At 35.1% G+C, this 72,089-nt stretch overlaps 2 protein-coding genes across 2 annotated transcripts; both read right to left on the bottom strand.

Moving 5' to 3' along the window:
- Window positions 1–34,884: 34,884 nt before the first annotated feature.
- LOC137813971 (BTB/POZ domain and ankyrin repeat-containing protein NBCL-like) lies at window positions 34,885–38,466 on the bottom strand. Its single transcript, XM_068616478.1, has 2 exons — window positions 37,405–38,466; window positions 34,885–36,382 (listed from the first exon to the last, which is right to left on the bottom strand). Exons 1-2 carry the CDS (start codon window positions 37,849–37,851, stop codon window positions 35,402–35,404), a joined length of 1,428 nt encoding a protein of 475 aa, XP_068472579.1. The 5' UTR covers window positions 37,852–38,466; the 3' UTR covers window positions 34,885–35,401.
- A 15,771-nt stretch (window positions 38,467–54,237) lies between these two features.
- On the bottom strand, window positions 54,238–55,260 carry LOC137815924 (uncharacterized). Its single transcript, XM_068619032.1, has one exon. The coding sequence runs from the start codon at window positions 55,258–55,260 to the stop codon at window positions 54,238–54,240; it is 1,023 nt and encodes a 340-aa protein (XP_068475133.1).
- Between the last annotated feature and the right edge of the window lie 16,829 nt (window positions 55,261–72,089).

Raw genomic sequence — 72,089 nt, 5'->3', positions numbered from 1 at the left:
GACAACTTCTTTGGTCATATGATCATTTTTATTATACTTATTATAATTAACATAAGTTATACATATTAATATAATTATTATTATTAATAATAAAATAAATTATATTCATATTATTAATATTATTCATATAATTAATATTTATTCATATTATTCATATAATTAATATTTATTAATATTATTCATATTATTAATATTATTATTATTATTAATATTATTATTATTATTATTATTATAATTAAAATTATTATAAATATTATCATTAATATTATTATTGTAATTACAATTATTCTAAATATTATTATTAATATTATTTTAAATATTATTATTCATATTATTAATATTATTATAAATATTATTATAAATATTATTAATATTATTATTAATATTATTATTCATATTATTAATATTATTATTCATATTATTAATATTATTATTCATATTATTAATATTTTTATAAATATTATTAATATTATTAGTATTATTATTAATATTATTAATATTATTAATATTATTAATATTATTAATATTATTAATATTCATATTATTAATATTGTATTCATATTATTAATATTGTATTCACATTATTAATATTATATTCACATTATTAATATTATATTCATATTATTAATATTAATATTGTTAATATTGTTAATAATAATAAGTATAATAAAAATCATAATCATACTAAAGCATTTGTTGTTGTAGTGGTTAAATTTTCTTTGAGTTATCTGAAGGAACTTGGTTTCGAATCCCACTCATTGTGCACAACACATTTTATATTTTATATTTTGGTGCCAAAATTTACATACGGAAAAAAATCCGTATGTAATGTTGATTTTATATAAGGATTTTGATTCGTATGTAATTCGCGTTTTTCTTATAGTGTTCCCCATTGAGTGCATAAAATCGTAATAGAATAACCACCAGTGTACCAACTCATGTACCAACATCAGGGGTCCAATATGTTTATGTAGACACCCACACGTGGGCTTAGGTTTAAAAGGAAATGTTTACTTAAGCTAGACCCCCTATGCACTGAGCACACCCCAAGGTCCAAAACTTCCCCTCGCTAGCCGCCTAGGCCTTTTGCACAAGGGGTTATACGAAGAACTTAACTAGTACATACATTTGGGGCCCCATCTCATGGCCCACCAATTTCACCCAAGAGCCGAGCTGACCTGCCTATGGCTGAGGTTGAGGTCCGACCACCGAGTGCTAAGCTCTGAACGCGTTGGTCCAGTATACATAGTAAGAAGATTTGATTTACCTAAAGTTCTTGTAATGTGCATTCCTAAAGATTCAATTAATATTATCGGTCCAAATTTATAAGGGGACCAAATCTTGCTCCATGATCTATTCTTGCAGGAATCTTTGACAACCAAGAAACACCTTTGGTACTTGGACAGTGGCTGCTCAAAGCAAATGACAAGAGACAAAAGCAAATTTGTAAAATTGCTCTTTAAGCATGAAGGCCATGTCACATATGGTGACAACAACAAAGGAAGAATTCTTGGAGGGACATTGTAGGTTTCAAAAATGCATTCTTGATAAGTCAAGTGTTGTTCGTAGAAGGATTAAAGCACAACCTCCTGAGTATAAGCCAAGTGTGTGACAAGGGTTACTATATCACATTCAAACCCAACACATGTGAAATTAAATTGCCCAATTCATAGGGAGTATTGTTGATTGGTAAAAGAATCAACACTTTGCTTGATATTTCTGATTCTGCATCTGATATTGGTTGCCTCCAAACTAAACATGAAGAGTTATGGTTATGACATAAGAGGATAGCTCACATACATATGCATCCTTTAAACAAGTTGATTTCAAAATAACTAGTTGTTGGTCTGCCTAGACTCAAGTTTGAGAAAGAACATATTTGTGAAGCATGTTAAAAGGGAAAACTAAAAAACTCTTTTAAATTGAAAAATGTTGTTTCAACAACTAGACCTCTTGAACTTCTTCACATGGATTTATTTGATCCTTCAAAAACCACGAGTCTTGGAGGAAATTACTATGCTCTTGTAATTGTTGATGATTTCTCAAGACTTACATGGACATTATTTTTGGAATCCAAGAGTGATACATTTTCTAAAATCAAAAAGCCTGCCAAGATGTTACAAAATAAAAATTGCAGTACCATCTGTGTCATTTGCAGTGACCATGGTGGAGAATTTCAAAATAAAAAATTCAATTGTTTTTGTGAAAAAATGGGTATTCTTCACAATTTGTCTACTCCTAGAACTCTCAAAAAATGGGGTTGTCGAAAGGAAAAATAGATCTCTTGAGGAATTTGTTAGAACAATTTTAAGTGAATCTTCATTACCAAAGTATTTTTGGAATGATACTGTTAGTACAACTTGTTAAGTAATGAATAGAGTTCTCATTAGATCAATTTTAAAGAAAACCCCTTATGAATTTTACAGTGGAAGAAAACTCCTTATGAATTGTACAATGGAAGAAAACCCAACATTGGTCACTTAAGGGAGTTTAGCTGCAAATGCTACATTTTAAATAATGGAAAGGAAAACTTTGGTGAAAAATAGTCATGCATATAGGGTTTAAAATAAGAGATTAGTGAATGTTGAAGAATCTAAACATGTTGTGTTTTATGAAACTGATCTTGTGAAGCAAGATTCTTCAAGAAAGGTCACAAAGGAAGATGATCTAGATGTTGGATTTCAAAAGTTGAAGATATGCTCATAAAATCAACCAAATGATTTTGCAAATCAACCAACTGAAATTACAGTACAAAATAATATACCCAAAGAATGGAGAACTCTAAGGGATCTATCACTGGACAACGTGATGTAAACCCACAAAGACTCAAAAAACAAGTTCAAAAGAATATGACCAAGGATGCCAACCATGAAGGGTCATCTCAAGAAGTAAAGGAAGACCTCATCAGTAGGAGGTATGGACAAGGACCGGAGCACCTAAAGTTCTTCCTACTAGTCTTCTTTAATATTTAGAAAAATGTTGTAAATAAGTTGGACTAATTTGTAGGGGACCAAATAGTAGAAATAAGCTAGAATAAAGTGCCTTTTGCATAGTATGGGGTGTGGGTAGCATTCTAGTTTGTTCCTAGCCCATTTTAAGGCATTTTGACCTAGTTTCTAAAAGGATAAGTGATCCTGCCTGTTGACCAAAACGCTGGAGCTTTGCCTCGTCAAACTTGGATCGACGTATGCACCGTGTTTGCCTCCGTCCTTCACCGCGATCCACCTCAAGAACCTGCAAAAGACGAAACGGCGCCGCTGCGGCCGATCACGCTCCGACGCCCAAGTCAGCGACTGAACCACCAATTACTTAAGAGTAAAACTCAAGAACTCTAAGGAACCGTGACCAGTTCTCTCTCAGTGTTACTCAAGACTCGCAAGCGTAAAGAAAACAATCTGAAGGTGCGTACCTCAGAAGTTCGTTGGAAACTCTTATATACCTGGGCACTTTCTCTCTCCTGGCAGTTACACATCTGGACACGTGGCTCGCATCCAGCTGTACACGTGCCTTCATCTGGAGCATCCTTGACTTGGGCGCTACTTCTGACTCTTCTTTGACTAAGTTACTTATGCATGATATACTCAGTGCATAGATGCCTTAGAGCGTGATCTCTTCTGGATGGCGAGTTCGGGTGCCTTCGTACACACCTTCCCTATGGTCTCGCCGGCCGCCTTCATGATCTGCACTACCTGTTTCACCGTATATGTTCAAGTAAGCTGTCCCCCGACCTCATCCTCTGGCCAGCTGGGAAGTGTCTATCTGCCTTCATCTTCGGCGATGTCCTTGTTTCGGCGATCTCTAATCACTTGGTCGCCTGGGTTCTCATCTGGCGACTTCATCTTCAACTCGGTGACCGCCGGTTTAGGTATGATGGAGATCGGAGCACGCCAACTTAATAACTAGCGACTACGCGAACCCCCCGACTTCCTCCCCTTCTGCCAGCCAGGTGTCCCCTCCAACACGCCTATATAATAGCTCGACGCCACGTCATTACTCGCGACTACCAGGGCGGTACAATAAGCTTAGAATACGGGATTGACTTAGTTAAACCCTATGGTTTCCCACATTTTCCTTTTCCCATTCTACCCTCTTTTCTTCTTTTCCAAGGCTCCTAAATCTATAAATAGGGAGGCCTACCTCATGTATTAAAATGTTGAATGAAGAGTAAAGTTACTATACACAAATTGTGAGTGAGAGATTTTCCTCCTAAATTGGTCTAAACTGTTTTAACAGAAACATTGTAAAGCTCTTCGTGTTTGTTTTTACTTACAAAGTTCTTAACTGTAATATAACTTGAGGTGCGTGGCGTTCCAAGTGCGAGGAATCGCCCATCCTTCCAATGTTTCTAACCGGTAGGCGCCGTTCCCGAGCGCCTCGGTTATTCTGAACGGTCCCGTCCACTTAGGCGACAACTTATTCTCCATCTCGTATTGGTGGGCCTTCCTCATCACCAGGTCGCCTTCTCTGAACTGTCTTGGCATCACCTTCGAGTTATATCTTCGTTCAATCCTTCTTTTCACTGCCTCAGCTTTCAATCTCGCCTCCTCCCTGACCTCATCCAGCAAATCCAGATTCATCCTTCTTTCCTCATTCGAGTCTTCCGCTACAAAGTTCTGGAATCTCGGCGAGCTCTCTTGGATTTCCACTGGAATCATTGCGTCGCATCCATAGACCAGGCTGAATGGGGTCTCATGGGTTCCTGACTGCTCGGTGGTGTGGTACGCCCAGACTATACGGGGTACCTCCTCAGCCCAGCTTCCTTTGGCTTTCTCTAGTCTTCTCTTCAAGCCTCTGAGTAGTACCCGATTGGCTGACTCTACTTGGCCATTCGTCTGAGGGTGCTCGACGGATGCAAATACTTGTTGAATTCCCACCCCTTCGCACAGCTTCTTCAACAGGTGACTTGCAAAATGAGTCCCATTGTCCGACACCAGGCGCTTGGGCACACCAAACCGACACACAATGTTCTTCCACACGAAACCCTCGATCTTGTGTGCGGTGATCTGGGCCACTGGTTCTGCTTCGATCCACTTGGTGAAATATTCAATCGCCACCACCAAGTACTTCATCTTCCTGATCGCCTGCGGGAATGGTCCCAGGATGTCGATTCCCCATGTATAAAATGGCCAAGGGCTGTAAATCGACTTCAACTCCTCGGGAGGCGCCTTGTGCCAATCGGCGTGCTGCTGGCATTGTTTGCAGTACTGCGCATACTTCTTGCAGTCTTCTCTCATTGTTGGCCAGTAGTAACCTGCACGGAGAGTCATTCCGGCCAGAGCTCGACCCCCGACGTGGCTTCCGCATATCCCTTCATGGAGCTCTGCCATAATTCTTGTACATTTCTTGCCATGCACACATTCCAGGAGTGGGTGAGTGAACCCAAACCTATACAGCTCGCCATCAATCATCGTGAACTTGCTAGAATTTTTCTTTATCTTCCTAGCCTCTGTCGGATCCAGCGGGAGAAGGCCATCCGCCAGGCATCGCTTGTACTGCGTTACCCAGGTGTCTGGCTCATGCGTGGCGCAGATCAGCGTCATGTTCACCCTCTCCCCCCGACATGCTCTTATTCTCGGCGATCTGAAGGTTTCTTGAGTCAAAGACTTGTGACTCCTTGTCGCTTTCTCCGTCGATTTGCTTATCTGAAGAACCAGGTGATCTGCCACAAATGCTCTAGGCGTCTTCAGAGTTTCTTGAATCACCGTCCTCTGCCTACCCCCCTTGCCCGAACTGGCGAGCTTAGCTAGCAAGTTAGCTCGGGCATTCTGCTCCCTGGGCACATGCACCACCTCAAAGGAGACAAAGGAACTCTTCAATTCCTGTACATACTCCAGGTAAGCCGCCATTTGTGGATCTTTAGCCTGGAACTCGCCTGTTACTTGTCCCGTGACTAACAGCGAGTCACTCTTAGCCATCAGCATCCTAGCTCCCATCTCCTTGGCCAGCAAGATACCGGCGATCAGCGCCTCATATTCTGCTTGGTTGTTGCTGGCCTTGAAGGCAAACCTCAAGGATTGTTCGATCAGCACGCCGTTGGGTCCCTCCAAGATGACCCCAGCACCGCTACCCTGCTGGTTCGACGATCCGTCCACTGAAAGTACCCAACGAAAGTCATTCCCCTCGACTCGTGTCGCTTCAGACGAGAGCTCGACCACGAAGTCTGCGAAGATCTGCCCCTTGATCAGACCTCGGGGCTCATACTTAATATCAAACTCCGACAGCTCCACTGCCCACTTCACCATCCTCCCACCAACGTCGGGCTTCTTCAAGACCTTCTGGATGGGCAGGTCGGTCATCACCAGTATTGTGAAGCTATGGAAATAGTGGCGTAACCTCCTCGCCGAAAAGACTACTGCCAGTGCAGCCTTCTCCAGGGCCTGATATCTCGTCTCGGGGCCCTGCAGCACCTTACTAACAAAATAAATGGGCTTTTGAGCCTGATCTTGGTCCTGGGCGAGCACCACACTCACCGCCCTCTCAGTTACAGCAAAATACAACCTGAGAGGGGTTCCCACCAGCAGTTTGCACAAAACCGGCGGGCTCGCCAGATACTCCTTAAGCTTGACGAAGGCTTCTTCACACTCCTTCGTCCAGGCAAATTTGTTATTCTGCCTTAAACACTGGAAATATGGATGGCCCTTCTCTCCGCTAGCCGACACGAAACGAGACAGGGCGGCCATCCGACCCGTTAGCTGTTGCACTTCCTTCACGGTGGTCGGGCTCCTCATCGCCAAGATGGCAGCACACTTATCAGGGTTGGCTTCTATTCCTCTCTCAGTTAAGAGGAAACCCAAGAACTTCCCAGCCTCCACACCAAAGATGCACTTCTCGGGATTCAGCTTTAACCTGAACTTGGCGATCGTAGTGAACAACTCCTCCAAGTCCTCCACGTGCTTGCTCTTCTCCGGCGAGGTCACGACCATGTCATCTACGTATGCTTGCACATTTCTTCCCAACATTGGTGCAAGTACCCGATCCATCAACCTCTGGTACGTGGCCCCCGCGTTCTTCAGCCCAAATGGCATCACCTTGTAGCAGTAGCACGACCTTTCGGTCATGAAGGCAGTCTTTTCTTCATCCATGGGATGCATCTTGATCTGGTTATACCCCGAGAAGGCATCCAGGAAACTCAACAACTTACACCCTGCAGCACTGTCCACCAGGGCGTCTATGCTTCGTAAAGGATACGAATCCTTTGGGCAAGCCTTGTTCAGATCAGTGAAGTCGACGCACATGCGCCACTTCCCATTGCTCTTCTTTACCAGTACGACGTTGGCCAGCCACTCAGGGTACTGGACCTCCCTGATATGGCCTGCAGCGAGGAGCTTCTAGGTTTCATCTCTAATCGTCTGCCTCCTCTCCTCGTTGAACTTCCTTCTCCTCTGGCGTACCGGTCTGACCTGATTGTCCATCGCCAAGTGATGGCACAAGAAGTCGGGATCGATCCCGGGCATGTCCGAAGCGGACCATGCAAACGCATCCAGATGCCGCTATATCACCTTGGCGATCTGGTCCTGGAGCTCAACTTCCAGGGATCTTCCCAGCTTGAAGATCTTCCCCCCGATCTCTCTTTCGAGCCACTGCTCGACGGGTTTTGGTCTGGTTTCTCTGGCGATCACCGCCCTGGCGATTCCCAGCTCCCTCGCTTCCTCAGGGCGATTCCTCGCCTCTTCTTCCTCTAGACCGGCGTTCCCTTCCCCCAGCTCAGCATCCACCATCACCACGTTACTTCCGGCGGTCTCTTCTATTACCGTCGGCCTAGGCTTCACACCAGGAGGCGGGGTGGTTGTCACGTAACTCACCGACCTCTTGTTCTTCAGGCTATTCTCATAGCACTTCTTCGCTTCTTTCTGGTCGGATTTGATGGTGATCACCACCCCCTCCATAGACGACAGCTTCACCTTCATGTGTCGGGTCGACGGTATAGCGCCTATTCTGTTGAGCGTGGGTCTTCCCAGCAGAATGTTGTATGCTGAAGGAGCGTTCACGACAAGGTACTTGATTTTCTCTGTTCTCGAACCAACCTCATCTGTAAACGTAGTCCTCAACTCAATGTACCCCCTGACCTCTACCTGGTCACCAGCGAAACCATACAAACATCCTCCATAGGGCCTCAGCTGGTTAAGGGGTAGCTCCAACTGCGTGAAAGTCGGCCAGAACATCACGTCTGCCAAGCTTCCTTGGTCCACCAGAACCCTGTGGACCTTCCTTCCTGCTGTGATCAGCGAGATGACTATGGGGTCGTTGTCATGAGGCACAACGTCCCGAAGATCTTGCTTGGTGAACGTAATGTCCACATCCGGCGAGTGGTCCTCAAACATATCCACCGTCATCACAGACCTCGCATACTTCTTCCTCTGTGATGCGGTGCATCCACCACCCGAGAAACCTCCTGCAATGGTGTGGATTTCTCCGTGGGTAGGCATCTCGTGCTGCTGAGCCTCACCACCTGCTGGATGGGAGCTCGACGCGCCCCCTGTCCTTCTATCCAGCAAATAATCATTCAGGAACCCGCTCTTGACCAGGTCGTCGAGCTGGTATCCCAAAGCTAAGCATGAGTCCACGGTGTGGCCAAAGCCATGGTGGAATTCGCACCAGGCGTCTGGCTTTGGTCCAACACCTTATCACCCACCTTCTCGGGCGCCTTCAGCCTAGCTGATATATTGGGAATGGCGATCAGGTCCGCCAATCCCATGACAAACTTGTGCTTTGGCGGGCGATTGTACTCCCGGCGTGCTGGTTGAGAGCGGCCTGGGCCCCTGCCTTTGTTCTTCCTTGGATCGTAAGGATGGCGAGTCCTCTGATCCCTCTTGGCCGCCGCTGTCTCCAGCACCCTCTGTGGCTGGATCCTGGTCTGTGCACGTGGCCTAGCGGGAGCCACGCTTCCCCTCTTCTCGGCAACCTCATTTTCATCGGCGATGTGGGCCACCGCAAGTCGCCTAACCTCAGCAAATGTGGCGGGGTGAGCCCTGATCAACGCCTCGCAGAAGGGTCCCGGCAGCACGCCTTTCTTGAACGCGTAGACCAACATCTCTTCGTCCTTGGCCGGCGAGCGAACCATCTGCGCCCCAAAACGATTCAAGTAGTCCCTGAGGGACTCTCCCTGGTACTGCCTTATGTCAAACAGATCATAAGACACTCTGGGCGGCGCCTTGTTCACTATATACTACTCGACGAAGATCTTTGAAAACTGTTGGAAGTTGGTTATGTAACCTGTAGGCAGGCTCACAAACCATTCCAGCAACGTTCCCTGGAGTGTGCTCACAAACATCTTGCAGTACACGGCGTCTGATCCTCCTGACAGCATCATCTGCGTATGGAACGTGGTGAGATGTGCCTCAGGATCCTCCACGCCGGTAAAAACAGCCTTCACAGGTACCACACTCGCAGGGATAGGCGTGTATGTAATCGCCTGAGCGAAAGGCATAGGGAAAACGCGAGGCGGCGTTGACGGCGCGACCTCTTCAGCGACTGGACGCCCTCGCTGCTCCTGAAGAGCTTGACGCAGTTCCTCAGTCACTCTGCTAAGCTCATCATTCCTGACCCGAGAGGCGACCAGGTCCTCGTGCATTCTCGCCTGCTCTATACGCGAGGCTTCCACATTCGCCTGCAGCGAACGCATGATTTCCACCATCTGCGCCATAGTCATGCTGCCTTCAGCAGCAACAGGCACAACTGGACTTGAACGGTTGCTTCTCATTTTTCTCATGAAAACTTGACAGAATCACAGAGAGCGATGCACAACACCTTCTTCAGCGACGATCGATTCAGCGATCAATCGGTCAGAGCTTCGCAAAAACTTCGAACAGCCTCACGAACACAGCAAACCTTCACAGAAACTCGCAACTCCACCAAAACCCAACGCTTCTTCCACGAATATCCAAACGAGCAACAGAACTCAGATCTTACCGACTAAAACTCGCGCCAGCAGCAAAAAACCTCACCTCACCGAACAAAAACTCAAACGAACGGTGGAAAAAGGTTGCACCAGCACACAACCAAACAGAAACCGCAGAAACCTCCAAGAACTCACGTTGTGGATGGGAACAGGTTTTACACGGCCCCACGGTGGGCGCCTGATGATCCTGCCTGTTGACCAAAACGCTGGAGCTTTGCCTCGTCAAACTTGGATCGACGTATGCGCCGTGTTTGCCTCCGTCCTTCACCGCGATCCACCTCAAGAACCTGCAAAAGACGAAACGGCGCCGCTGCGGCCGATCACGCTCCGACGCCCAAGTCAGCGACTGAACCACCAATTACTTAAGAGTAAAACTCAAGAACTCTAAGGAACCGTGACCAGTTCTCTCTCAGTGTTACTCAAGACTCGCAAGCGTAAAGAAAACAATCTGAAGGTGCGTACCTCAGAAGTTCGTTGGAAACTCTTATATACCTGGGCACTTTCTCTCTCCTGGCAGTTACACATTTGGACACGTGGCTCGCATCCAGCTGTACACGTGCCTTCATCTAGAGCATCCTTGACTTGGGTGCTACTTCTGACTCTTCTTTGGCTAAGTTACTTATGCATGATATACTCAGTGCATAGATGCCTTGGAGCGTGATCTCTTCTGGATGGCGAGTTCGGGTGCCTTCGTACACACCTTCCCTGTGGTCTCGCCGGCCGCCTTCATGATCTGCACTACCTGTTTCACCGTATATGTTCAAGTAAGCTGTCCCCCGACCTCATCCTCTGGCCAGCTGGGAAGTGTCTATCTGCCTTCATCTTCGGCGATGTCCTTGTTTCGGCGATCTCTAATCACTTGGTTGCCTGGGTTCTCATCTGGCGACTTCATCTTCAACTCGGTGACCGCCGGTTTAGGTATGATGGAGATCGGAGCACGCCAACTTAATAACTGGCGACTACGTGAACCCCCCGACTTCCTCCCCTTCTGCCAGCCAGGTGTCCCCTCCAACACGCCTATATAATAGCTCGACGCCACGTCATTACTCGCGACTACCAGGGCGGTACAATAAGCTTAGAATACGGGATTGACTTAGTTAAACCCTATGGTTTCCCACATTTTCCTTTTCCCATTCTACCCTCTTTTCTTCTTTTCCAAGGCTCCTAAATCTATAAATAGGGAGGCCTACCTCATGTATTAAAATGTTGAATGAAGAGTAAAGTTACTATACACAAATTGTGAGTGAGAGATTTTCCTCCTAAATTGGTCTTATCTTGTGACTGTTGTGAGCTCTTAAGTGGCGGCATCTACACTTATCTTGCATTCAATTCACCATCCAAGTGGCGTGCTCATTCACAATTCCACCACTCCTAAGTTTCCTTTCACTCATCTTTTTCCATTCCATTTCCATTCCTATTTTCAATTCCAAAATATGTCTTGTTCTTGTTTTTGCTTCCTTTAATTCAATTCGGTCCATTTATTGCTCGCCTTGTGTTTGCTTAAATTTCGAACCTATATTTGTCATTCATTCTCACCATTAATTGTGTTTTTTCCTTTTGGCCTTATGGAAATAAACCTTCACATCTACTTAACACTTGTTAAGTTAATGTCCAGTGAGAATTTTCCTTAAGCTTCTCACCTATATTTGTCCTTAAATCTAAATCTAAGTAAAATGTCACTAATCAAATGAAAAATTCTAAAATCAACTCACATCATGTGGTATCAAGAGTTATGGTTGTGTTTATCTTTTTGAGTTGATTTGGCAGTGTACATTCAAGCAATTTACATTCTAGCACCTTCAATTCTTATCTTTAAATTCAAGTACCTTTACTTTCTTGTTTTTAAATTCAAGTACATTTACTTTCTTGTCATTATTTTCTTGCTTTTAATTTTCCAACACCTTATTTTGTTGCAGATTTTTTTTCAGCTTTTCTATATTCATAGCATTTTTTGCTTTTGAATGTTTACATTGTTGTCCAAATTTTTGTTTCTTACCTCTTGTGATTGTGTCATATGTTCTTAGTGTTCTAGGTGTCATTACTTTGATTCTTCTTACTTGCTTTTAATTGTGAAGTTTACACATTAATTAGAAACTTGTTTTAGTAGAAGTTGATGTTAAGTTCCAAACATATGATTTCAAGTGTTCAATTATCTTGAATCCACCATTTTTTTTGGTGAAAATTGAATGTTCTTGACAATTTCCATGATGCAATTAGGATAAAAAAAAACAAGAGAAAAACAGCAAGCTCTTTTAACAATACCAAAACAGTAAGCATTTGACATTTAATCCAATTCAAAAATAGTAAAGAATTTCCAAAACAGCAAGGTATTGACGTTAAAAAAAAAAACAACAGAGAATTTTGTTTCCAAAGGCATCTTGCTTCTCACTTGGATAGAAATTCATTTTCAAAACTATGGATTCAACTTGATTGGCAAATTGTTTTCAACATTGTGGAATTCTTTATCCTTTTGCTTTAGCAGTTTTCTAATAAAAAGAGTTTCATAGTTAAAAGTTTAGTGAGTTTTTAAAGTCTTCTTTTGTGCTTTTCTTGATTGTCTTCTATTCAAAGTTTTGTCATAGCCTTTTCTTGTTTTAAGCTTTTCCTGTTTGTCTGTTATTCTTTCCTCAAGTTTTGTGGTGAATTATCTTTGACCAAGTGTGGAGGCTTTGTCCTTTTTCACTTGAGAGTTGTTCCTACCACAAGAAAGATCTTGGTTAAGGGAAGAATTTTTTATTTTTTATTTTTTTCTTGGAGTGTTTGAATGTTTTTCTTTTTTTTGCCGCAAGCATTACTTATTTTTGCTAACTTCTTTTCTTAACTTGTTTGTTACTTGTGTTTCTTGTTTGCTTGTTGTGATTACTAATATTTCAAGTGGTGCATCTTCCAAAACAAATCCTATCACAAAGCTCATCTTTTCGGAGAACTTGTGGAGGTCAAGAAACAACTTGTCCACAAAGAGGAATAATTTAGTCAATTTGCCAAAAGATTGCAAAGACTAGAAGAAGTTCATGCAAGGAAAATTCAACAAGATAAGGATGAATGGAGTTTGCACAATTTTTCCAAAAGGCACCATCAACACCAACCACAACAACACCATTCTTTTAATTTTGTAAAGTTACCTAGTTTTAGTGGGTCTAATTATCTTTCTTTGTATTTAGATTGGGAAGCTAAGGTTGAACATCTCTTTAATGTATATAAGGTCACCGAGGACCAAAAGGTTAGGTTAGCTTCCTTACTTTTCTTAGACTATGCCAACCAATAGTGGCAAAAACTTGTAATGGGCATTAGGCTAAACAAGAAGCCAACCGTGGTCTCTTGGTATGATTTAAAGGCATGTATGCGTGCGAGGTTTGTTCCTCCTCCTTATAGGAAGGAACACTTGTTGAAGTTCCAAAGGCTTCATCAAGGACATAGGACGGTAGATGAATATTTTAAAGATTTAGAAACAACCTTGGATAGAATTAATATGCATGATAATGAAGAATACAAGATAGCTAAGTTTGTAAGTGGTTTGAGGAGAGAAATTAAAGATTTTGTAGAATTACATGAGTATACTTCTTTAAGGAAAGTGGTTCACCTAGCCATCAAGGTCGAATCACACCTTTTGAGAACAACACCTTTCAAACATACTCATGATGATGGCTTCTCCAACTCTTCTTGGAAGGACACACACAAACATTTTACAAAAACTTCTCCTTCCAATTTTTCAAACCAACCAACTTCTAAACCAAAAGTTTATAAAAACAACCTTCCACCCTCTAACCCTAAGTCACCCACCAAAACTTCCAAAACCAAAATGTTTTAAAAAATTAAGTTTTGGGCACATAGTTGCCACATGTCCAAATAAAAGAACCATAATGTTACAAGTGGTTAAACAAGACCAACCTAACATAAACAACATAAGAGAACATGAAAGAGAAAAAGAAGGACAAGATACCATGGGTCTCATTCCTTCCCCTCCAAGGTGTTTTCCTTCCTTATCTTTTTCATTTCCTAAAAATTCTAAATACTTGATATTTTTGCTTAAGAAGTTTAGGGATGCTACTCCAAACCCTCCTAAAGGTTCTCACCTTCTAAGAAGCTTTTTCACAAAACATTTCATCCCTAAATATTCTTTTCAAACATGTTTTGTACCTAGAATTCCCACTTATCATCTCCCTAACATTAATAAGCATAAGTTAGCTTCACCCCTAACATATCCAACTCATGTGAATAAACTTACTGTGTTTTGTGCAGGGCTACTAAATTCATGGACGAATTCTTTCGCACCTGGGGAGCATGATGTAAACCCACAAAGACTCCAAAAACAAGTCCAAAAGAAGATGACCAAGGATGCCAACCATGAAGGGTCATCTCAACAAGGAAAGGAAAACCTCATCAGTAGGAGGAGTGGACAAGGACCAGAGCACCTAAAGTTCTTCCTACTAGTCTTCTTTAATATTTAGAAAAATGTTGTAAATAAGTTAGGCTCATTTGTAGGGGTCCAAATAGTAGAAATAAGCTAGAATAAAGTGCCTTTAGCATAGTAGGGGGTGTGGGTAGCATTCTAGCTTGTTCCTAGCCCATTTGAAGGCATTTTGACCTAGTTTCTAGAAGGATAAGCCAAGAATACGTGATTGACTTAGTCAAACTCTATGACTGCCAACTTTTTCCTTTTTCCCATTCTACCCTGTTTTCTTCTTTTCCAATGCTCCTAAATCTATAAATAGGGAGGCCTACCTCATGTATTAAAATTTTGAATGAAGAGTAAAGTTACTATACACAAATTATGTTAGAATTCTGAGTGAGAGATTCTCGTCCTAAATTGGTCTTATCTTGTATGTGTTGTGAGCTCTTGAGTGGAGGTATCTACACTTATCTTGGATTCAATTCACCATCCAAGTGGCATGCTCATTCACAATTCCACCACTCCTAAGTTTCCTTTTACTCATCTTTTTCCATTCCATTTCCATTCCTATTTTCAATTCCAAAATATGTCTTGTTCTTTTTTTTGCTTCCTTTAATTCAATTAGGTCCATGTATTGCTCACCTTGTGTTTTCTTAAATTCTGCACCTATATTTGTCATTCATTCTCACCATTAATTGTGTTTTTCCTTTTGGCCTTATGGAAACGAACCTTCACATCTATTTAACACTTGTTAAGTTAATGTCTAGTGGGAATTTTCCTTAGGCTTCTCACCTATATTTGTCCTTAAATCTAAATCTAAGAAAATTTCACTAATCAAATGAACAATTCTAAAATCAACCAACATCACAACGTGATTGGTAAAACAGATAAGGGAGTATCTACTCATCATTCGCTAAATAATCTCTACAAGCATAAGGCTTTTGTGTCACAAATTGAACCAAATATGTAAATGAAGACTTAAATGGTGAAAGTTGGGTAATAACTATGCATGATGAATTAAATCGGTTATTTAGAAATGATGTTTAGATTCTTGTACCTAGAACTGATGATATAAATGTTATTGGAACTAAATGGTGTTGAACCAAGTGGTGTTCAAGCTTTGACGAATCCAAACCCTTCGAAGGATGTTGAAGGCTAGGTTGTGCTTGTTGTTGCTGAGCTGTCTTAGTTAGGATCTAGGGTAGATTGGTTATGTAATCCACTCTTGATTGAATCCAAAGCATAGGCATTCTCAATCTTTTTAAAAGAAAAGTGTTTTTCAAACTAAGTGAAAAACAACCAATTGTTTTGTCGAAACAACCGATTGTTTTATACTTAGGTGTTTTTAGAAAAGGTTGAAAACTGTTTTTCAAATGGTTGAATTGTCAAAACCAAAACAACCGACTGATTCGAGGAAACAACCGATTGTTTGTTTTGGTACCATAACAGAAAAACTGTTTTAGCTTTGAGTGAGCTTTAAATGTTTTAACTGTTTACGCTCCAGTCTTTAATGCTTTGACCAATCTTTTAAATGCAATGAATAAGTTTGTTAAGATTTGATAACAAACAATATCTTTGAATATATTCAGAAAAACAGATTTGAGTAATAAGATTTTAACACAAGCTTTTGAGTTTTTCAAAGAGTTGAGATTGCTTAGAGATTTAGATTGATCAAAGACTGTGAGATAGGATTTCTGCTTGTATTGATTTCAGATTTTCTTCTGTAACAAGTGTAATCCTTGTATTTTGTTGAACAAGTTTATTTGTGTGTTTGCTGAGAAGTGATGTGTGTTCTTGAGGGGATCAAGATCAGCATTCTTAGTGTTGGTGTGTTGGCCAAGAGAAGTGTGTGTCTTGAGGGGATCAAGGTCACTTTCTTGGTTGTGTTGTAAGTGATCTAGGTTTGATTGCTTAGTGGAATTCCTCAGTGGTTTCTGAGAAGAATGGATGTAGCTCTGGGTTTAGAGTGAACCAGTATAAACATCTGTGTGCATTCTCTCTATCCTTAACTCTTTAAATTCAGTTTTGATATTTGTTTACTAGTATAAACAACTGATTGTTTCTGCGAAACAACCGATTGTTTTACTAGTCCTGTGCTTTTTGCTTTGTGTTTTGAAAAACTGATTTCTCAATCAAGGTATTCTCGAAGTAATTTCATTCAAGGCTTAAACGTTTGCGAAAACCCTCTTTAAACAATTCACCCCTCCCCTCCCTCTCTAGTTTAAAGCCATATATTCTAACAATTGGCATCAAGAGCTTGGTTCTAGAAAGTTATTCAAGTTGATCCAAAAAAAAATTCTATGGCTAGAAAACAATCTTTTGAGGAAGGTGCTTCAATCTACAAACCTCTTTTATTCTCTGGATTGAATTACAAATATTGGGAAGCAAGAATGAAAATCTTTGTGGAATCTATTGATCAAGGAATTTGGAATTCAATTGAGAATGGTCCTTACATTCCAAAGTTTAAAAGGAATGGTTCTCTAATTGCAAAACCTTGGTCTCAATGGGCCAATGATGAATGTAAAATGGCCAAGCTTGATTGTACTGCTCAAAACATAATAGCTTATGCACTAGATACTAATGAGTTTTTCAGGATATCAAAATGCAAAAATGCTAAAGATATGTGGGACACACTCAAGGCTGCTCATGGAAACAATGAACCAAAGGAGGCAATGTCAAAGAGTCAAGCAAGAAGGAAAAGAAGGCAAAATAAGAAGAGCCTCAACCTTTGCTTCATGGCCAGAAAGGAGGATGACTCAAGTAGTCTAAGTTCATCAAACTCCTAAAACTCTGAAAATTATGATCAATTACTTCAAGCCTTTCAAGAAACGCATGAAGAAGCTAATCGATTGGCCCTCTTGAACAATCGGTTAAAGGAAAAGAATAGCTGGCTTGAAAACAGAGTAAAAACACTAGAAGAGGAATTAGAAAATCAAAAACAAATTTTGAAAACCCTGAAATCATCTACAAAAACTCCTCTTGCAAGTGTGATACTCTTGTTTGTGAAAATTGCGAAAATCTTGAAAATAAGGTCCACTATCTTGTTAAAACTGTGGATAAACTATCTAAAGGTCAATCCAACTTTGAGAATGTCTTGGCATCTCAAAACTGTGTTTTTGGAAGAGCAGGATTAGGTTTTAATTCACAAAACAAGCAAGATATATTTTCAAAATCATTTTCGAAAATTCCAGAAAAACAATCTATTGGACAATCGAAACAACCGATTGTTACATGCTTCTATTGCATGAAAAGAGGCCATTTTGTGAGGTTTTGTAAAATCAGAAAATATGTTGTTCCTAAGGTTTTTATGAAGTGGATTCCTAAGTGTAATAAAGATTTAATTGATGAATGTAAACCAAATGGACCCACATTCATAAGGGGACCAAATCTTTGTACTTGAAAATTTTCTTTTAGGAAATCTTGGAGGAGAGCAAGCAACAATGGTACTTGGACAGTGGATGTTCCAAGCACATGACAGGAGATAAATCAAAGTTCATAAGCATCTCCTTTAAGCAAGAAGGACATGTCACCTATGGGGACAACAATAAAGGAAGGATTCTTGGGAGAGGATCCATAGGAGACAAAGACATCTTGGTCATCCATGATGTGCTCTATGTAAAAGGCCTAAAGCATAATCTGCTGAGAATTAGCCACCTATGTGACAAGGGATATCAAGTGATGTTCAAGTCAAACACATGTGAAATCTGTCTACCCAACACCAAAGAGGTACACTTGGACTCTTTTCTTGGAATCAAAGAGTGATGCCTTTTCTGCATTCAAGAAGCTAGCAAGAAGGCTGCAAAACACAAAGAAATGCAACATAGGCTCAATTAGAAGTGATCATGGAAGAGAATTCCAAAATGAGAAGTTCAGCAAGTTCTGTGAGAAGATGGGGATTCTGCACAATTTCTTTGCACCAAGAACTCCACAACAGAATGGTGTGGTAGAGAGGAAGAACAGGTCTCTTGAAGAGGTAGCAAGGACAATGCTTAGTGAATCATCTTTTCCTAAGTACTTTTGGGCGGATGCAGTGAGCACTTCGTGTTATGTGATGAATAGAGTGCTTATTAGGCCTATACTGAAGAAGACTTCATATGAACTCTTCAATGGAAGGAAGCCTAACATCAACCATCTCAGAGTATTTGGGTGCAGTTGCTTCGTTCTCAACAATGGAAAGGAAAACTTGGGGAAGTTTGATGAGAAAAAGGATCTTGGCATCTTCATAGGGTATTCTCTCACAAGTCATGCATACAGAATCTACAACAAGAGGTTGATGACTATAGAAGAATCAATTCACGTTGTCTTTGATGAGGTAGATCACATAAACATCCAAAACCCGAAGACCAGTGTTGAAGAAGATGAACAGAGCATCAGTTTCGAGAAGCTGGAAATCTGTGCAGAAAAACAACCGGTTGATTCGCAGAAACAACCGGTTGATTCGCAGAAACAACCGATTGAAATTCTGCAACAGAGTGAGCTGCCCAAAGAGTGGAGGATTCCTAGAGATCTGTCAGTGAAAAACATCATAGGGCAAATAAAGGAAGGTGTCTCCACACGTAGCTTCATCTCAAACTTCTGCAGGCACACAACTTTCGTCTCTCAAATTGAGCCAAAGTCAATTGATGAAGCTCTCAAGGATGAGAAATGGGTTGAAGCTATGCATGAGGAGTTGAATCAGTTTGCAAGTAATGAGGTATGGTTTCTTGTCCCTAGAACTGATGAAATGAACATTATTGGTTCAAAATGGGTTTTCAAGAACAAGTTAGATGAAGATGGTGTGATCACAAGGAACAAAGCAAGGCTAGTTGTCAAGGGCTACAATCAAGAGAAGGGCATAGATTATGGTGAAACCTTTGCTCCTGTTGCTAGATTGGAGGCTGTCAGGCTGCTGCTGGCATTTGCTTGTATGAGTGGTTTCAAACTCTTCCAAATAGATGTCAAGAGTGCCTTCTTGAATGGCTACATCAATGAGGAAGTTTATGTAGATCAACCACCGAGCTTTGAAGATCATAAATATCCCAACCCTGCCTTCAAGTTGAAGAAAGCTTTGTATGGACTGAAGCAAGCTCCAAGACAGTGGTATGAGAGGGTTAGCAACTTTCTGTTATCTCATGGTTATGAAAGGGGAATGGTAGACAAGACTTTCTTCATCAAAAATTCAAATGCAGAAATAATTCTTGAGCAAATCTATGTTGATGACATCATCTTTGGTGCTACACAAGATAGTTTGTGTGAAGAATTTATGGCTGCAATGAAAGGTGAGTTTGAAATGTCTATGATGGGAGAACTTTCTTTCCTTCTTGGATTGCAGGTTAAGCAAACAAAGGATGGGATCTTTCTATGTCAATCAAATTATTGCAAGGAAATTCTCAAGAAATTTGAAATGGAGAGTTGCAAAGAAGCAAGCACTCCAATGCCATCAAGCTGTTACATGGATGCTGATGCTGCTGGAAAGAATCTAGATCAAACAAAATACAGAGGATTGATTGGCTCTTTGCTTTATCTAACAGCTAGTAGGTCGGGCATCATGTTTGCGGTGTGTCTATGTGCAAGATATCAAGCAAATCCTAAAGAGTCACAATTTAAAGTTGCAAAAAGAATTCTGAAATATCTCAAAGGAACATCATCTGTTGGGTTATGGTATCCTTCTCACTCTCCAATTCGTTTAATTGGTTATTCAGATTCTGAGTTTGCAGGTTGCAAGCTAGAGAGAAAGAGCACAAGTGGCACTTGCCACCTTCTTGGCTCAAGCCTAATCTCATGGCATAACAAGAAGCAAGCATGTGTTGCTCTCTCTACTGCTGAGGCTGAGTATATTGCTGCTGGAAGCTGTTGTGCACAGATTTTGTGGCTCAAACAACAACTTGCAGACTTTGGATTACAAATCAGCAAGGTCCCTTTGATGTGTGATAACACAAGTGCCATCAATCTTACCAAAAATCAGATTCAGCACTCAATGACTTAACATATTGAGATAAGGCATCATTTCATCAGGGATCATGTAAACAATGGGAACTGTGAACTGAAGTTTGTGGAGACCAAACTGCTGTTAGCTGACATCTTCACGAAACCATTACCAAAAGAGAGGTTTTTCTTCCTAAGAAATTTGTTAGGTATCCTTGATCTTAATAATCTATACTAAATCTGTTTTGATACATGCTAAAGTCTATTTGTGAAGACAAATAGAGGGAGAATTAATTGGTTCTTGTATATCTTTATTTGAAACTATGTAACCTGTTAAAATCTCTGATATAAAACTGTTTTTTGCTGCTGTTGATAGAAACAACCGATTGTTCTTCAGGTTTTTTTTTTACTTTAATTGTGTGAAAATCTAACCTGTTGTTGTAAGAAGCATTAGACTATATATATGCTAGTTTTGCAGGTACTGCTTCAGATTAATCAGATCAAACACAAGCACCAGGGATTTGTCTTCATCAAATAGGGGGAGATTGTTGAACCAAGTGGTGTTCAAGCTTTGGAGAATCCAAACCCTTTGAAGGATGTTGAAGGCTAGGCTGTGTTTGTTGTTGCTGACCTGTCTTAGTTAGGATCTAGGGTAGATTGGTTATGTAATCCACTCTTGATTGAATCCAAAGCATAGGCATTCTCAATCTTTTTAAAAGAAAAGTGTTTTTCAAACTAAGTGAAAAACAACCGATTGTTTTGTTGAAACAACCGATTGTTTTATACTTAGGTGTTTTTAGAAAATATTGAAACCTGTTTTTCAAATGGTTCAATTGTTAAAACCAAAACAATCGATTGATTCGAGGAAACAACCGATTGTTTGTTTTGGTACCATAACAGAAAAACTTTTTTAGCTTTGACTGAGCTTTAAATGTTTTAACTGTTTACGCTCCAGTCTTTAATGCTTTGACCAATCTTTTAAATGCAATGAATAAGTTTGTTAAGATTTGATAACAAACAATATCTTTGAATATATTCAGAAAAACAGATTTGAGTAATAAGATTTTAACACAAGCTTTTGAGTTTTTCAAAGAGTTGAGATTGCTTACAGATTGAGATTGATCAAAGAGTGTGAGATAGGATTTCTGCTTGTATTGATTTCAGATTTGCTTCTATAACAAGTGTAATCCTTGTATTCTGTTGAACAAGTTTATTTGTGTGTTTGCTGAGAAGTGTTGTGTGTTCTTGAGGGGATCAAGATCAGCATTCTTAGTGTTGGTGTGTTGGCCAAGAGAAGTGTGTGTCTTGAGGGGATCAAGGTCACTTTCTTGGTTGTGTTGTAAGTGATCTAGGTTTGATTGCTTAGTGGAATTCCTCAGTGGTTTCTGAGAAGACTGGATGTAGCTCTGGGTTTAGAGTGAACCAGTATAAACATCTGTGTGCATTCTCTCTATCCTTAACTCTTTAAATTCAGTTTTGATATTTGTTTACTAGTATAAACAACTGATTGTTTCTGCGAAACAACCGATTGTTTTACTGGTGTTGTGCTTTTTGCTTTGTGTTTTGAAAAACTGATTTCTAAATCAAGGTATTCTCAAAGTAATTTCATTCAAGGCTTAAAAGTTTGCGAAAAGCCTCTTTAAACAATTCACCCCCCCCCCCTCTAGTTTAAAGCCATATATTCTAACAAATGGGTCTTTAGAAACAAACTTGATGAATTTGGTATCATAACAAGAAATAAATCTAGGCTTGTTGCTAAAGGTTATAATCAAGAAGAAGGTATTAGTTATGATGAAACATTTGCCCTTGTAGCATGACTAGAAGTTGTAAGATTGTTGCTTGCTTTTGCATGTATGTGTACGTGGTTTTAAACTTTTTCAGATGGATGTGAAAAGGGTATTCTTGAATGGTTTTATCAACGAAAAGTCTATGTCTCTAAACCTCTTAGTTTTGAACATCATAAGCATTTTGATCGTGTTTTCAAACTCTAAAGGCTTTGTATGGACTGAAATAGTCTCCTCGACAGTTGTATGAGAGGCTTAACAATTTTTTGTTATCCCATGAATATGAGGGATGAAAAATTGATGACTCTTTTCATTAAAAAGTCTATTTCAGATATTATTCTAGTTCAAGTTTATGTCGATGACATAATCTTTGGAGCAACTAATGATAGTCTTCGTGAAGAATTTGTATCAACTATACAGGGGGAGTTTGAGATGTCTATGATAGTCTATGATGTCTACAAGTTGTTACATGGATGTTGATCTTGTTGGAAACTTTGTAGAACAAACCAAATGTAGAGGGTTGATTGGATCTTTTCTCTACCTCACTGCAAGTACACCGAACATTATGTTTATTGTTTGGCTATGTGCAAGATTCTAATCTAATCCTAATAAAACTCACTTCATAGCTACTAAAAGAATCCTTAAATATCTTAAAGCAACAAACAATGTTGGTCTATGATATCCTTCTAACTCTATTAGAACTCTTATAGGATATTCATATTCAGATTTTGCAGGATATAAGTTGGACAGAAAAAGCTCAAGTGGTACATGTCACATACTTGGATCCACTCTTATTTCCTAACACAACAAGAAACAAGCTTGTGTGTCACTCTCAGCTGCAGAGACAAAATACATTGTTGTTGGAAGTTGTTGTGCACAAATACTATAGCTCAAAAAACCACTTGAAGATTATGGCTTAAAATTGAGCAAAGTTTCTTTACCGTGTGACAATACGAGTGTTATTAATCTCACTAAGAATCCTATTCAACATTCCAAAACAAAGCACATCGAAATCAAGCATCATTTCATTTGTGATAATATTCTGAGTGGTAACTGTGAAATTAAATTTGTTAAAACTAAAAAACAACTTGTTGATATCTTTGCAAAACCTCTTCCTAGAGAGAGATTTAATATCTTACGAAATGAATTGGGTATTCTTGATTACCAAAATCTTTCATACAAACCTCTTCTTTATCTATTTGTTGAAGACAAAAGGGACACAAATATTGAATGTTGGTTTGTAATATTTTATTTCTGTTTTTTAAAATGTTCCATGCATAATTTTTGTTTATTGCATTGCTTAGTTTATTTTTGCATAAACTGTAGTTCTAGATAATTTGTATGATTATCCTGTTATGCTTGAATTTTGTGGATTGCTTGGCCTATCCTTTTGTTTAACAGAATCTCGTTATGTCAAAATCTACAACAAACACCAGGGATTGTCTTTATCAAATAGGAGGAGATTGTTGAACAAGGAAGCTTTGATGATGAGAATCAAAAAGATGTTATCAATAGAAGAAATGGACAAGGGCCAAAGCATTTAAAGTTCTTCTTATTAGTCTTTGCAAAAGATGAGGCCCAAGCCCAAAGCCCAAGCCCAAGAAGGCCCAAGCCCAAGAAGCCCAAGTCCAAACCATGAGGGGCAAGGCCGAGCATTAAATAAAAGAGCATCATTTGAATTACTCTTGTATAGTTGTAGGAGGTGTGGATATTAAATAAAGGAGTGTGAATATGTAAAATTAAGTCACATTGTCCATGTGACTTAGGAGAGTAGGTGTAGGTGTAGTTTTTAGGAGGTGTCATAGTAGAAAAAGGTCACACCTCCCATGTGACTTGTTTTTTGTGGGAATTTCAAATGAGTTTCATTTGAATTTTCCCACCTATTTTTCAGCACCCTCACACTATAAATAGAGGTGTGGGCTCTTGTAAAATTCAGAATTGGAAATTGGATATAGAGAAACTCTACTCAAATTGAGAGAGAATTGTGAGTTTTGGTTTCTCCTTCTTCCATAGCCTTATCTTGTGTGCCATTGGAGAGCTTCAAGTGGCGGCTTCCTTTCACTTATCTTGGAACAAGACTCCAAGTGGCGTGATGCAGTTCCAAATTCTCAATCCAGCCGAGCTTCATTCCATAAGTATTCCTTCCTTTCTTCTCCAATCTCAATTTCATTCGGTAGTTTAGCTTTCCTTAGTGTTCTTCATTCTTTCCGCCGATTGGTTTGGTGTTCTTATGATGTTCTTCATTTTTCTGTTCGGTACCTTCTGTTTTTAATTCAATTGTGTTTAATATCTTGTTCAATGGAAGTTTACAAGGAAATAGCACTCTTATTGAGTTTGGATCATCATTTTGGAAGGCTATGTCTCCATTGATGACTCCTTAAGCTTCCTTGATTCCATTTCTGTTTTCAATTTGTTGTTTTGTTGATGTAATTTCGTTTCATTGTTTAAGCACTCTTTGATCCTTTAATTGTTGTTTTCCTTCTCATATAATGTTGTGTTCAAGAGTTTAAAAGTGTTTATGTTCAATCCAACTCATATCATTTGATGCTTTCCAAATTTGTCATGAAGATTTCTTGTTGTGTGATATACCCCAAGTAGCTATGAAGAGGACCAAGGAAGAAAAAGATAGCACATGATGAACAGTCATCTCAATGAACAATTCATAACCCTACCAAGGATCACATGGATGTCACCAAAGGAGCTGAGCATAAACCAGCACACCAACTATTCTTCCTTTTGGTCTTCTTATAAGATACAAATATGTTGTAAATAATTTGGGCTCTCTTTAGGGGTCCAAATAGCAAAGATAGGCTAGAATAAGGTGTCTTTAGCATAATAGGGTTGTAGTTAGCATTTTAGCTTGTTCCTAGCCCTTTAGATAGGGATTTTGACCTAGTTTCTAGAAGGACAAGCCTAGGATGCGGGTTTGACTTAGTCAAATCCTAAGGCTGCCCCTTTTTTAGTGTTTCCCATCCTACCCTTCATGCTTGTTCTCCAAGGCTTCTTCACCTATAAAGAGGAGGCCTACCTCATTGCATTTCATATGTTGAATTTGAAGAGAAAACTTACTCTGCACAAATTGGGTGAGGTGTTAGTGAGGCTTGTGTCCTCTTAGAATTTAGGTCTCATCTAGAGTGTTTGAGAGCTCTCAAGTGGCGTCCATCAACACTTCATCCTTTGTCAATTATGTTTTCATTATGTTCTTGTTTTTCCTTCCATGCTCTTTTACATTTCGCCATTCATCATCAATCACCATATTCTTGTATTTTTCCTTTGCCCTCTAGAAGTGAACCTTCACACTTACTTAATCACTTGGTTAAGTTCGTGTCTAGTGGAAATCTTCTTTGGGTTCTCACCTTATAATTGCTAAAAAAATCTCAATCTAAGTAAAGTGTCACATCTAAAATAAAGTAATCTAAAATCAACTCACATCACATGATACATTCTTAAATGCTAGGTTATCCTGTTATGCTTGTATTTTGTGGATTGCTTGGCCTATCCATTTGTTTTACAAAATCTCTTTATGTTAAAATCTACAACAAACACCAGGGTTTGTCTTCATCAATTATAAGGAGATTGTTGAACAAGGAAGTTTTGATATTTTCCAAATTTGTCATGAAGATCTATTGGTGTGTGTGTCTAGTTAGGTAGATTTTGTATTGTTAATTTGCATCCAATTATGATCCAAGTTAATCTGATTTGAAATCTCCTTTAAATGTTTTGTTTTTCAAATTTGTGTTTATTTTAATTAGTTGATTCGTATATTAATCAGTTGAAATAGATATTGTTTAAGTTTGATGACTACAACATGTATTTTAATAGATTGATTTATTGTATCAACCGGTTGAAAACACTTAAAGGTTTATAAAGGATTTAAAAATGATTTGTTTTCTTCTGTTTTTTCTGTTAAGTAAAACTTCGATAAATGAACTGGTTTTTATGTGGTGACTTCAATAGAAAATGAAAAGAATCAGTTAGTTTCAATAATCAATTAAATAATTTTAGCATAATAATGTTGTTATTTTCAAACTACTTTAATTGATTTAGAACTGCTTTCATTAAAAGATCAAAATGTTTTAACAGTGTTTTAAAAAGTCTACATAAAGATTATTTTCTGGTCTTTTTAAAAGAGGAAGATTGTATAACACTTTTCAAGAGAGAAAAACAAATTGCTTTAGAATCCTTTTTAAAATCTTGGATCATTGCTACGGAGTGAAGTAGGTTCGGGGTTAACATTTATGTTGTTCTTCCTTTGTGTAAAACCCAAGTGTACTCAAAATTGTTTTTACTTTACTATATTGTGTTGTAAATAAATTCAAATATGGTTTTTGAAATTTGTGTTGTTAAGAGTGTTGTCTTCTTGAAGGGTTCAAAATCAATACTCTTGGTTGTTTTTGTAATCTGGTTTGATTGCATTAGTGAATTCCCAGTGGTGTACTGAGTATTGGATGTAACTCTTGTTTAAGGGTGAACTAGTATAATTTTTTTTTGTGATCTCTCTCTTCCCCACTCTTATATTTGTGATATAATCTGTTTTCAGTGTTTTGCGCATAAAACACTCAATTGATTTCTAAAATCAATAGGCTTAAATTTTGGTCATATAACTCTTAATATTTTTATAACCGGTTGAACAGATTAATCAATTAGTTGATTTAGTTAAAGTTTTCAATTTAACACCAATATTTGCAAAAATCTTACGAAAACAATTTATCCCCTCTTGTTTCAAGCCACATATTCAACACTATTTGTCTTTCAAAATTTGAAAAACTATTTGAAGATATTCATCATGCTCCTTAAGTGTCTTAGAATAAAAAAGAATGTCGTATATAAAAATAACTCCAAAATGATCTAAAAATGGACAAAACGGCATGTTATATAATCCAAGAATATTGCTGGAGCATTAGTCACACCAAAGGCATAAGTTCATATTCATAAGTACATACCTAGTTTTGAATACAAATTTTGTATGTCTTCTGCTTTTACTGTAATTTGATTATATCCTGACCTTAAATCTATTTTAGAAAACATAGAGGTTCCACTTAATTTGTCCATCAAATTATTATCTTAGGAAACGAGTATTTATTTTTTATAGTGAATTTATTTAACTGGCGATATAATTTACACACAACCTAAAACTTTTATCTTTCTTTTCAAATAAAAAATTAGGAGCTCCTCAAGGTGATACACTAGGATAAGTGAACTATTTCTTCTATTTTTTTCTTCACTTATGCTAGTTTAGAGGATGACATCCTATATGTACCTTTTGAAATTTGTCTAGTTCCAAACATCAAATATATTCAAAATTTAATCTCTCTATGGGGTGAAAAACCAAGAATATCATTAGAAAAAGCTTTAAAAAAACTTTTGAACAATTTTCATATTACTCATGAGGTCGAAACAATCAAACTAATGCCTATAAAGGAGACTCGCAATAGTCAAGACATTGAACACAATCATAAGAAATAAATAGATGAGTTGTGTATGAATAATATATTATATTTATAGTTTTACCTTTAATAAAACATGTATCTTGGATCAAATCATTGTTTTGAGCAGCTTCAACTCTAGCTATTATGTAAACCCTCTCCATTATTGTATCTCTTGCCTTAGGTGCAAAAAGATCATGGTTTTTGTTGTCCATATTGAGAAAACACACACTACAACTAAATCGTTAAATAGAAACCAATTTTAGAGACAAAAAAAATTAGTTGCTAAAATGACTAAATTAGAAACCATTTTAGAAACTAAAAAAATATTGGTTTCTAAATTAGTTTCTATTATTGATAAATAGTTTTTAAATTGGTGTCTAATTAACTACCAAGGTTTTAACTACCAATTATTTAGATTCTAAATTTGGTAGCAAAAATCTTGGTAGCTAATTAGATACCAATTTAGAAACTATTTATCAATAATAGAAACTAATTTAGAAACCAAAAAAAAATTTAGTCTCTAAAATGATCTCTAATTTAGTCAATATAGCAACTAATTATTTTTAGTTTCTAAAATTGATTTCTATTCAATGATTTTCTTGTAGTGACATTATCAATTTTTTCACATTTGAAATAGATAGGTTATCTAAGTTTATCTTATCCTCTTATTTTGTTTTTACTTTTATTATTATTATTTTAATTAACTTTTTAATAGTTGGTCTTATAATATTTTAGAAAAATATTAAAGTTTCTAAATTTTTCTTAAATAAAATAATTTAATATATTATATTTGAAAAATATTGCAATTATAAATATGTTACAATAATTATTAATTATTATAGAAAAGAGAAGATATTTAAAGTTTGTTTTGGTTGTTTTGGTGAGGAGGAGCAATAATGTTAGAAGAATGAAAAGTGGAAATTAGAAAGGAAAGTTCTCTTTATACTATTGACACTCTTATTCATATCAAGGTCCACTCTATTTATTTTATTTGAATTATAGTTCAACTTTCAACTAAAAGCCTACTTGATTATTATAATTTAACACCATAATTTATACCTTCACAACTACTGCTACAAATAAAAAATATTCCTCATATTTCACACATACGTTATTAATTAATGAAAGCATATATAAGTGTGCATATATATATATATATATATATATATATATATATAATAAAAATATAAAATCAATTCTCATATTCACACATACATTATTATTAAGGTTATAATTGGGTCTGGACTCATATTCATTCTAATACTTAGTAATTAAATATATTGTAGATCCTAGGCCTTTGTAAATTGCTGCAATATATACATGTGAACTTTGGTATCTAAGTAAAAAAATAATAAATATATAAAGTTATTCGACTATTTGTTGTGGTGTAAAAGTTTCATTTTCAATTTATCAATCGTTGGGTTTTGTTTTCGAGTTAGATCAAGGTACCTCGTTTAAACAATTGATTCTATCTCAACTTTCATCTGAAACCAAACAGTGGAATACTTTAATTAGAACTTGAAACCTATTTCACTGCCAACTACTGCTCCAAAATATGTATCTTATTTAGGATGAATAATGTGGGTAAAGGATATCTCTATGGTGGAGAAACTTCAGAAATGAGGGGGATTGGAGTAATGAAAAAGTTTGGTATGCATTTCTGAGATAAGTGTTTTATCAGAACGCTGTAGAGACAGAAGGGTGTTGGTGACTGACTCTTCCAACATCTACTACAGTGTCAAATAAGCTTATGCAGATTCACAGTTACATGTAGCTCAAACAGGTATTATAACTATTCCTAATCTGGTTACATGCTTTATATGGCCATATATGTATTCGAACTATTCATTGCTTTTCATGAAATAAAATAAAAAAGTTTTTGTTACCAAAAAAAACTAATTTTTTTGTTACTTTTTCTAATCAAAGTTTACAGATATATTAAAAAAAGTTATAACAAGATCGAATTATATAAAAACGTGGTAACCTCTTTATGTGAAATATTGTTAGTGACTAAGAAATACATGATATATATTTTGATATCTGGCAGACAAAGGCATTAAATAAATAATTTAGAAGATTTGTTGTTGGAGAAAAGAAAAGTAGTGGACAGCAGTGATTTAAGGCAAGCTAACACGAAAATGATAATATAGATTACCAACGATAATTATGAAGCAAGGACATATGATGCATTTACAGATCAGCATTGATGAAACCCAATTAAAATTGTAACATTTTTTGTGGAGAATTATTGAAAGAGATGTGTGGAAGTGGGAAAACCACATCTTTTGCTTTGCAGGGAATAAAAGGGCACCCCGGGGAAGAAGGGAGAATAACCTAGAAAAATTGGGTATATAAGAAGAAGATATATATTGATTATATGCTTTCAAATTGTGTTACTACTTTCGGTGACCATCCAGGACAACCTGTTACTTAAGCATACACCTACAAATATCACTCTCATGCACCATAACCATATATATTTTACCTCATTTCATCACTTACCACTTATTAAAAAATAACTTTAAGCTTAATTAAATATTATAAAACCGAATAATTAAGTTTAATGTTTTTTATTTAAAAAATATTGTAAAATCGATTTATAGTTAAGATATTAAGATATTCTTTATATTTATGGGTGATTCAATATAATGGATGATCTTATAAGTCCAATAAATTCTAGATAACTCGGATATTATATTAAGAAGTGAATTTTAAGTCTAACTCAATTTTGTAAAATCAACTTATAAATAAGGTTTTTTTTATTATTAAGAAATGAATTATTAATGGAGGTATTTCAGGGATACTTCAACCCTTATACAGTAAACCAAAAAAACACCACCACACACAAGAATCACCACCGCCACTCGACTACACTGTTTCAAACTAAAGAGACCATGTTCTTCCAACCTTACCTCGGTTTAACCACTCGCACATCTAACCTTTACTTATTTTGATAGACCTCCTACAAACAAGTGTTTCGAGACACCAATCAGAATAAGAAAAACATGCTACTTTACCCACGACCAAACATTCCATTATGTCATCTTGAAGATTTTGTGATGGTATATTCTTCCATTACTAAAAATCTTCTTATTCCTTTGCTTCCACAGTTCTACTACTGTTATCCACACACATAACCATATTAGATTGACAACTTCACTTTCCCTAATCATCCTTAATTGTGTGAAATGTGTTTTGGTTCGTAATGAACCGTCAATGCCAAACTCACCCACTCATAACATTTTGACCAAACCAACCAAGCTACCCTGCAAGTACAAAAAAGATGTGATGTTGTTTCCGCTTCCTCCCCACACATATTGCAAATGCTTTTCTCCAAATATATCCCCCTATTCACCAAATTTACTTTATAAGCTATTTTATCCTCCAGTACCTGTCATGCAGTCAAGTGAGTTGATGGTTGAGCCTTAATCCTCCAAAATCACTCATACATAGCGGCTCCTTCATCCTGTTCTTCTTCTTTTAAAATAATGTACACATATTTGAGTGTAAACTCTGTTATATTACTTTCCCTCCACACCCATCGATCCTCCATTTCCACATTGATATTCTTGCTTCCCATCAGCACTCTTAGTTCTTGCTCCTGATGCTTTTCCCAATCAAACAAACTCCTCCTCCATCCTATTTTCCATGCCCACTCAAGATTGTTATTTCACTCCCCTCCTTGCCACAACTTGTCTTCCTTACCAGAACAAATAGAAAAAATTCTCTGAAGCTTATCTTTTTAGTGCCTCATTACCCAACCATTTATCCTCTCACAGAATGAGCTCTCTCCCATTCCCGACCTCCCATGAGAGGTTATCCTCAAAATTTCATCTCCACCCCTCAAACCTCCAAAATCAACTTATAAGGTGAGGTTTGCAACCAACTTATATATTATAAAATGTCATAATATCTAGTTGATGTTGGATCTCCAACACCACTATCATGTGGATGAAAACTAAATTTCATAACTAAAAAAAAGAGATCGTTGGTTGTTATTGATTCAAATTTATTAAGAATAAAAGAAATTTGTGTATCTTATAAGTTGTATTAATATTGTTCAGTTTGATATAAATAATAACTAATAAAAAATAATAGATAGTGTTAAAAGTAATATGTTATATATATATATATATATATATATATATGTGTGTGTGTGTTGTTAAATACTTTTGAATAAGCAAGTCATGGTGAAAAAATTTAAATAAAGAAAAGAATAGGAAGAGAGAGCTTAATAGCAACGTACAGTTGCAAGTATTCTGAGTGTAGATGCTCTTATATAGAAAAGCAAACAGAAATAGTAAAAGAAAGGTAGTAACAATGGAGACAAAATAACTTCAAAATAGTAATTATATTTTAATTTTCAATAATTTGTATAGCATTTTATAATCAGTATATGCTCATTCCTCAAATAAAAATGTACTTTTGTAATGTGGATAGGAAATAATCATAACTTCATTGAATTTGTAGATAAGACGAAGTCTCTCTCATGGAATAAGGGTCAAATTTCCAATCAAGTATATATATTGTGTGCAAGAACAAATGAATGGAAATAATGCACAATAAATATATAATAATAAAATAAAATAAAATAAAAGAGGGTGAAAAAGACAGGCATTTTGGAAGGAGAAAGGATATAGAATCCCTTTCTACCATTGATAAGTTCCATCATCTTCACCAGCAAAGGTTAGTTCTCCAAATTATCCACACTTCACGAGAAGTAGACAAAGGAGTTAATTTCTTTACCTTTTGGATATCAGGCAGCAAAATATTTGAGCTTTCTGCAGCTGAATCACCACTAGTGAATCACCACTAGCTAAAACTCAGACATTGCACAGTATATTAACGACTTGTCACTTCCTTACTTTTCATATGCAAAATAACTAGAACCTTATATTATTTAAACCTACAAGTCTAGATATATATTCTACATTTTTATTTTTTATCATATAATGCACGTCTCAAAATTACTTGTATATGCAAATCTCTAACAAGTAATACTATATTCGCGTATAATATATTTATTATTCTTTTATAGAGAAAAAATAAATAAAAGCGTGAAAATACTCTATATATATTTATATGTAATAAAAAATATTAAATATGCCTTAGCCAAGCAATATAAGATTAAGAAAAAAGGACAATAAAAGTGATTCTTCTCCCAGTTACCAAACCATGGACAACCCAGTGTGTATAAAGCATCATGTGCAATCAAGAAAGAGTGTTCGACAATTATAGTGTTTCATAAAAATATATAATAATGGAGGGTAACAAAATACTTAGGTCTGGCGTCTTATATTTGCACAGAAATCTCAGTTCTAATTCCTTTTTCCATTGAAATTCCATAATGATCTCATTAAAGAATAATAATTTTTCAATTTATGGCTATTTGTTTCAATTATAACTGAAGTAGAATAGAAACAAGGAGGACAAGCACCAACCAAATGATATTTCCTTAGAAGAACATAAGGATTCAGTGAGTTTTTTTTTTCTTTTAAATCAGAAAAAAAAAACAAAAAACATATCATTGAATGAATTTGAGAAGAACAAGAAGTCCAATTTGCGGCACAATTAATGAATTTCTTTATAGTTTCATATTCTTCCCAACACTTAGTTTATTAGATGTTGAATGTTGGAACATATTAGTCCTTAAACAGATTTTCATACTTTAATTTAATATATATGTTTGTATCTAGCTCTAGGCAGAAGATACATTGAATACCCAACAAACTGCATATTTTAAATTATTCCCACCATCCTAACTGCTAAGTTTTTTTTTTTATTTCTCATCTCACCTCTGTAAATATAACAATTTTGCACAAAAGAAAGGTTATTCATGCAATCCTTAAATAATATGACACACATACTATATTATTTACATTATTGTTTAGAAAATTTTGAGAACATAGGAGTTAGTTGGAACAGTTTTAGTGAGGCTTATATAATAAACTTGTTTTACTTTTTTCGTAAGTTTTTTTTTCGAAAGTAAGATTCTTGAAATCATTTTGAAATTTTTTTATGGAATTTATACGATAAACTTTAATGTGATAATCATATTATTATTTGACTAAGGGAGGGTTTGGAAGAACTCCTTTACAATTTATTTTGACATATTTTATCTAATAAATACATAAACACTTAGATGCGCTTATAGAAATAAGTTTATATTATATCTCACGAAATTGTTTAACATATTTCAATAATGCGTTCCTACTATAACTAATAAAATAATTTATAACCTATAAGCAAACAAATCAACCATGTTTCTTCTTTAATTGTTAAAACAACTTACAATAACACTTATATAATAATATTCATTCAATAAACTAAGATTTTTAACCAAACAATCTCTACATCTAAAATAAACCGAACATGTTTGGGTTCATTTTATTTGGAAAAAAAAAAAGTCACTTGTTTTCAACAACTTTCAATAGGAACTTGTAAGAAAATAAGCTAGCAATTTCTGAAATTTAATGACTTCAAAACCTGCATTCCGCTGTTTATCTAAATATACCCATTTAAAATAATATATAACAAATCATGACTAAGTAGTTTGACAAAATGTAGATACATTTTGAATTATATAAATTTGTTAAATCTAGCATTTAGAATCATAAAACTAATCACTATTAAAAAAATATTTGTACACAGAAGAAGGCTTAGATCTGATGTGAATGCATCTTACATATACATACACAATATATACTCCGTTAGATCATTATATGTAGTCTTAAATAATATACTGATATTAGTGATGGTGGCCATTACTCTGTGAATATTAATAAGCTTGATTTGGGAGAATGCATGCAGTAAAGAGCCTGGATAAACAGCATACGTTGAAGCAGAAAATTATATATAGAGTACTCCTAATCTCCAAGAATCTTCCGAAACCAACATCCAATGAATTTAGACAGGATATATAGTAATAATTAAAGAAATGATTAGTAATATAATAGGGTTTTACCTGTAAGTTATATATTTTTGTTTTGTCTAAAGAGACCTAAAAAAGGTAAGGGGGGACAAGAAGAGGATTACATGGAAGGTGATAGTGCCAATTTTTTAACTTGACATGTGTGGTCACACTCATTGTTGCATTCATGCAAGACAACAAATCAATTTGTCCACAGCCACATGATTTTTATTAGAATAATTAACCCCAAAACACTAGCCAGTGGATCGTTCCAAAGGACTACAAAATGATAGAAGGAAAAGAACATAATATATTAGGTGGGGAGCAGAAGGGAAGGGACCGCCCTATATGATCTCTTAACTAACTAGAAAATATATATGTGTGTGTGTGTGAATGAGTGAAGGAAGAGAAATGAAAAAGCTTTGAGAAAAGAAAATATGATAAAGAAATAGAGAAACCCCCCACAGCACAGGAAAGGAAAGGAAAGGAAGAAGAAGCAAAAGATGATGTGAAGAAATAATTGAGGAGTGGAGTGGGTTATGAGAAAGTGCGGGTGGGACAAGATAATCTGAAATTGTAAAGCGATCACAATAAATAGGCCGTGATATTAGCTACGGATCAGTAAATACAAATTAAGGAGTTGACAGGTGAAGGAGGATTTGAAAAGATTGACCTGCGTCTCCTCCATGCACCCTTTCGTTTCACAGAAAAATAAAAACAAAAAATAAATTGAACCCATTAGATTCTCCCTGTCTCTTATCCCAATCTCCCATGAAACCGCACTTCAAATGGTGACCATTTCAACGGCTTCAACCCCAAAAGCTAAAAAGAAAAGAGGAAAAAAACCCAACAAAATAGCAGAGAGCCAAGACAGATAAATCAGAAGGGCAGTGAATACCAGTCTATTTCAACTCACAAAACAAGAACACTCCTTTCTGCCCCATCCCTTCTTCAATAGAGTCCCTCCATTTCATCAACAATTCTCCCCCCCTTCATCCTCTTTAAATTCTCCATTCTCCATCGTCCGTGTCAATTCAAAGAACTTCAAATCATCTATCAGTATGTGGAAATCTGAGGCAGAAGATACTAGAAGTCATGAGAGTGGTGGTGGTACATGGTTGTGTTCATGGCTTCTCTCTCGTCCTCACCACCGTCCAACCGGGAACTCATGGAAGCTGTCGCACCAAGATTCAGATACACCAACCTTGAATCCAAATTCAGATTTCCAATGTTGTTGTTGTTGTTGCCGCTGCTACTACTGCTGTTATGGTCCTCGTTCATGGGGGGAGGGTAAATGGGTGCTGCGGAGTTAGAAGGAGCGTTGTTGTTGTTGGCATTGCCTTCTTCTCGTGACATGACAAGAGCTGCGGATTGAACAAGCTCCAAACACAGCCTTAGTTTGTTGGGTTCGATGTGGGTCAATCCTGGGACAGCACCCTTAAAGAGGAAATCCGAGGTTAGGGTTCTGAGGATGTCCAAAGGCGTGACCCCATCAACGGTTCTCACATTCGGGTCCGCGTGGTGGTCCAGCAGCACCGCCACCATGTCCGGCGACACCATCTCCGCCGCAATGTGGAGCGGCGTCTTTCCGGCGGGGCCGGAGGGGTAGTTGACATCGGCTGCACCGAGTTCCAGCAATGCCTTCACCACCTCTCTGCTGCAGTTCTCCACCGCGTAGGGTAAGGCCAGCGCTTCGTCGAGGTTGAGACCCTCTCCCATTACCATGAGCTTTACGAGTTCGACATCGGAGGAGTCCAGGGCGCGCCTCATTCGCCGGATTTTCTGGTCCTCGAGATCGAGAGCGGCGTGGTGATGGTGGGGATGATGGTGGTGGTGGTGCGGCACCAAGGAGCGGCGCGCCATAGACGATTTGATACGTAGCTCTTCGATCTTAGCCACAATGTCTATAGGGAGGTGCTTGGCTAGAACCTCGGGAGGAAGACCTGATTTGGCTACTAAGTGAGAACAAGTGGCCCATAGTTGCTGCATGTCTTGCTTTCTGGAAGCCAACAGCACTTTCATTACATCCTCTATGGAAGCCTTCTCCACCATGCTCGCAAGTTGTTTCTGACAAGCAAAAAAGCAAAATGAGTGAGTGAGAGGAGGAAACAAGAAGCAAGAAATGGAAAAGGAAGAAGAGAGTTTACATTGGGAAAAAGAAACATGTTTGATATAGCAGGAGTTCCATGTAAGGCAATACAGTAATATAGTAGTGGTAGTGATTTGGTGGGAAGTGAATAAATGTAAAACGAAAGATAACAAATGAGATGGGATGGTTGGGAACTGGGAAGCGCAGGAGAATTTAAAGGACCCTTTTTTTTTCTTTTCCGGTGGTTTGTTCTCTTTTTCGAATCGAAACCCAAATGAGGAAAGTAGATGTTTGGGAAAAGTTTGGTGCGACTACTGTGTGCAAGACAAGACTGCATATCATCATCTAAATTTAGAAATTCCTGAGTATGGGTGAAAGAACGCCAATTCGAGAAACTCTATAATCTCCACTACATAAAATCAGCTACGTCCAACTCCAATACTAGCATCGTAAAGGCTTAAATGAATCGAAGTGAATTAAATTCAGAAATCAGTAATAAAAGCTGACGAGGTGGATATTTAAGTTAGTTGAGAGAGGAAGCTAAGGAAGGAGAAGGAGAAGGAATTTGTGAAGGGTGGAGTAAATGAGGGTGAGAAAGAGAGAGAAGAAAATAATCAGCTATTCAGTCGCTGACAAAGGAGAGGAAAGCAGTGTAGCGCGGTGACACGGGATCATAGAATAGAAGGAACTGGTGGTATAACTCCTGATGGGATAGATAGATTGAAGCACGAATTCAGAACCCGAAATTCTCATCCATATATCATATCATATCATCACAGACCCTGAAAAGAAAAATATAAAAAGAAGGAGAGAGACATGGAAACACCCGTTCCCACTTCCCAAAACGAGAGCAGACCCGCAGCAGTAACTGTCCTAATTCCCAAGACCCATGAAACATAAGACTGGGCACACAAAGGGTGAAAAGGAGAAAAAAAAACAGTGGAACTCAGGGGAAACGCTACCATACTCATATTAGTAACACCAAGGAAGAGGAGAAAACCTGGGTAAGCAATGCAAGCTGTTCCACGCCGAAGTATCTGGCGGCGGCGAGGGTGTCAAGGGCGAGATCGACGGCGGAGGTGCAATGCGTGTGCCAGCACCCTCGTTCGCCGCAATTGGGGCGGGCCTCGTGCTTCTGAGGGACGATGGAGACTTGCCCACTGTACAGGAACTGGAGCATCAGAAGGAAGACCTCGTAGCCGACGGAGTTGACTGGGATGACGCCGGAGCGCGAGTTCAGCCGCGGACCGGCGGGGTCGAGACCGGAGGGAGGGTCCGGGCCGCAGAAGAATTTTCGGAAGAAGAGGCTGCGGGCGGCGAGTATGCAGCGGTGCGCGTGGACTAGGCGACCCTCAACGCTGAAAGTGACGTCGCTGAAGGCCTGGCCGTTGATAAGGAGGTTGAGGTAATCGAGGGAGAGAGATCTTAGAGAGTCTTCAAGGGACATGGTGGTGAAGACTGTTACTGTTGTTGCTGAATAAAGTACTGTGTTGTCTCTTCAACTCTCTAGGGTTGGTGGCTGTAACTTATTGCAGGCAAAAGAGAGAGAGAGGGAAGAGAAGGAGGATTGTGGCTAAAGGGAAAAGTGAGAGAGATGGAATAGTGAGGGAAGGAAGAAAGGGGTTGAAGTTGGGTTCATCGGGTGGTTTTTGTTTGATGTTGCTGTTGATGATGATGATGACGATGGTACTGTGGTTGTGTTTTATGGGATTGGCTTGGTGAATGGGAGTGGAGGGGCATGGTGTATTTTTATGGATAGATATTTTCTCTAGATAGAGAGAGAGAGAAGAGAGAGATTGGAATTTGGGTGGCTATTCTGGGCGGCTGAGGGGTTAAAAAAGGCCTCAAATATTAATTAAAAATATGTGTTTTTGTTTCCTATTCATCCTTTTTGTGTACTGAGAGAGAGAGAGAGTAGTGTAGAGAGTAGAAGCATATAGTGTGGTAGTAGAAGCATTGAAAAGGATGTGTGGATATAATATTTGAGTTTAGACTTTGCTTATTAATTATATATAATCAACTCAACTCTCTTTAAATACACTTATTATACATACTATAATACAACTTCTTGGGGCCTCTTCTGTTCCACTTTTACGTGCTCTCCACATTTTTTAAATTCTCTTTCTCTTTCTATTTTTTATTTCTATCAGGATGAATGATACCATCAAGAACACAAACAAAACATGTAAGAATGAATAGTTCTTTCATTTTCTTAGTTACGTATTCCATAATTTAGATAAAGGAGTAGCTAGCAGCAATTGCTTTTACAATCACAAGATTTACAACTTCCATTGATATTTTATAGTATTCATCAAAGATTAAGGTATAATGAATACCGTAAGTGGCTCTCCTTTGACAATTTAGGTGGCAGTTTGAATCAGCGTAACTCAATTATTTCAATATAGGAAAAAAAAATCATAAATACCTTCCCAACATATGTTTTTCTTATCGGATAATGTTTCTGTCCACTGTGAACACTTTCATTACAATAGCGATGCGAAAATATATAACAGGTTTTATAATTTTAAATAAAAGACAATACTATTGTTGTTCTGTTTTATTCGCAGCTTGTGGTTCGTAATCATAAATATATTCTTCCCACATATCATTGTAAAGCGGTAGCAATATTTAAAAGAATTATATTAAAAAAGTTGTATAATTTTGATTTTGGACCTCGACCTAATTAAAATTTTATAATATCTAATAAAAAATTGTCATTCATGCTTAACTCTTTATTATTGACGGAAAAACTATAAATAAATATCAGTCTATTAAATAAAAGAAGAAAAAAAAATTGTCTTCCAGAATCACTTACGCACACAAACAGAAGAGTAAATCCAATGTTGTACTAGTAACAATTAAAGAAGCGTGGATTTGAAACTGACTTCATATATATCATATATAATTAATCAACCTTTTTCTATTTGAAGTCAACAGAAATTTTGATTTTGTTTTCCAATTTATCTTAGTTTTCTGTTCTCATTTAAAACTCTGCAGAGAATTTAGACTCAAAAGGGATGTTGGCATACGTGAGATTTTAATGTGTCTAAACATTGACGGATTCGTAATATTTAACCATTTGAAAGATTATTTTAGAAAAAATTTTACTACCTTATAATGTGACGGGTATATGAAATTTTTAAATATTTTTTTGAAAATTTATTCTAATATTTTAGTGCATAAACTTCTCTAGATAAATTATATCATACGTAAATAATTTGATTTGTCTAAGTTGTAGACAAAATATGATGTGTAGTGTGAATCTAAAAGTATTTGCACTGACATATAATAAAATTTATACATTTAATTGAATAAAATTAATTAATTTGTTAAAATATTTTTAATTTATAATATTAACCTTTCATTTTTATTTTTTCTATTCAAATATTTTCTACCAACATCTCCATTTTCCATTCTCACCGTCTCTTTCTTTCGTTTTCTTTTCTTTCCTAATTCAAAATATATATTCTTTTAGGTTATCTCTTCTATGTATTTTTGGAGTTGGAGAGGAAGAAAATAAGAGATCTAAATTATATAATTTCTTTAACATCTTGCTTCATAGTCGATTTGCATTCCTTCTCCTTTAATATATAAAAATATCTTTTAATAACAGACACTCAAGAAGTCACCATCACAAACATTTGTCATATCTCTTCTAGTGTTAGATTATTCTATCACTATTTTGTTGTTAAAAGATATTTAAGTAAATTTAAGAAAATATTAATATAAAGTATCTTTAAATTCAATTCCTACATAAAGTGTGATTTTAAACTATAATGACATAAAAAAAATTTAATGACAATATATTATTAAAGGATATGCATACAAGGTTTCTCTTTTCTGATTTTAGTATTTATTGATTGACTCTTTGTTTTTCATTATCTTTTATTAGTTAGATCAAGAATGAGTGTACTGTCGGTATATATTCAAACCATTTGTTTTGATTTCAATAAAAACAAAATAGAGGAGATATTTCTTCTCATATATTTTACCTTTCTTTTTCTCTTTTGTTTATCTCTGTTCTTTTTTTATAGTATGGTATCAGAGCTCTACTTGCTACATGGGTGAAGTTGTTAATCCCTCACAAGATATTTGTTCACCTTTATATGTTAGTTCATCTGATAATCCTTGCATTCTCGTTATCTTTATTATTCTTGAGGGACTAAACTATCATTATTTGTCTCGTTTATTTCAAATGAGTCTCATTTCAAAGAACAAGATAGGTTTCATTGATGGAACCATAGAAGCTCTCACTCATACCAGCTTATTATTTCCAGCATGGGAGATGTCCAATATTGGTTGTTTCCTGGATGCTCAAGGTGGTTTCTCCATCCATCGTACACAACATTATCTGTATGGATAATGCGTTTGATATATGAATGATTTAAAGGATTTTAAAGGAAAGGTTCTCACAAAGAGACATGATTCATATTTCTGATTGTCAGGATATCATTTCTTCTTTCAAACAAGATTGCAACAATGATGAGCGAAATCATGAAGGTTCAAAGTCAAAAGTGTAGTCTCAACAAATTGGTTTTACTCTTGAGCAATATCAAGCATTGTTAGCTCTTTTACGACAGCTCAAATCCAATGACAATGTTTGTAATCAAGACTTTATTATTCCTTCCAACATAATAAAATTCTTTCCTCCTTCGATTCTTGGATTCTTGATAGTGGTGCTACTCACCACATTTCTCCATCCTTAACTCATTTCACTCATATCATCAAATTAATCCTATTTGTATCAAATTACCAAATGGAAATCAAGTCATTGCTAATTATTCTAGAAGTTTTTTTTCTCAGTCAAAATCATACCTTAGACAATGTTCTGTATATTCCTCGTTTAACTTTTAATCTTCTTTCAATAGCAAAATTAATTGATAATTTATCTTGTGTTCTTACCTTTGACTTTAATGGTTGTTACATTCAAGACAAAAACACCTTGAAAATAATTGGTTCAACTAATATGCAACATAGGCTTTATATACTCAGGATCTCATCCGGTGAGAAACTTCAAATCAAACCCACCAAATATGTACATACCATCAATATTGTTAATGTCAGTGCTAGTGATGTAGAAACTCTTTGGCATTTTTTATCAGGACATGTTTCAAACAAATGTATTGATGTTATCATGACTAAATTTCATTTTGTTAAATATAAAAAATCTTTTGTTTGTGATGTTTGTCATTTTGCAAAACAAAAAAAAAAATCATTTCCTATTACTACATCTAAATTTAAAAAATGTTTTAACTTGGTTCATGTAAATCTTTGGGGCCCATACTTAAACACTACGAGAAAATCATGAAATAGAAACCAATTTTTAGAGACTAAAATAATTAGTTGCAATAGTAACTAAATTAGAGACCATATTAGAAACTAAAAAAAAATTGGTTTCTAAATTAGTTTCTATTCTTGTTAAATAGTTTCTAAATTGGTATCTAATTAGCAACCAAGGTTTTAACTACCAATATTTAATTTCTAAATTTGGTCTCTAAAACCTTAGTTGCTAATTAGATACCAATTTAGAAACTATTTAACAATAATAGAAACTAATTTAGAAACCAATTTTTTTTTAGTTTCTAAAATGGTCTCTAATTTAGTTACTATTGCAACTAATTATTTTGGTCTCTAAAAATTAGTTTCTATTTCATGATTTTCTTGTAGTGATACCATCAATTCATGGTCATAAATATTTCTTGATCATAGTTGATAACTATTCAATGGTACATGTGAATTTTTCCTTTAAAACAAAAATCTAAAGTTATGAAGACTTTGAAAAATCTTGTTGTTTTTGTTCAAACATAATTTGAGACAACAATAGAGATAATAAGAAGTAATAATAAGATTAAAAAATTAATGATAATACATAACATTTATGTCATATACGCCATTTTAAAAAAAAATTGTCTTTTAGCTTCTTTTTATTCTAAAATAGTAGTTGTTATTTTATTTTATTTTTATGATTAAAAATCGTAAAACGAAAAAAACAATCACTAGCGCAGAAATACTAAACAAGGGCGACTATTTTATATTTACAATGGCGGATATAAAGTCGCATTTGATCAGCACGCATTCGTAAATCAAGGAGATACAAATGCGGCTATATAGCCGCATTTGTAAATAGTGTTTAGCCGCATTTGTAAATAGTGTTTATAAGGGCGACTATTTATGGTAGCCGCATTTATATATGCTTCTGAATTAGGTGACAGGGTTTAGAGGTATAGCATTTACAAATGCGGCTATTACCAAAGCCGCATTCGTAAATGTGATTTACAAATGCGGCTTTGGTAATAGCCACATTTGTAAATCATGGATTTACGAATGTGGCTTTGGTAAATAGCCGCACTTGTAAATAGTGGTTTTTTTTAGTGCAATCTGTTTAGTGCTAATCCCATATAAATTAACCTGTTCAATTATATATACCCAGCCAGACAAATACATAAATTCAGAGAATCAAATATATATTTATCAAAATGTACATTACAAACACTAATCAAATTACATATAATCCCTACACTATTGATCAACTATCCTAGAGTTATAAAAATTTATGAAATATGTGGACCAAGAATGTCTCACATATGATATGGCTTCTGAACTCATTGTCATTTCTTCCATGAATAACTGCATTTCAAAATATAGTTGACATAAATTAGTTTTAAGATACATAAATTAATCAATACTTTATTATTCCTTCCAACATAATAAAATTCTTTCCTCCTTCAATTCTTGGATTCTTGATAGTGGTGCTACTAACCACATTTCTCCATCCTTATCTCATTTCACTTCATATCATCAAATTAATCCTATTTGTGTCAAATTACCAAATGGAAATCAAGTCATTGTTAATTATTCTAAAAGTTTTTTTCTCAGTCAAAATCATATCTTAGACAATGTTCTGTATATTCCTTGTTTCACTTTTAATCTTCTTTCAGTAACAAAATTAATTAATAATTTATCTTGTATTCTTACCTTTGACTTTAATGGTTGTTACATTCAAGACAAAAACACCTTGAAAATAATTGGTTCAGCTAATATGTAACATAGGCTTTATATACTCAGGATCTCATCCTATTAGAAACTTCAAATCAAACCCACCAAATATGCACATACCATCAATATTGCTAATGTCAGTGCTAGTGATGTAAAAACTCTTTGACATTTTTTATCAGGGCATGTTTCAAACAAATATATTGATTTTATCATGACTAAATTACCTTTTGTTAAATATAAAAAATCATTTGTTTGTGATGTTTGTCATTTTGCAAAACAAACACACTTTCCTTTCCCTTTTTTTTATCAGCAAAGAATTAATAAATTTAAAAAGAGGCACTTCAGGGGTGCCCCAACCCGTATACATGACACCTTAATGTTTAGACCGTCAAAGAGCACACACGGGCTCACAAGGACCTAGTGGACATGAAAGAGCCACCCTATATAACTTCTAAGATTTAACCATATTCCCCACCAGATAGATATACATGAAAATAAAACCTTTACCAACCAACTAGGACAAAATATGGCTTTACACCTAACATAGTCCACAAAAATCCATCACAGCAACTCCAAAACAACACTCATCAAAGCTTATTGGCAATGTAACCATCAGCAACCCTCCAAACCAGACATTGAGACGATGGATTCAAGATGTTGAATAGCAACCATTCTCCACAACATACTCGGCACGCAAACAGGCCCCTGCAACTACAACACAACAGACCACAAAGTTGCTCTTCCAAAACAAACCATAGAGAGTACGACTAGGAGTTATATTATGCTTGACTTCTCATGCTTGGTAGTTAGAAGGTGACAACCACAACTCCAAACTGACTAATTTTATGATACCAGATCTCCAGTCCAACAACCTTTACTTATGTGCCTTACCATATGCAATGACAAACCAAGAGACAAAAAATAGCAAAAAAAGTGACATCTCCACAACAATTATAACACTACTAGTATATCCCATTTTCGTGACTAGAAGGAGTCAACCAGAAAAATATAGCACCAGTTCTAGTCATCTCACGTCTACCTCCATTTACAAACGTATCCCAAACAGTTGTTAAACCACTCCTTTCAACTAGTTGGACCAACCCTCACATGTGCTCCTACACAACAAAGATTGCTCCCTGAGCTTCTTCTAAAGCCCCTCAATTTCAGAATACTTCCTTTATAGATACTCAAAGCTAGAAATAGTAGCTGGAGAAGGTTTCAATGCTATATGAAAACCACAGAGATTCTGCATGACTCAGCTCTACTATTGTCGTGTACACTAGTTGCATAGTGTTGCCTCTTTCACTAGCTTCTCCACTGACGCTGGATTGGCATGGCATAGCTATACAACATAAAACCCCATCTTGTATGTGCCTACCTCAAACAACACTGTGTATTTTGAGACTCTCAGCAATAGCATCTTTGCAGGCACTCACTGGGATTGAGAATCCAATCCGAGAAGGCATAACTAAAGAAAGTTGTCCCAAACTTCAACTTAAGCCACACTGAGAGTTGGGCTAGGTGGAAGATCTCTTCTGCATCGGCTGCCCCTTGCTTGAAAACAACCAGATTTCTTTGATCCCAAATACTTCGAACTATAGTAACCCATACTCCCTTCCAAACCTGATTCTATTTAACATTAAGATGAGACAAATGAAAACTCTCAAAGTGAATTAGAATGTCCTTATGCTGCACATACGAGATGCCTAACCATCTGAAGCAAAGGGACCATACACGTTGTGCATAAGCACACTCTAGAAAGAGGTGTTGTGTTGTTTCTTGAGTTTCCTTGCAAAACACGCACAGGGGAGAGTTAACAACCATACCTCTCCGAATTAAATTGTCAAAGGTTGGGAGTCTACCAAGCAAAATTCTCCAAGCTGTAAATAATGCTTTGGGTACTGTTGTAGCTAGCCAACGGGATGAGAATATGTCCTGCGGGCCATTATTTTCTTGACTACACAAGGTCGAATAAGCAGATTTCACAGAGAACACACCATCGTGTTCCCCGTTCCATATTAAAGTATCCTTGCTTTCCTTGCATAGACTCTTTCCTGTAAGAAGATTTATCAGATCTTCCTCCATAACATTTTCCCAGTTAAACCTAGGCCTTCTCCAACTTAACCTCCAGTTCCATCCTGCATCCTCCCAAGTACCCACTTCATCCACCGTTTTTCCTTGGTCCAACGAAACAAAAAACAGCCTAGGAAACAGAGTTTTAAGCTTATTATTCTCCACCCAGACATCTTCCCAAAATCTGACTTTGTCACCAGCTCCGACATTCCATACAACCGATTTCTAAAACCATCCATCGCCTTCTCCCTCACAACACTTTCCTTTCTTATTAGTACATCTAAATTTAAAAAAATGTTTTGACTTGATTCATGTAAATCTGTGGAGACCATACTTAATACCATCAATTCATGCTGATAAATATTTCTTGATCATAATTGATATCTATTCAAGGGTACATGTGAATTTTTCCTTTAAAACAAAAATCTAAAGTTGTGAAGACTTTGAAAAATCTTGTTGTTTTTTTCAAACATAATTTGAAACAACATAATAAGAAGTGATAATGAGATTAAAAAATTAATGATAATACATAACAATTATGTATATACACCATTTAAAAAAAATGTCTTTTAGCTTCTTTTTATTCTAAAATAGTAGTTATTTATTTATGATTAAAAATCGTAAAACGACAAAAACACAATCAAAACTAATTTAAGCCCTTTCCAATTTTCTTAACTCTTTAGGTCAAGCTCTTTTAAGTTTATGTGATTGGCCCTACCTATCATAAACACATGAATCTTAAAAATGGACGTGGCCTGTAAAAATCCCTTAATCCTTGTTTTTGTACAGAGGAAAACTTATTATTAATAGTAAAATAGTTAACTAAACTATATTTGTATTCATGTAATTTAAAATATAAATCTAAAAGTTCAATAAAAAAATTTAAATAAGTTTCAAAACATAATTTTTAATGATTAAAATTTATAAAAAAATCGTAAGTCTCTTGTTTTATTTCATGAATTTCTCTTTTAAATTTTAGTTTTTAAATCGATTTTAAACAATTGAATGTTCTATTATATTTTGTATTCGTGACACTTCTCACATTTTAAATAAGCAATCACCTCAGTTACTATACGAATATTTTATGTACTTTTTTATCGATCGAAAAAAAATATTGTATAATCATACGTAACACTACAAATATTTTATTGATAGCATTGTTATAAAAAATTGAACACTAAGGTGACTTCTTATTGAAAATTTTAAATTTTAAAAGTAAATTTATATTGTCTACTGTACGATTAATTAATTAAAAATTATTTTAAATACTAGAATTTGATTATTTACAATAATTATCATAAAGCTATTCAATTTATTACTGTTCTAAGCTGAAAGTTCATTAAGTTACGTTAAAGATAATTATAAAATATAAAATATTGTTAATTTTAAAGTTTGATAATTCTATTATAGTTTTATTATTCATTAAAAGCATTCCAGGGAGTTAAAAACAATAGAGTATATCTAAACCCTAACTCCCAAACAATATAAAATTTATGAATGTATAAAAAAAAAATTAATATCAAATTATAATTGTCCCACAAGCTAAAATATTTATATTATTAGCACATTCTAATCAAAGTATAAATAAATTTCTTGTAGTTGTAAAATTTGTTAAATGTTAATTTATACTTTAAAAATGGTTTTAAACGGCACAACTTAAAAATGATTAATAGTGAACTTTAGTTTTAAAATAAAATTCATATTTTACGTTGATTATTTCTACGTTAGTTTTACTACAATGACAAAGTAAAGAGATTCTAATAATAGATATTTACAGCCAAATACAGTCCTAAATTTTACTTATTGCTAAGTATAAATTAATTAGAAACTAAATTTGAAAAAGTATATAAATAAAGTTGAAGGTAAATTAGAAATATATGATGTATTAATAGATATAAATTTTATGCTAAGTATTATATTAATATTTGATGTATTAATATATATTAATTTCTTATATTTGCTATTAATTTGCAATACACAGTAGTAGTTTGATGTATGTTTTTTATGATGTCTATATTACATATATGTCTTACACTCTTCTCTTCATTGATTTTAAAGTAATAGATATAATTACCTTATCCGTCCTCATATTTAGAGTCATTATTCAACTTAGTACGGTACTTTTTAAGAAAATCAATTTGGTCCCTATATTTTTTAATATGTATCCAAATTGATCATTTTTGTTAAGTCTTATTTTATGACGTCAAATGTCGCTTATGTGATAGAGAGAAGTGTTCATGTAAACTGTCAATTTAAAGACACATAAGATTTGGTGTTGTGGGAAGTGGCATGAAATTGAGTTTGGTATAAATTAATAGAGTGTGGAGGTTAGAGTTTCTTCTTTGTGGGTATGTGATTTTAGGAGTCATAATTGTTTTAAGTGTAGAAGAAAGCAATGGTATTTGTTGGTAGTATATGATAAGACCGTCCAAATAACAAATAATCTCCACTTATAAGCAAATTTGATTTCAGCAATGATGGAAAAAAGTTGATTTTAGATATTTGAGAATAGATTATTGTTGAGAAAGTTATGATTTGGAAGGGCAAGAACAATATAACTGTGATAGAATATTGGAATGGCGCTAGGGTTATTAACTCTTGAGATTTATAAATTCATTAAGTATCCGATTCAAATGAAAAAGGAAAGGTGTATTTTAGATTTTTTTTATGAAAAAGAATGTTGTTTGGAAGAGTTGTTTGGTGTTATGATGGTGAACTTTCGGTGCCAATAATGATCTAAAACACAAAGAGAAAAAGAAGACAGAGAGAGGGATGAGTGGCGGAGGAGAAGAGGGAGATAGTCTGGATTTCACTCCCACCTGGGTAGTGGTCGTTGTTTGCAAAGTCAACGTCGCCATATCCCTCGCTGCAGAGCGCGTTCTTCATTCCACGGACCACCCATACGTCTTCTTGCTGCCACTACGGAGGAACACGCTTTGCCCCACTCCAATGTTGAGACTGAGATTGGTTTCTGCACTCGCAAGGTCGCACCTCACACAATCGCTGCCTCACACAATCTCACCTCACAGGATTGAACTATAACCCCAATCGCACCTCACTGGATCGCACTTCACAAACTCCCTGCTTGACACACTGATTACAACTAAAAACTCCTAAGCCCAATTGCAATTCAATAGACCTAAACCCCCAATTGATTTTTCCCTAATTTGTCAATCCATGCCACTTGACACCTCATATCTCACACAACACCCAATCCCAACTCTCTCTACCACCTAAAAAACACTTGATGTCGTAAGGTGGGACTTAACAGTAAGGACCAATTTGGATACATTTTAAAAAACATAGGGACGAAATTGATTTTTTTTAAAACCACCCTATTAAATTTAATATTGACATTAAATTTAGGGACGAATAGATAATTATACCAAAGTAATATGATAAATTTGTAAAGTATGTTATGATTTTATGATATTCTTTAGCATAAACCTGTTTGAAAATCAATTAGAATAAATGTATAATTGATAATAGGTAGATAAATCAAAGTTATTTTTGTATCGGTTGGAATCGAACAAGGCATTGGTGACCGATCAAACGGATGAATTGGCTATATCAAATAGCAAATAAAGAGATATATAACAAATTAGGCAATATCCTATAAATTCGGATAAATCTTATAAATCTGGTAACCATGTGATAAACCAGCTAATACTATTTTATTAAATATATGCATCAGAGACAACCCAAAAGAAAGAGAACTCACTATTAACACTATAAATAAGCATTGTTATACAAGCGTAAGGTACGGTTTTATCAATATATCACTCACTCTTATACAAAGGACTTACTTGATCGTCATAGAACCTTTTGTAGGTTAACTCTCGACCGAGTATTAAAGAGCGAGTACGAGAAGGAGAAGAAGGAGCAACTGAGCACCAAAGAGTGAGTACGAGAAGGAAGGAGAAGGAAGAGCGATCAAAGGATCAAAGAAAATTGTCCAAGCCAGTAGCAAGTACTAACTAGGTCCTATATGTCTATACAAGTACAATTGGTGCCCACCGTGGGGTTGAGGTAGATTCAAAAGAGCAACAAATGGTTTTGACAAGACAAATGGCTAACAAGAGAATGACAGAGTCCGAGCAAGTAGCTATGCTCCAAATCTTACAAAGAGAGATGACATAAATGCGCCAGAAGAACAGAAAGAAGATACAAGCACTTCGCTAGAAGAACGAGGAGGAAATACGAGTCCTCTGAGAACATAATGAATAGATGAAACGGTAACTAGACGAGGTCATACCCAGAATCGAGCGAGGGCCTCGAAGGCCAAATCCTAAAGTGAGAAGACCACCACCCGGACTAGGGTTGGATCTGGAAGCTGAAAGATAACCCTCCGTGTAAAATATGCGGATATACAAAATCAGAATAATACCCTCATCCAAACTCAGACTCATCAATCCTCCAAGCACTATATTTCAAAACACAATCTCATTTTGGAGGACGAATCAAACGAACATCCCTACACTAATGAAATCATGGAAGCGCAACTCCCTCCTTATTGGAAGGGCTGAACATATATTAGTATGATGACACTACAGGTCGGGATGAGCATATGGACGTAAGCAAAACACAAATGAGACTCTATACATCAGATAACTCAGTTTTGTGCCGAGTATTCTCCACCTCACTAAAGGGAGGGGCACTCAAGTTGTTCACAAGGCTTCCTCCCGACTTGGTGGATTGCCTCATAATAATTTTTTCCAATCTTGGTACTCAGTTTGCAAGTAGCTAACCATACCATCTTACATCTATTGCACTAGTCAACATACAACAAGAAAAAGGTGAGTGACTCTGAGCCTCGTGAAGAGATTCAATAAATTATCTTTAAATATCTGGAATCTTAGTCCGAAATATGCCATGCATCACTTGGTGAGAGCACTACGGCCAGGGTTGTTTGCTGACATACCCCTGGAAGAGGTGACAAATACAGGGACAACCAATGACCTCGTTTCCACAGTTATACCCCTTTGAATGCTAATAGGGGGAAAATTATGGATGAGGCATTGAATACTAACCTCATCCTGACACTCCGAAAGCTACATAGCCCAAAGGATGCCAATAAATCCTGACAATGTCAACATCACCGCATCTTCGGTAATACCACCGAGGAATGCAAGCATTGAAAGATAAGATGGAAGAGGTCATTCAGGTCGGACATTTACGTAATTTTGTCGAAACTGCTAACAAAAGTTCCAAAGGATCTCCTTAGAGAGAAAAATAACCCATAAGAGATTAACAGAGAAAATATTATTCTCGATATCATCATGACGACGACTGACGACCAGAAAAGCAACAGCGAATGAGTGAGACTCCAAGAGGTGTCGAGCCTTCACATAGAAGTGGAAGAGAAGTGAGCAATACAATTGTTGGTGGATTTGCATTTGCAGGATGTTCAAGCTTCGCCTAGAAAAAACACCTTGCGCTAGCCCGACCGATGATACCTCCAATACTCTTCACAAATGATGATTTTAAAGCAATTGACCAAGCACAAGATGAGCCTGTGGTCATCACCGTATAGGGTTTAGGGAGATTTTGGTAAATCAAGGGAGTTCATTGTACATACTCTATTGGAAAACTTTCAAGAAGATGAGGATCGTGGAAACCAAAATCCAACTATATGACGATAAGAGATTCACTTTTCTAAAGAATGGGTAGACACTCGGGGGTATATTTATTTGTATACCAGGTTCGGTGAAGACAAACATCTTCGCCGAACTATCAAAATAAGGTATCTGATAGTTGATGCCAATAGTTCATACAATACCAGGAGTCACCTAGGGAACGTTCCCGACACCATAGAAGGTAACACTCCCAATGTTCATGCAGACCGAGCTGAGAACGATCCCGAGAGTCCAAGGGCCTCAAGAAAGACCACATGGTCGCCCTAGTGGACCTATATCTTAGGATGAACGACGCCTGATACCCCTACAAGATGACAAGCACTTCAATAATAAGGGAACATTTTTAGCAACTGCCGTTAGCGTCATGGTAATTCAAATACTTATTGAAAATCTTGATTTGTTTGCTTGAACCACATCCAAAATGTCGGGGGTAAGTCCTGATATCATAACACATCGGCTATCGGTGTATAAAGAAGAATGACCAGTCGCCAAAAAGAAAAGAAAATCGGGTGAAGAAAAATGCAACACTGCTAAGAATGAAACAGAGAAATTGATCAAGCCCAGATTCATCAAAGAGGCGCAATACACCTTGTGGTTAGCTAATGTTGGCATGGTGAAAAATCCAATGGAAAATGGAGAATGTGCACGAATTATACAGATTTGAATAAAGTCTATCCGAAGGACACTTATCTATTACCAAGCATAGATTGCTTGGTTGATGACGCGGTCGATCATTATATCCTATATTTCTTACATGCATATTCCGGCTACAAGCAAATTCGAATGACTCTTAGAGACACGAAAAAAATTGCATTCATGATCGACTGCGATAATTTCTATTATGAGGTAACATAATTCGGCTTGATAAATGTCGAAGCCACTTACCAACGACTAATACATCAGATATTCAAACGAATGCTCAACCGGAATGTTGAGTTATATGTTGATGACATTGTAGTTAAGTTTGATTCGTGCATAGAACATATAAAAGATCTTAAAGAAGTCTTCAAGGCGTTACCGGAGCACGGCATGCGAATAAACACCTATAAGTCTGCGTTCGGGGTAGAGGGAGGCAAATTCTTGGTATTCATACTCACTTATCGTTGCATCGAAGCTAACCCAGGGAAGTTTAGGGCAATCACTAAAATGCGAAACCTTGAAAATACAAAGAAATTTAGAAGTTGATCGGACGGTTGACGACCCTATATTGGCAGAAAAAACCAAGCGATTGTCTAGTTACTGAGGAAAGCAGCAAAATTCAAATGGAATCTTGAATGCGAAGAAATTTTCCTTCACCTAAAAGCTTTCCTAGCAGCACCATCGGTTATACAAAAATCGGATACTCAGCGACCGATAATAGTCTACCTATCGGTCTCCGAAGAAGTCATTAGTCTAGCATTATTACAAGAAATAGAAAGGAAAAACAACTGGTTTTCTTCATTAGTCGGATACTACAACGTGTCGATGTCCAATATATTTGCTAAAGCAGATTTAGCTAGACAAATGATAGGATGGGCGGTTGAACTATCGGAATTTAAGATCCAATACCAATCAAGAGAGGGCAATGAAGTCCCAAAGTTTGGCTAATTTTACAACAGATTAGAGACTCAAGCCTACAGAGAATGAAGACCTATAGTGGATACTATACATGGATGGATCCTCAAATGACAAATCTTTTGGAGCAGAGCGATTTGGAGGGCCTCAGCGGGATTCATCAGGGGTAAGTGCAACTTGCAAACCCTGAGCAATCTGAAATCACTCTTCTAGGAGGGATGACAATCTTGAACATATTCACAGACAAGACTCGAGTAGATCGGTGAGACCACTACTCTGGTCTCCCTTTATTCTCTTGTTTTTTTGGTCGCTCGTCGCTGATTGATGGTGGAATCAAATCTATAATGGGAGTGGAAATACGATTTACTGTCCAGCTCCGTAAAAATTTTAAAATATCTATCCTTGAAATATTTATACGAAGAGGCATAGGGAGAAAAAAAATGCTACCTAAAACGGCTTGACAATGAAAGCAAACTTACATGATGGAAATGAGCTTCTTTATAGATTTTCAGAGACGAGAAGACGAAACATTGTCTCGTTTTCAATCGTTACATTTGTTTCAAGACAACGAGTTCAAACAATTGCATACGAAGCGACATGGTCAATTGGGCCGTTAGATCTCATAGATAAAAATTTAGGTCAAGATCGAACAATGTGTTAAATGACATATGTCCAATCATCCTTAACATTATGTACCTTTAATGATTAACATTATCACTTCGAACCTCAAAGCACCCAACGGTCAAATTTAGGTTCTTCTGAATGACTCTCCCTCGAACTTGGAGCTAAACGAGCGACGTCCCTTGACATCGGTGACTAACCGACCAGATAAATTGGTTATATCAAATAGAAAATAAAGAGATATGCGAAAAAGTATGCAATATCCTATAAATTCGATAATTACGCGATAAATAAGCTAATACTATTTTATCAAAAATACGCATTAGATACGACCCATAAGCGAGATATCCCACTATTAATAATATAAATAAGCATTGCTATACGAGAGTAAGATACACTTTTAACAATATATCATTCACTCTTTTAAAGAGCTCTTACTTGTAGTAAAAGCAAATTTTAACCGGTAGTTTCGACAAAACAACAGGTTGTTTTTCAAATAAACTTGAGAAAGGTTTTGAGAAAAGGTTTGTTCTTGTTGTTTGGATTAAATCCCAGTCCAGCCTTGTCAAAAACACAATTTTGAGAAGTAAGAACAGTTTCAAGATTTGATTAGCCTTTAGAAAACTTGTCCACAATTTTTAAACGATAGTGAACCTTGTTTTGAAGAGATTTACAATTTTCACAAAAGCTTGAATCAACATAGTTACAAGAAAATTTTTGGTAAATCATTTTCAGGTTTTCTAAATCAGTTTTTGAATTTCTTAACTATTCATCTAAGATCTTGACTCTATTTTCCAACCAATTGTTTAACCCTTTCAACCGGTTATTCAGTAGGGTCAACTTGTTAGCTTCCTCATGAGTTTCTTTGAAGGCATTAAGAAGTTGACTATAGTTTTCAAAATTCACAGAAGTGTTAGAATTTACACTACTGCTTCCTAAATCTTCTTTTGCCATCAAACACAGATTGACTTCTTCATCTTCCTTTGATGATGAACTTGAGGATGAGTCATCATTATCTTGCCAAGCGATGTAGGCTTTTCTTGGTTTGCCTCTCTTTGCAAACTTCTTGTTAGCCCCTTCTCTTTGCTCTCATTTTTTGGACAATCAGCCTTGATGTCACCCTGTTTTCCACATCCAAACCAAGTATAGTTTGTAAAATTAAATTCATTGACTTTCTTACTATTATACCTGTTTGATGGCTGGTTTTTTTCCCTGCTTTTCTTCTTCAAGAACTTGCCAAATTTCTTTGTGAGCAAGTTGAGAGTTTCACTATCACTGTAGTCACTTGAGTCTTGATTAACCTTTTGTGCAACATATTTTAAAGCAATGCTTTTCACATGCTTTTCTTTCTTTTCTTGGTCATGTAGACAGTTCATCTCAAGTTCATGCTCTCTTAACTCTTCAAAGAAAGATGTAGTGGTCAATGTAGTGAAATCCTTTGATTTTGAAATGGTAGTGACCTTTGGCTGCCAAGACCTATCCAAGCATTTAAGGATCTTGATGTTCAACCTCTCTCTTTCAAAGATTTTGCAAAGACCAATGAGACGATTTACAATGTAAGTAAATATCTTCTGCACATCAGAGATGGTTTCCCCTTTCAGCATCCTAAACATTTTATACTCTTGAATCAAGGCATGCTTCCTTGCTCTCTTCACATTTGTTGTGCCTTCATGGATTACTTCAAGGATGTCATACATCTCCTTTGCTGATACACATTGAGAGACCCTGAAAAATTCATCTAAATTCAAAGCAGAAGTTATAATGTTCTTGGCAATGCAATCATATTGAGTTTTTTTACTTTCATTCTCAGTCCATTGGGACCAAGGTTTTCCAATAAAAACATCATTTTTTTCAAGCTTATGTATAAAAGGACCATTTGTGATAGCATCCCAAATTCCTCTATCAATTGATTCAACAAAAAAATTCATTCTTACCTTCCAAAATCGATAGTTCATTCCACAAAACAAAGGTGGCATGGTTATAGAAGCACCTCCCCAAAGGATAGTTTTTTAGCCATTTTCAAAAAGATTTAGGATCGAAACTTGAGTAACTTTCAAGAACTCAACTCCCCATGCCAATTGTTAGAATTAGTGGCCTAAACAAGAGGGGGTGAATTGTTTTCACAAGATTTCGCAAAGATTAGAAGTAGAGTGAAAAGTTCTGAAAAATCAACGAATTGATTTTCTATTCTACTGAATAAAATTTATGTTTTAAGGTTCTTTATAGAAAATCAACCAGTTTTTTTCTCGAAACAACAAGTTGTTTATACCAACATAATATAAAACAATGTTAAAAAATGTATGAGTGAAGGGATAAAGAGAATCACACAAAGAGTTTTATACTGATTCATGATCCTGCTGGTTGACCTAAGTGCAAGAGTCTTGCCACGTCAAAGGTCTCTCCTCTTGATCAGCTTCGCACCACGTTAGCCTTTGCTCCTCACGCCCTAATTCCTCGCAAGAACCTGAAGAAAACAAAGTGGCGCCGCTGCGGCCGATCGCGCTCCGACGCTCAAGTCAGTGACGGAATCACCAAAAAACTCAGAGAGAATGTCTCAACTCAAGGAACCGTGCGCAGTGAATCTCAGTGTACTAGAAAGTATTCTGAAAGCGTACCTCAAAAGTCTGTTAAGAGTTCCTTATATACCTGAGCACTTTCTCTCTCCTGACGGTTACACCTCTGGACACGTGGCTCGTATCCAGCTGTACACGTGTCGCCATCTGGAGCCCCCTCCACTTGAGCGTCACCTCTACTCTTCAAGCCATTCGACTAAGTTACCCATACAAGGAGTAACTTGGTGCACAACTTACCTTGGAGCGCGACCCCTTAAGTGGCGAGTACGGGGTGTCACCCTGCACACCTTCTCTGTGGTCTCGCCTGCCGTTATCACGATCTGCTTCACTTGTATACCATGCACGTTCTGGGAAACTGTTCCCTTGCCCCGACCTCTGGTTAGGGAATGATCATCTGATAACCTCATCCTCCACTGCTGCGTGATAAGCATATCATTGGCGCCTTCTTCGTACTTGTATCCCTTGAAAGCCTTAGGCAAGCTTTCCTGATCTTTCGGCGATGTGCCCCTTTCGGCGGTCTCTAACCACCTGATCTCCTAGTACTCATATATGGCGACTATGGCGCAACTCTGGCGACCGCCAATTACACACACTAGAGATCGAAGAGCACCAAATCAACGATTGGCGACTACACAGACTTCCCGATGTACTTCCCTTCTGTCAGCCATGTGTCCCGTTCAACACGCCTATATTATCGCTTGCTACCACGTCATCACTTCCGATTACCTGATCGGTACACAAGCCCCCCAAACCAAAAGCTACATCCAACCCTCGGTTAACAGCTGAGAATTCACTATGTAATCAAACCTAGATTACAAAATACACACCAAGAGTGATGATCATGAACCCTTCAAAAACACACACCATTCATTGGCAACACCACATTTTGCAGAAACACTTTTCTGAAACTGCCTTACACCAAATACACAGAATTACAGTGTTCAAAGTGAAGAAAAAGAATACACCTAGTCTTAACAAAGTAGAAAAACAGAAATATATATACCCCCAATCCTATTCCACATACAAGTGATGATCCAAAGCTCTTGATTTCTTGAAAAATGTTTTTAATAATATCTCTTTTTTAGTGTCTTGAAAATAATATCAAATATTCTTTATATAAACTCAATCAAGTGGTCAAAGTTGTTAGCTAAAAAACCAAAAGCAGTTGGAAGCATTTAAAACAGTTTAAAACACATAACAAAATTCTTTTATAAAAACAAGTTGTTTTCCAAAATAACAAATTGAAATAAATTTTCTATTAATGTTTTCATAAAAACAACCAGTTGTTTTATCGAAATAACTTATTGTTTCAGTTAGACTGCAAAGACAAAATTAAGCATTCAAAATCATTTTGAAAATCACTAAGTGTCAAACAATAGGTTGAAAAACTTGCCTTACCCTCAATCCCTTGAATAACAACTTTTTCAACTAATTGATTTGGAAAACAACTAAATAAAATTTTGTCAACTTTTAAGAAAACATTTCTTTCAAAAGAGATAAAAATTCAAATGAGTTTGGATCATAACAAGGAGTGAATTAACAAGTTAAAAAGTACTAGACAACACACATACACAACAACAAAGTCTTCAAGCTTTCCACACAAATTTGGAGGTATCAAAGCATCTTGTTCAACAATTTGGACCATCTAGAACAAGAAATCTTGGTGGTAGCTACTATGTTTTAGTTTTAGTTTATGGTTATTCTAGGTTTACGTGACCTTTTTATCTTGCTTAAAAGAATGATGCTCTTAAAGCCTTTAAAAAAAATCCAGTGTTATTCAAAATGAAAAAAAATGAAAATTAAGACATTAAGAAGTGATCATAGTAATGAATTTCATAACGAGTCTTTTGAAAAAATTTGTGAACAATTTGGTATTTCACGTAACTTTCATGCACCTAGAACACCACAACATAATGATGTTATAGAAAGAAAGAAAAAAATTTCGAAGGAACCGACAAGAATAATGTTAAATAAAATTGTTTTACCTAAATATGTTTTGGTTGATGCTGTGAGCCCAACTTTTTATATTTTAAACAAGCTTTTGTTAAGAGCTATTTTAAAATTAATATTGTATGATTTTTTCACAATTAGAAAACCAAACATGTCTCATTTAAGAGTTTTTGGATGTAAATCTTTTGTTTTAAATAATAGGAAGAGTATATTGGATGTTTGATTCAAAGACTAATGAAGTCATCTTCTTAGGTTACTCATTGTCTAACAAGGCCTATAAGGTGTTTAATATAAGAACATTCACTATTGAAGAATCAATCCAGGTTTTTTTATTAATGGTTGGACTATAAGGACAAGTTTTATGAGTTAAGCAAAATTGTAGGTTTACTTGATACAAGCTCATATTTGACATATGAACCTTCACATATCCAAATGGAAGTACCAAGCATTGATGTTGAATGATATACAACAAATCTACCTAAGTAATGGAGAGATCCATGTGATCTTTCATTAGAGAATGTTATTGGTGATATATCAAAATGAGTGTCCACAAGAAGAAACTTAAGTTAGTTTTGTATGAATGTGTCTTTTGTGTTCCAAGAAAAATCGATGTCTTAACTAATGAATATTAGTATATGACAATGCGAGGAGAACAAAATTAGTTTAAGCAAAACAATGTTTGGGAATCGGTACTACAAAATTAGTCACAACAAGTAATTGGAACAAAATGGGTGTTTAGAAACAAAATGAATTATACAAGACGTAAAAAATAAGACAAGACTTGTTGCTAAAGGATAAAACAAGAGAAAATAATTGATTATGATGAAACCTATGCACCCATAGAAAGACTTGAAGCAATAAGAGTTTTACTTTTTATAACATCTATCATGAAATGGATGTGAAAAATGTCTTCTTAAACATATTTAATAAAGAGGAAGTCTAAGTAGAACAATCTCTTGGTTTCATTGATTTTGAACATCCAAAATTATGTCTACAAATTAAAAAAAACCTTATAAAAAATGAGATAAACACCTAGATCATGGTAGGAAAGACATAATAACTTTTCGATTCAAAATTGTTTAAAAAGAAATATTGAATTCAACTTTATTCATTACAAAAATCGAAAATGACAAATATATAGATGAGATAATTTTTGGATCTACTTTGTTCTTAACTTATAAAAAACCTTTTATTTTAAAGATTATTTATAATCATCTTTTAACTTATATAATATTATGTGAAATGATGAAATATAAAATATTCTCCAAACTTCAATTTATATTATTATAAAATTACTTATAAAAAAATTACATTTAACTTTTTCTAAATCAAATTAAATGACACTTACATTCTCTCAAGTTTTTACTTCAATGTTTATTTTTATATTTCTAATAAAATGATATTCACGTCTCTTCTAATTTTTAAACAGTAATTCTTGCTGTGATTTTAATAAATGGCATTCAAATTTCTTATATTTTTTATAAGGTGGCACTTAATTTTTTATTTTATTTAAAATATTATAGTGACTAAAAGTTAAATAAGAAAGATTAGTATCACTTTACAAAAACATAACGAGAATTAATATCATTTACTAAAATATGAATGCCTATTTAAAATGATAAAAAGTATGAGTATCGTTTTATTAAAAATATAATGAAAGTGATTATTGTTTTAAAATTGAAGAGTGTCTAAATTGTACAATCTCATGTAACTATAATTTATCTTTTTTATATTTCAAGTTTTCTTTTAAAATGGAATCTATTATCCTAATCTAGAGACAAATAAAAATTTAAAACATTAGTTAATTATGTATATTTTCCTGGTTTACTTGTAATTTTAGTCTATATATATTTTCAAAACCCTCAATTTTAATTCTTGAATTTCTTTTTACACAATACGAATTACTTATTATGAATTATCTATATTCATTTATGAATTCAGTTATACGTAATTATTATAACATAAAGAAATTAAAGATTCGCCTGATTTCAAGACATTCTTATAGAATTGAAGACCATAATCAATTATAAGATTAAAGAAAGAAACATTTTTAGAATTGAAAATTGTATTAAATTATTTTCTAAATTAAGAATAATTAAAAAATTATAAAATACATTAACTTAAAGTATTAGTATTATTATTATTATTATTATGATTAAGAGTAATTTGTTAATTTATATGTTAAAAAGAAAATGTTTGTTGAAGTTAGGCCTGAAAAATAATAATGTAAGTAGTGGAGGAGTGGAGGGTGAAAGCGTAGGAAAGCGTGTCGGGAGGGTTTAATTAACCGGTTCGGACATGTTCGAGTCATCGGGAATCGTTCCTAATACCGACACACATTTACCTCTAACTGTAACTGTTTATTAACTAATTCTCCTTTTCATTATAATATTTGTTTTTATATTGAAGCAGTGCACGTGAGAAGAGTGATGCCACTATTCTCATTTTTTTGTTCACTAAAAAAGATTCTATTATGAAATCTTAAGCAATGGTATGTATTGAGAGTTGATAATGAAAATGGGGTTTAAGATTGAAAGTGAAAATGAAAATGAAAAAAGGCATGGATTGACAGCACAGGCACTGACGGTCTTATGATTTCAAAGACCCCCGATTTGACATTTGACTTGTCTTTTCACTCTGTGTCTGCAAACTGAATACACGGTTGCACACTACATTTCAATTTTTAGCAGCTTTTGCTTTTCCACACCCAAATTATTTTGGTCAACAATTTTAATTAACCATGCACACATCCTTTCCTTTACCAAATTATTTGGACTTTTTCTATCCAAAATTTCTTTTTCATTCTTAACTAAAATGCTTTCCTTAATCATCCTCTTCTATCTAAACCAATTTCATGAATTTTTTTCTTTTTTTTTTGTACTATGCTTCTCTGCTAAATCATGTACTTTGATGTAGACCGATATATTGTTATAGAAAATCCAATCTAACACATTTCATTTCATGAGGTGACTTCCACCAATGATAGTTATATCATGAATCAACCCTATCGACATATTTTTCTTATCTTAACCTATCTCCTACACCTTTAATATATTATTTATTTCTTTTATTTTGATGGCCCTCACCTTAATTACTTTTTTTTTATAATTTTACCTCTTTTCTATTTACTTTTAACTCGTTTAAATTAAATTAATTTGAAATATTAGAAGCACTATTAGTTCACATAAGTTTCTACTCTGACACCAACTAATGTATCTTTATGTAAGCAGTTGCAGTATCTTCAAAGACCCAATCACTGTAGATTTTTCTTCATAATTATATTCCTCCTTCTAATCCATAACTATACTCAGAATATTATATATAAACAGTTTTAAACAAATAATGATACATGAATGTCCATTACTCTTAAACACCTTATAACATCTCTAAAAATCTATATATTTTTATCTCTCAAAGTGATATTTGGTATGATTTAGTATTCTGGTGTTTATGCATGGTATTTTTTTTTTTTAAAGAAATTCCAGCACAACAGATATTGGTTGAAAAGGGTTTCTGGCAAGAAAGTTTATACGAGTGGTTTACACTAAGTTGAAAAATGATAATGCATCTTCCCTAATTTTCCACTTGATGGAGATAGAGAGATGCATGAGAAACAGGAAAGAGGCGAGGGGGTGGGTGGTCAAGTCTTGGAAAATTTTGCAGTGTGCGACTTTGGGACTGTGACAAACGAAAATGATGCACGTTCTGGTAATAAGGTTGAGTGCACCACATGAGACGCATCTCATGAGTGTCTTACCTAAACCAACTTAGGTTCGACCATAGCCTAATTCAATTTATTTACTTCATGTGCTTCTTTTCATTGATTGAAGCAAGCTTTTTGGAAGATGGGAGTGTTAACTGGCCTTGGCTTTGGCGTATTGCATTGGCAATTTAATTTGGCACTAGTAACTGTCCCTCATGAATAACTGGTTGGACCTGTGTTGAATGGACTGACAAAATTATTAATTACCCTCTATGACTTTCAAAGCATTAGGCTATTATCTAGATATGTAGGTGTTTGAGATAACATGGGAAAAATCATCGCAGGCATCGCATAAAGGAGATGGCCCTTCAACCTTTTTGTCTATTGAGTAGTCCCTTCAAAGTACTTTATCAATTTTCTTTACCTGAAACACTGTTTGTGGAATGCAACTTTTTTGCAAATGATGTAACGCATCACTTATTCAAACAACCTAAAAAGGGTTACTCACTTCACTTACATCCTAATTAGATTAGCAAGAGAATAAATTAGCCACGACGACAATGATCTTGAGATTTAGGTAGAAATTAATGATGTGAGTTAGTTTGAGATGAAGCTTCATGGGACAAGGATAGAATGATGTGCAAGTATTTATTCATGTTAAGCTAGTTAGGGGGATGAATGATTTGAGTGTAAGAAACACATAACATCCATCATTGCGTGTGTTATCTTGCATAGGTGAATAATTAATAAATTTGGTAGCTAGCTAGGTGTGTAGCATTTTCATTTTCATTTGGAACTGTAGAAGTCAAGGCAGCATGAGAACAGTGAGCTATGATTGTCTTTTGAATGAATTGGATTTGATTTCCCATGTGTCATCTTTCGCCTCCTCTAAGCTGGCAACTGCCTAATCAAGTAGACTGAAATTGAAGATTGTTTCCATGCAATTGGTGAAAGTCATATCGCATAACAATTGATTGATTTATCTTCCTTCTAGTACTTTCTCCTCTAAGTTAAGGGACAAAAGGAATTGGTAATACAGGTAGATGGTCTCACTATATGAGTATTTGAAAGGTTAACAATGAGAGCTTAGGTGGTGGTGAAGACTGTTACTGTTGTTCCTGAATAAAGTGCTGTGTTGTCTCTTCAACGCTCTAGGGTTGGTGGCTGTAACTTATTGCAGGCAAAAGAGAGAGAGAGGGAAGAGAAGGATGATTGTGGCTAAAGGGAAAAGTGAGAGAGATGGAATAGTGAGGGAAGGAAGAAAGGGGTTGAAGTTGAAGTTGGGTTCATCGGGTGGTTTTTGTTTGATTTTTGTTGTTGTTGATGATGATGATGATGGTACTGTGGTTGTGTTTTATGGGATTGGCTTGGTGAATGGAGGGGCATGGTGTATTTTGATGGATAGATATCTGTGGAGAGAGAGAGAGAGAGAGAAAAGAGAGAGAGAGAGAGAGAGAGAGAGATTGGAATTTGGGTGGCTATTCTGGGCGGCTGAAGGGTTAAAAAAGCCTGAAATAATAATTAAAAATGTGTGTTTTTGTTTCCTATTCATCCTTTTTGTGTACTGAGAGAGAGAGAGAGAGAGAGAGAGAGAGAGAGAGAGTAGTGTAGAGAGTAGAAGCATATAGTGTGGTAGTAGAAGCATTGAAAAGGATGTGTGGATATGATATTTGAGTTTAGACTTTGCTTATTAATTATTTATAATCAACTCAACTCTCTTTAAATACACTTATACATACTATAATACAATTTCTTGGGGCCTCTTCTGTTCCACTTTTACGTGCTCTCCACATTTTTTAAATTCTCTTTCTCTTTCTATTTTTTATTTCTATTAGGATGAATGATACCATCAAGAACACAAACAAAACGTGTAAGAATGAATAGTTCTTTCATTTTCTTAGTTACGTATTCCATAATTTAGATAAACGAGTTGCTAGCAGCAATTGCTTTTACAATCACAAGATTTACAACTTCCATTGATATTTTATAGTATTCATGAAAGATTAAGGTATAATGAATAACGTAAGTGACTGTCCTTTGACAATTTAGGTGCAGTTTGAATGAGCGTAACTCAATTATTTGAATATAGGCAAAAAAAATGATATTGCGTGTTCTCTGGCAAGTGGGTAATGAAGTAGAGTGAAATTGAAGAGGGTTTGCATGGAATTGGTGAAAGTCATATCGCAAAACAATTGATTGATTATCCTCGTTCTAGTACTTTCTCCTCTAAGTTAAGGGACAAAAGGAACTGGTAATACAGGTAGAATGTCTCACTATTTGAGCATTTGAATGGTTAACAATGACACCATCTAGTTGACTTTGACCTTTGACTATGGCTCACAGGTGCTACCCATTACATTTCTTTTGTCCTTTCTTTATTGGCAATTAGGAACAACCTTTTAGGTTTAACTTAACACTAATTGCATTTATTGATTAGACTTTGCGTGTATGTGTGTGACACTTAAATTCTTGTACAAATTTAACAAATAATATGAAAAAGATGGCAGGCTTTTTTGTGCGTGCGTGTTGGTTAAGATAGTGATTAGTTAGACATGATGTTATTGGGAAATGACAGGCATTCCATACTTGGAAAGTTGCTTCAACTGGTGAGGCTTTGTGTGGAGGGTATAAGGTCAAAATTTCCACAATCAAATTTCTCATCTATAATCTGTGCTGGTGGAAATACTATTCACCTCTATTTCCCATCCATTCGTAAAATCTATGCCTTTTTTCTCTCCTAAAACATCATTATTTCTCTCAATAACATCTATGGTTACATTTTTCAATGGAGGCTGGTCAAGGTTTTGAGTTCATTAATAATGTATCTTATACTTAAATGTTAAAAATGATGAAATTATTGTTATATTTTTTATTTATTTTTATAGATGTATTATCGATACGATGTGAACTCATATATTGTTTGAGTTTGAGTGACATATCGAGTTGTGATAAATGAAGATGATAAGAGTGTTTTTTAATAATTAGTTATTACCTATGCAGTGATATATATCAAAATATAAGTAACAAGTACACAATCAAAAATCTCCTTTTAACCATATTTAAAAATCGCCTTAGCAACCATTCTTTAATTATTGTTCTTGAAGCTGCATTGAAAACAACACCTTCAGCATCTATAATTAAAATTAATCATTGTCAAATATAAACTTTAAGATTAATAATATACAATGATCCAAAATTTCATATGAATAATGTTGTTTAAAATATATGTAATAATATACTATCAAAAAATAATTATATTTTAAAATTTGATTAATAAGACAATTTAATATTTAACAATAATAATGATAATATTATTATTCCTCTCGTTTTGTATTTAAACAAAAATTAAAGGGGTAAATAAAATTTGAGGTCAAACTTAATCTTCATAGTAAATATCAAATAAGAAACTAAAATTCTCTTCCTGCAATATATAACAAAATCTACTAAATTTCAATAACCAAAAACTTGAAATTTTTAAAATTTAAATAGCACAATTTGTTGAGGTTTAGATACTCTCACCGTAAAACAAATCATAGCTAAAAACACAACTAAGTGAGGGTGAATTGATTGAAAAATGTTCTTTAAAATTTTCAAGGAAATTTTTTTCTCAAAATTATTGATAAAAAAAAACTTTCAGTAGGATCGTTTATGAACACCAAAAACACTAAAACTTTTAGAAAATGAATAAAACTAAAATCACAAGAACACAAAAGAATTTTATACTAGTTTGATTCTTCTAGAATATACATCCATTAATCTAAACAATTCAAACTATTTTTTTCACTACAATATTAAAATATCAAATTACAAGAAACACCTATATAATTAGATCAAGACAAAAACAATCACTCCTTGAAACATCTTTTGAAGAGATTTGAAATACGTAATGGAAACTCTCAATTATCTACTGTACTCACCAAACACTGGTGCGATAAAAAATAAATTCAAATTACAAGAGAGAAGCATATCACCGGATCAGTGATAAATTACACAATAACTCAACCTACAATTTAATCTTAAGCAATCTTTCAAATCAAAATGTTCTTTAACAATTTCTTATTACATACAATAAAGTTCTCTCAGTTCGAAGTATATAATAACCATAATCTGCAAAATATATAACTCTTTCATACAATGTTTCAAAATATATTCATTTTTATATGGATTTTAAATATTTACATAAGATTAAAACAAAATATTCAAAATAAAATAAACATTTCTATCATTCAGCTTCTCACTGAGGAGTTCTATCATCAGTAAACATCATCTGCTTCTATGTAAATACACAATCATCACATATTTAAGAAAGCAAACACAAAACAAAGAACAAGGTAAGCTAACTATTTTTAAAACTTCTCATATAATTATAACTTTAAATATTAACATAAAGTCATCAATTCTCATACATTTTCGCAAATCATCAAGTGTCTATCATAAATCATAATTTATTTTTCCTATGTCAGACTTCTACTGACTCACAACAGATAGACACTTGACTCTACTTATGGAAGACTCGTGCATTGACTTAGACTCAGAGATCTTCACTTGTCATACTATCTTAGTGTGAATCCACACATTTATGCACATAAATAATCTCAATATCATATCACCTATTATGACAAGGTTAATTCATATGAACTGAAAGACCAGATTTTAATTCACATGGCAAACAAAATCATATGAACCTCCTTCGACTCCCAACACATAATAATCTTCATCTATATGACTCCAATATATCAAGAGAGTCAGGATATCTTCTTCTAAACGAATCCCTAATCAATTCACATCCTAAACAATCTTAACACAATATTTTATTTTCAGAAAATACTATGTCTTGATTAAGATTCATATTCCACATCTCACAATATCCAAAATCACACAATTAAATCATACCAAAGCTTAGAATTTCAAACCACACAAAAATTCATCCAATAATCACATAAATATCTAATTACAAGATTTTTCAATTGAATATACATAAAACAAAATTTTACATAATTTATAAGTAAAACTATAAAATAGAAATAAATTAACCTTTTAAAAGCATAGATAAAAAATTCGCTTTTAAGTATTTTTTTTTTTTACAAAGTCTAGCTAGAGCAAAAATCATCTCACTTGAGCAAAAAGCACCTAGAATTTTATCTCAGGTCTCGCCTGAGCCAGATTTCTTCTCGCTTAGGCAAAAATGGACCCGAAAGCACCTCGTCTTTTCATTCTATTCTCGCTTGAGCAAGATATTCAGAAAAGTCTACATAACTCTGCCTAATTCCATCATTCAAAGTCAAACAAAAAAACAATTTCAACAACTCATTCACTTCAAGAGCAACTTACATTATATCAATTATAAAAATCAATCAAATTTTTAGATTCAAACAAAGACCTCTACCATAATTTATTCATAACAAAATCAACATTTTCACATTTTATTTCAAACAGTACCCTACATTAATCATAAATAATAAATCATGCAAACAAGATTTGGGACTGATAACCACGTCACCTCCACATCTAGATCTTCTAACCTAGAGTTCTATTTGAAATTAAGGCTAGCTTCCCTTACCTGAACTTGAGCAAATGCTCACTAAGAGCTCCAAACCTACTAAAAGCTCAAGGGTATCTTAACCTACACCACATAGTCCTTATCCAAAATCTAACTATATCACTAGGACTCTGAGCTAACAGATACTGATTCTAAAGATAAAAGCATCACATGCAAGCTTAAACTAAAGGCAAACCTAACTAGATCAAAACTAACTCAAACGAAAAGGAGTCAAAATGAACTTACTCTATATGAGATTTTGATTAGGCAATCTTGTAGAGTTCACCGTGAGGAGTCCAATGGCAGACTCCGATCGTTAACCTGATGAACGAGGAGTTTAGAATCTTAGAAAGAGGGCAGATGAAAAGAAAAAAAGTTTTTAGAGAGATGATGGTTCTTTTAAAATGAAACCTGAATAACTGAATTTATATTTATGTAGTTTTTTCACTTTGTAATAAAATATGCAGGTGTCATTTTAAATTGTACCACTTCTACTCTAAGACTAATTTTCTCGGTCCTTACATTTTAATTTCATATAATTAATTATATATTAAACTTAATTGATTAATTATTCATATTTCAATTTTACATGGTAGACAAGTTATAAAAAAATTACAATACTTTTCGCTTATAGCTTTGTGTTTACTCAATCGTAAGAGTATGCATTCAATAGAACAATAATTACAAATATTGACAATTTAAATAATAATTGGTATCTAATTTATTATCAATGTTTTTACTACTAATTTTATTATCTAAATTAGTTGGTAGCTAGCAGGAATCAATTCCGCTAATTTGTTTCGGTACGAATATAGTCTCATATCGCTCAGAAGTCGAGGTTCTGGTACGAATATAGTCTCATATCGCTCAGGAGTCAAGGCCTAGGCTAGTTTATATACTTCTTCCTCCTCCAACACATCAAGTCACCTTTAAAAGATAAAACTGTGATGGAGCACCGACTTCCAAACTAGAAAATATCTTGGATGTAGTGATTGAGATGCTATCTCTCGGACTTGAGATCATAACAATACCAATAATTTTTTTAGACTTTAAAATAAAAGTATCTAATTTGATCAATATAATAATTAATTATTTTTTATCTAAAAATTAGTTTTTATTTATTGATTTTCATTATAATGTATACTTAAATTTTTTAAATTGTAATTTAATTATATACAAGCTAACTTTAATATGGAAATTTATTGGTTATATCACTTCACAAGGAAAGGATTTGCATAATATCCAACAATACGTAGTTTTTCAACCTTGATTTTTTTAGTACGAGAACAAGACAATGGTTTTTTTTAGCAAAAAGGACAAATCTTGTTTTTGAGTTGTCATTTTGGATAACTATATAATATTTTTGTACGAAGAAGCGACCATTATAAATAAACTGTCAAGCCTAATTTACAAAGAGTTTTATCAATGATTCAATGTATGTCGCTCGTACATGTGTGTTTTGATTGAACTTTAATCTTGTTTTTCCTTTCTTCTTTGTCTCACCTCTCCCAATTGAATTAAAAATGGATCGTGCATCAATCTACACCTTAATCCATGGAAGGAAAGAAAATTAAAGTATTCATGTGACTTAATCAATGGGGATTTGTTTTACCAACTAAGAGAATAAATGTTTCTCAACGCATTGGATTTTGAAAATACTCATTAGTTTAATTAGTAGCAACCCTTCAATTTATTTACTTGGATTCCTGTCCTATGTGATTGGTTTGTACAGCAAGCAAATTCACCTAAGATCCCTTGAAAGTGACCCAAGAAATAAAAAAACCTCAACCAAGGAATAATAAGCTAGCTATAGCTAGTATTCAAAACTTAGCTTGATGAGAATGACTAATAGCTCAAGGTTGGTTTGGATTCTAATTCTTGAACTAATTAATAATGTGTTAAAGCTTTGAGTGTGATTGGGAGACATAACGAGGAAGGAGAAAATGGAAATTAAACTTGATTAATTTAGTGTTACACATTAATTAATTTCCTTCTTGGGTAAAGCATGTTGAGTTTTCACCATAGGCTAAAATGAGGTAGTTGAGAATAGTCTAAGAGGTATGAGAAGAAGAGGGAGACAACATCTAAACATAATTATGAAGAAAAAGAGAAGTAATTGGTGCTACTCAAGGATATAAAATCATTAAACAAAGCACTTGAAACTGCTATACTCTTTTTATGCTCACTACGTCAAATACTAATAATTGTCTTTGAAGTTTTTTAAAGAAATAAGTAATGTGATAGTCGAGTCACTCATGATCCACCTAGCTAGCTCAATTGGGGTCGCATTCGCATGGAAAATGCTTTCACATACCTAAAGTCATATCAACTTTTATTTCTAATCAAACCCCAATCGGTTTTTGGCTCCACCTCCAATAATCTTGTTTCTTTCCTCTTCTCACCAATCAATACCTAATCTTTTTTTTTTCTTCAAAATTGTTTTCTCATTTTTATCCTAATTCTTCCAACTATTTTATTTTCAATTTTACTTCATTTTTAATACTATTAATCCTAATATAGATATATATTTTCTATCACATATTTTCAGTGTAAATTATGAAAGCTGTTACACTTGCTATTTTCATTGTAAGTTTTCAATTCTAATTAAGAAAGAATAAAACGATTTTCGACTAATCTCATTTATACTTAAATCATTTCTGTCTTTTTCCAATAGCATCGCAACGATATTGTTGTATCTAAGAATAAATGGGAAACTTAGAAGTAGTGGGACTCTGAATAGTGGGAAACATAAGTTTGCTTTTAGAATAAAAGGTTTCAAAGAAATTATATATATATATATATATATATATAAGTAAAATGTAGCTCAATAATGCGTCATTTTCAATTAGTACACAATATAGAATATAATATATGTAGCTTTTATAAATACATATATTATTTATAAAATACCGTCAATAATTCCATTTTAAAAATTATAATTATAATTTTTTTTCCTAAAATAAGAGTGTCAAGAAGAAAATTATGGATTGACTTTATTTCTGATTGGAAATAAATCATGAAATGGAATTTATTAATTTCAAATTTAAATAAAATTATAGTGAATTATATTTAAAAATTCCTTTAAAGTTAGATAAAAGTTAGACTAGATCATCACAATTCTTCAATTTAGAAAACTATACTTAATCAGAACAACAAACACCTTTCTCCAAGTATTTAGATTTTAATTTGACATCATTAATTAAAAACAATTTAATAAGTTGACTTTTTGGAAAGGAAAATTTCTATCATTTTGCTAATTAAGTTTGTGCTCACAACTATTCCATTTTATTATCTCTTTTTTTTTTAAATCTCAAATCTCGGTAGGGATTAAAAAAACATTAGGAAAATTCAATTAAATTTCTTTTGGAGGTAGGGTCTAAATATGGGGATGGAGGGGAGAGTCATGTTAGTAATGAATCTAGGTGGTGGAGAGACATTAAGGATATAGCAACCAGATCTTTTGAAAATTGGTTTTGGGATAATACATCTTGAGTAGTTGAAAATCGAGAAGTTATTCAGTTATGGAATGATAGGTGGTTACGGGACAAAGCTTTATCTGAAACATGGCCTCTCAAATGCAAAAGTCAAATCTATAGGTGCGTGGGTTAATGGAATATGAGTGTGGAAGTTGAACTAAAGAAAGCATTGGTTCGAGTGGGAAAAACCAATGGTAAAAAAATTTATAGACAATATAGAAACAATTCATCTTCATAGAGATAGGGTCAATAGATGGAAATGGATTAAATTTGTGTTAATTTCATGAATCTAGGGGAAGATGGAGATAAAGGGCTAGAGGAGGAATGTAAAAGTTAGAGACGAGGAGAAAAGACAAAGTTGGGGCATTCAAAACTCGCCCAGACTCGTTCAAGCAAAATAACTACAAAGGCAAATTTGCTCTCTGGAGCAAACTCGCCCAGAACTCGCCTAAGCGAGATCACTCTAGAGACAAAGTTGCTCTTTGAAGAAAACTTACCAAGGACTCGCCCATTCTCGCTAAATAATTGGTAGCTAATTAGATACCAATTTATAAACTATTTATCAATAATAAAATTAATTTAGATACCAATAGTTTTTTAGTTTCTAAAATAATATCTAATTTAGTCAATATAGCGGCTAATTATTTTTTGTCTCTAAAATTGATTGAAAATGAAGCACAATTTAATTTTGAGTTAGTTAAAACTACGAAAGTAATCTTAATTAACTAAAATTTATCCAATGATTATTAGTTACGAGATATTGTATTATCATTAAACTAATTATTTCATAAATATCTACAATTAGACAATCTATTTTATAAAGAGTTTAGTACATCAAGATCTACAAACTTCCACCTTGAGATGGTGTATTGCTCAATCATTAAACTAATTACTCCATAAATATCTACAATTAGACAATCTATTTTATAAAGAGTTTAGTACATCAAGATCTACAAACTTCCAACTTGATTTATGATCTCCTTCACCTGGAACTACTACGAAATCTAGATTCAACAAGATTATACAATGCATGAACTTGTTCTTGAGAATTGGTTTGATGAAGACAATTATTGTATTCTTTTTAGTGTTGATATTTTTCACATATATCTGCTCCTTAGCACAAAGAAAGTAATATGTGACTCAATATATGTTTTCCTACCATGTTGTACATGTTCATTCAGGCTACTGCAAAAGATGACCATTTTCCCTTGAGTAAATCTTAAATCAACTATCAAACCCTTCAATCATATACCATTCTTAGTTATTTGTACTAACCCACTTTAGTAGTAGATAAGTCTACTATTGGTTTGAGAATAACTTTCCAACTAACTAATGCCTCCAATTGTGATCGCATAAGCAATAATGGACCTTCCAACATTCAAGTCTACGACATAGTCAAAATATGAGAACCTTGTTGGAGCACGTTGTGAATCACCCTTGAAGATAATTTCAATATCCTCAGTTCCTTCAAGTATATTAGAACTCATCACAGTTTGTCAAAGATCTTTCCCAAGATTGTTCACATATATACTCACTAGTTGTGTGGAAATACTTCAACAGAATA

This window comes from Phaseolus vulgaris, chromosome 1, assembly GCF_000499845.2.
Source record: "Phaseolus vulgaris cultivar G19833 chromosome 1, P. vulgaris v2.0, whole genome shotgun sequence".
Classification (NCBI taxonomy): domain Eukaryota; kingdom Viridiplantae; phylum Streptophyta; class Magnoliopsida; order Fabales; family Fabaceae; genus Phaseolus; species Phaseolus vulgaris.
Note: the sequence above shows the minus strand (reverse complement) of the source record. Positions and strands in the feature narration are given on the sequence as shown.

Coding starts and splice junctions, on each gene's coding strand:
- LOC137815924 (XM_068619032.1), bottom strand. CDS start 55,260: ATGCCACCTTTGTTTTGTGGAATGAACTATCGATTTTGGAAGGTAAGA.
- LOC137813971 (XM_068616478.1), bottom strand. CDS start 37,851: ATGTCCCTTGAAGACTCTCTAAGATCTCTCTCCCTCGATTACCTCAAC. Junction 36,383..37,404: donor AGCTTGCATTGCTTACCCAG/GTTTTCTCCTCT, acceptor TTTGCTTGTCAG/AAACAACTTGCGAGCATGGT.